The sequence below is a fragment of the Carex rostrata genome, chromosome 9, assembly GCF_964058835.1.
Source record: "Carex rostrata chromosome 9, lpCarRost1.2, whole genome shotgun sequence".
Taxonomy (NCBI): Eukaryota; Viridiplantae; Streptophyta; class Magnoliopsida; order Poales; family Cyperaceae; genus Carex; species Carex rostrata.
In genome coordinates this window covers 6,855,533-6,927,621 of record NC_135926.1, presented here as the reverse complement: position 1 = coordinate 6,927,621, position 72,089 = coordinate 6,855,533, and the positions used below count along the sequence as shown (strand labels likewise).

At 34.0% G+C, this 72,089-nt stretch overlaps 3 protein-coding genes across 4 annotated transcripts in view; 1 reads left to right on the top strand and 2 right to left on the bottom strand.

The window, feature by feature from the left end:
• LOC144559987 (protein OPAQUE1-like) overlaps window positions 1-5,395 on the top strand; it is a 19,231-nt gene extending 13,836 nt beyond the window's left edge. Inside the window, 15 exon segments of the mRNA XM_078309154.1 lie at window positions 184-299; window positions 580-688; window positions 794-844; window positions 937-1,023; window positions 1,232-1,402; window positions 1,556-1,681; window positions 1,771-1,944; window positions 2,376-2,516; window positions 2,890-2,960; window positions 3,049-3,148; window positions 3,449-3,505; window positions 3,616-3,672; window positions 3,765-3,845; window positions 3,948-4,030; window positions 4,910-5,395. Coding sequence (XP_078165280.1) covers window positions 184-299; window positions 580-688; window positions 794-844; window positions 937-1,023; window positions 1,232-1,402; window positions 1,556-1,681; window positions 1,771-1,944; window positions 2,376-2,516; window positions 2,890-2,960; window positions 3,049-3,148; window positions 3,449-3,505; window positions 3,616-3,672; window positions 3,765-3,845; window positions 3,948-4,030; window positions 4,910-5,045 — 1,560 coding nt within the window. The 3' untranslated portion in view covers window positions 5,046-5,395.
• Window positions 5,396-41,261: 35,866 nt separating this feature from the next.
• Window positions 41,262-46,395, bottom strand: LOC144559985 (G protein alpha subunit 1). 2 transcript variants are annotated; one of them, XM_078309151.1, is made up of 14 exons: window positions 46,254-46,395; window positions 45,952-46,074; window positions 45,791-45,863; window positions 45,635-45,672; window positions 44,798-44,887; window positions 44,553-44,630; window positions 44,184-44,291; window positions 44,004-44,105; window positions 43,853-43,908; window positions 42,862-42,996; window positions 42,095-42,212; window positions 41,946-42,005; window positions 41,779-41,858; window positions 41,262-41,592 (listed from the first exon to the last, which is right to left on the bottom strand). In XM_078309151.1, exons 2-14 carry the CDS (start codon window positions 46,042-46,044, stop codon window positions 41,415-41,417), a joined length of 1,209 nt encoding a protein of 402 aa, XP_078165277.1. In that variant the 5' UTR covers window positions 46,045-46,074; window positions 46,254-46,395; the 3' UTR covers window positions 41,262-41,414. The 2 variants fall into 2 exon arrangements, with proteins under 2 accessions (XP_078165277.1, XP_078165278.1); XM_078309152.1 differs by having other exon boundaries at window positions 42,095-42,188.
• Window positions 46,396-56,971: 10,576 nt separating this feature from the next.
• Window positions 56,972-64,976, bottom strand: LOC144559986 (uncharacterized). Its single transcript, XM_078309153.1, has 5 exons — window positions 64,550-64,976; window positions 63,885-64,208; window positions 59,649-59,741; window positions 57,996-58,063; window positions 56,972-57,268 (listed from the first exon to the last, which is right to left on the bottom strand). Exons 1-5 carry the CDS (start codon window positions 64,859-64,861, stop codon window positions 57,148-57,150), a joined length of 918 nt encoding a protein of 305 aa, XP_078165279.1. The 5' UTR covers window positions 64,862-64,976; the 3' UTR covers window positions 56,972-57,147.
• Between the last annotated feature and the right edge of the window lie 7,113 nt (window positions 64,977-72,089).

Sequence of the window (72,089 nt, the reverse complement as noted above, 5' to 3'; positions counted from 1 at the left end):
GGTTGCTTTCCCTTCTTGACTATGTATACAATAAACAATGAAATTTTTAATTTAATTTGGAAGCGATAAATATAACAAGTACCAAAGCACTGTCAGATCAACAAGGTATATGGACAAAAACTACAACAGTACATTTAATGTTCTTTGCTATCCTTGCAGAGTCAAGTGGAGTCTTGGTCAAAGAAAAATAAAGAAATTGAGGATGAACTTCTGAAGACTCAGAAATCAAGCCATGAAAACATGAAGAAGTTAAACGATCTGGAATCAAGATACTTGCATATATGCCGAAATTTCGAGAAGTAATACCTTTTAAATTCTTGGATATTTATATTCACTTTGAGGCATGCATATTTCTGCAATTAGTATAGTTTATACCTTGGACTCGATGAACATACCACAGGTAGTGTGGCAGTTACAAACTGTTTTATATCAGATTTGCAGCCTGATAATCTAAGCATAAGCAGTTTTACCTTTATTTTTCTAAAGTAGAAGGCGAAGAGCCAGTTTCGCATTTATTATATTAAAGAACTTATTTTGACTCTAGTTTCCTCCTTTTTACTTTCTTATTGATTTGAACAGTTTGGAATTGAAACACACAAGTTTGGAAGAGGAGAATCAGATTCTTAGGCAAAGAGCATTAAGCTTATCTCCGAGGGGCCTATCTGTTGCTATTAGACCTTTCGCTGAGGTTATCTGGCATACAGTTCTCTTTTCTCTCCTTTTCTTTATTTGTTCATTGCTATTATTCATAATTTAACAAATATTTTTATTACTTTTCTCTGGTAAATATTAGAACTATGGAGTTGCCTCTCCATCATCCCATCTTAGTCCGAAGTCCATCTTTGTAAGACTTCTGATTGCATTGCTTTTAATTTTGTATCCTTTACAGAATGTATCTTTTTCTCTTACTAATGCATGCATTCATTTCGATTGTAGGAAAGTTCTCCAACATTTAAACTGCTACCTGTTCCACACAATTTGTTGGACTCGAGAAGATCAAAGATTGCTGCTGAGAGGCATGAGGTATACAAAATTTATAATGTGGATTATTGTACAAGTTGGAGGCCTCCATACAGGATTTGGTACTGAATCCCCTCTTATTTATTTTGGGGGTGGTTGTGCTGAGGGATTGATGGTCAATTGTCTTAATTTTGGGCCTAAATAATATAAAAGCTTCCTGTAGTTAGATGTTTTTATATGTATTGTTTTCTCTAAATGCTGAAATTAATAGGAGTACCAAGATTTGCTTAAAAGGTGTATAAAAGAAGAGTTGGGATTCAATGAAGGGAAACCAATGGCAGCTTGTCTCATTTACAAATGCCTTCTCCACTGGGGTGTTTTTGAGGCTGAAAGGACAACTATTTTCGACTTTATAATAGCATCCATCAATTCTGTTCTCAAGGTTCTAACTAACTTAATTTGTTTCTCTTTTTGGGCCTTTGTGGTCTCACATCCACACAATATGGTGAAAATGCCTATTAATTGTCGCAATCTTTATTTGCAGCCTAAAATTATATTAGAAATCTTCCATTTGTGATTTTTTATCATCTTTTAGGTGGAGAGTGAGAAAGATGTATTACCATACTGGCTAGCCAATGCATCAGCACTTTTGTGTCTCTTACAAAGGAATCTTCGGTCAAGTAATTCAGGGCCCCCTATACTTATTGGAAGAACACTACCAGTTGGTTTCCTTATAAATTCTCTTTGTTAGAACTTATAATATTTAAATTGCTGAGTTGAATTCAACATTTTTTATTTGGGTAATTGTAGTCGGTGAAATCACCTATGGTAGGTGGAAAAGAGGAGAACTTACCTTGTATTGATGCAAGGTATCCAGCTATGTTGTTCAAGCAACAGCTAACTGCCTGCTTGGAGAAGATTTTTGGATTAATCAGGGATAATTTAAAAAAAGAGATATCGCCCCTTTTAAGCCTTTGCATTCAGGTATAGTTTAACTTTAGTTTTTTTAGAAAATAAGATAGGGCTCTAGCCTCCAAGTTTCTCTAACTTTAGTTATCTTCGTCATTTATCTATTTTAACTTTTTTACTTGGTTGTCTTTTATGTTGTGTAATAAACATTAGGCTTCTGTTCTCAAGCAAATTATTTAATTTATGTAACTATGCTGCCAAACCTATCATATGAAGAAAATGCAGGAATTTATGAAAGAAAGACAAAAAGAAGTTGCTTTGAAAAATTTACCATGTTGAGATTTGCTCAAATATTTTTAACTTTTTAATGTAATTCCAGTGTACTTATGCTTTGCTTTGTTGTATGTGAGGTAACTTTTTTAGAACTCATCAAAATAAGTCATGGTGAAATGGGTGAGTACACTTCTCAAACAATATTTATTTTTTCTTTTTCTTTTATATGAAAGGCTCCAAAAGCTATTAGGTCCAAGAGTGGAAGGAGAACAGGACCACCCAACGAATGGGCTGAAAAACAACCTCTGAGTTCTCACTGGGATCACATAATTAATTTTCTAGATTCTCTCATGGAGCGACTGCGGAACAATTATGTGAGGTTCTTTATTATTAGTCTAGTTTTCCTTTAACAAAGCTTACGACATCATGTCCTGACCAAATAAACAAAAAACCTCGTTCATATTTTTTAATCTCTAGTAATTTCATTCTAGGTTCACAGAGACATTGGAGGTTTGTTGAATTCTTTCTGGTTTTAGGGTGGGTTGCTAAATTTTCAGGTTATTTTGAGCTTCAACCTCATATATTCAGGTCAATTGACTTTTGGTCAAATCTGATTGGATTCTGTTGGGTATTTTGTTCATCTGGGTTCGGATTGCGTAGAGATATTAGTGTTAGGTTGGGTCAGGTCGACCCGATTATTGGGTTTCTTTCGGATTATGCCAGCTCCTAATAAACCTTATTGATCAGGTGCCTTCATTCTTCGTGCGCAAGCTAATAACACAAGTATTTTCATTCATCAACATCCAGCTATTTAACAGGTTAGGAGTCATCGAAAAAAATTAGAATAACAAACAAGTATGGTTATACTCTTTGAAAGTAAGAATTTATCACATTTTTGCCATTCAGCCTGTTGCTTAGAAGGGAATGCTGCACATTTTCAAATGGCGAATATGTCAAATCAGGGCTTCAGGTTCTTGAGAAATGGATTGCTGATGCGACAGAAGAGGTATCATAGAATTTTTCTAGGCTTGTGGCATTTTGAGAAGACTACCATTTATGCTCTGGGGAGTTTACCTTTACAGAACAGAAGTTACAAGTATTAATATATCATCCGTGTGGGTATATTTCTAAACCAATAGGATTAAAAAAAAAATTAAAAGTATACCTGAAAGCCTGTCTAAAACATATTTAACTTCTGAAAGGTATGTCCATACAGTATTTATCTTATCCTAGGATTAGTGATGGAATGTCTATATTCACTGAGATCTTTGGAAGTTTCTTAAATTTAAGCTTTTATAAATTTTAGTATGCAGGCGCAGCTGGGGATGAGCTAAATTACATTCGACAAGCAGTCGGATTTCTGGTAATTTATAGTTACTATATATAATTTTTTTTTTCAATTTCATTTTTTTTCTTCTTGTGTTTTCTTTTATGTAATACAAATGTTAGTTGTACCTTGTCAATTAATTACAGATATTGCCTCAGAAGAGGAAAAAGACTCTTGAAGAGATCAAACAAGAAATTTGCTCAGTCAGTATACTGAACCCTTTTTATATGTGACTCCCTTATCAGATCAAGTATGAAATTATATTGTCATTTGCTATTTTCATTCTTTTTATCAGGCATTGAGCGTTAGACAGATATATAGAATATGTACAATGTATTGGGATGACAAGTATGGTGCACAAAGTGTTTCAACAGAGGCACGTCTTTTTTCACTCTTTAATTTTGAAATTCTGTCAATACACTACTAACATCCCTGAAGTTCTAAAAGCCTAATGTCTAATTATAATTAATAATAATAGGTGGTAGCCACTATGAGGGACATGGTAAACAAGGAATCCCAAAATCTTCTATCCAACTCATTTTTACTTGATGATGACTTGAGGCAAGTATATTTATGAGCAGACTGTGCGACCTTCGTATTTAAGTTTTGTTAATCTTTAGAAGTACCTAGAACCATTCCAAACACAAAACTTGTACGTTGGACCTAAAGATTGAAATCGCAGCTGGTTACTGTGGCATAAAGTAATTGAAAATGGCACTGCTTGAGCTTGCAATCTGGCTGTTGGGTCTTTTTGGTTACAGGTCATCCATTTTTGGGGACAATTCATCATGGGTTGGTCATTTAAGATTTCAGGATGTATTGGGTCTCAGGTCAGATATTCTGGTCACATGGGTTTGCTTATTGGGTCAATCTTGTAGGAGACTGGTTGGTTTGGGTTATTATGATTATAAAATTGATTTTGAGTGGCGGTTGAATTTTTTTTTTTTGAGCCAGACTAGTTCAAAAGTCACATTAATTGGGTCAAAGTGCCGTGCTGGGTGGGTCCGTTTTGATTTTGGGTCCATTCGGTTCGGATCTAGTCGATCTGGGATGCTGTTGCTCAGGTTTGGGTCAGGTCAAATTGAATTTTCAAAAATCAGGCTGGGTCAGGTTGGCTTTTGGGCGGGTCCTTCAGGGCCAACTTAGGTCTTGCTGCCGCTAGGCGCTGAACCTCCAATACAACGTAGCGCTCCATATTTGGTAAAGTTAATAAACTGTTATGGTAAATGAGACAGGCATGTACTGTAAGTATCTTTGTTTTATAAAAACATTAATGTAATTTTAGTACTTAGCAAGAGTGATCTGTCCTTGCTAAATGGAACAGTTTATTTTTAGCATCTCATGCCATTTAAATTTTGGCAACAAATAGGATGGTTTTTTCTTTGTAATAGGTCAGTAGTACTAAAAAACTAATATCTTACACAATATTTGTTATTTCAGCATTCCCTTTTCAGCAGAGGAGATATCAAAGTCCGTACCTGTTCTAGATCCATCAAATATCGAGCCGCCACCCTCCTTTCGTCCGATCCAAGCTGCTCAATTCTTGATACAACACCTTGATCCACCAGCTGCTTAAGTTCCAAGGGCATTATTAAAATTAATTCAGTGAAAACCCAAAATTGTTCTACAGATAGACAATAACACTTGATCTCTGGTTCTCGATTGCACCATGTTGTTCATACGTACATAGAATATTTCTCAAATTTTCTTAGTTTTTTTCTTACCTCGATGAAGGTCAAGAAAAAAAGATAGGTGTATAGGTTTAATTCTACAATTGGATTAATTCATTCCACAATTTTTCTGCTGGCTAAGCTTGTCAGTACAGAACATATTGGCACAACTTCACTTCATATTACGTTTGCGATTTCCATTTTTTTATTTATTTATGTAACTTCGTTGGAAGTCTATGCGGAGAATTTAGTGACTTGCTAGAAGCATTTTCTAATAGATTTATTCTAGTGTGTTCATATTTTGGTCTCTTTATTAGTATTAGAAAAACAAAAAAAATCATAAAATTTTATGCAAATCGACTAATTATACACTCACACCCAAACCAACCATTTAATCATATCACCGAACAATAAACATAACAAAAAAAAAAAAAACTGAAGTTTTATGATTGCACAATAAAATTTTAGGCAAATCATTTGGTTATGATCTATGAAAACAAAATAAAGATTGTACATAAAATTTCATATTTTTATCTCACGTGTTATATGTGAACACGTATGTCTAGAAACATCCAATTTTAAACTTAAGCAAATTTAAAGATATTTGATGAATAAAAAGCGAAACATTTAATCAAGAATATTATTGTTGTTATTCATTTAAAGCAAATCGGACTAGGCAGAAAAAATTTCCTTATATTCACAGATGTAACATAACGCAGAGGAGGCAGATAAAAATGATGAACTATTAACATCTAATAGCTATAGGATCATATAGGTTTCATACTAGGCTCTATATAGACATTACAGTAGATATAACTATATAAGTGATTTGTGTATAGTACCTTGGATAATATTTACAATAGAAGTTTAGCCAAAGATGCTTATACCAACCTAAGATATCCGATCCGATTATAGTTTTTGAACTATGTACCTCATTGTCGCTCTACTCTTTGCTCGCTGTCTGGGAGCTCCACTCATAAGCCCTATCTATTACTTGAAAACCCAATCCTTTCATTCATAAGAGCATATCTTGTTTACCATAACCTTGTCCTCATTTTCTTCAAAAAGATAAATTAACTGTTGGTCCTCTAATGCCATAATTTCTGGCTAAAATCAGTCCGAATTTGGTTTACGAGATAAGGTATTCGTAATTTGAATGCAGAAAATTGTACAAATTATTTTGAAATTAAGAAATAAAAGAAAGGAAAAATTTCCGGTGTGCCCATTCAAATTTTCAAAATAGCCAATAAGCCCATGAATACATCATAATATTCAATATCCTCATATAAATTTAACTTTCTTTCTTCAAACCCTTTTCATTTGTTTAACTGTTTATTTAATTAATTTAAAAACCAAACTGACAAATTTACCCTTCTGTTTGAAATAGAAGTGTCCTGTGCTTTAAATCCATCTCCTTTCCTTTCCTGTATCACACGCTTGATATTCCTGCTTTTATTCAGAGTAGAATGCACAGAAAAGATTTTTAGTCGAAGGTGTCCCTCATGTCTCTCTTGCTCTATACCCCTTTTCTCCTTCAATTTCTTGCAAGGAGAAGCTTTGGCCCTACTAAATACACTAGATCAAATTGAAGCACAAAGATTTTGACCATGGAATTAAAATTGCTAAAAAGGTGTCTCATGATTTTTAAGAAACAACAAGAAGTTTGAAATGCACTCCATAGAGTTAAAATTGCTAAAAAGGTGTCTCATGGTTCTTAAGAAACAACAAGAAGTTTGAAATGTACTATATCAGTGCTTTGATGCATGTTATGTTTCGTACTGTTATGGTATCGGTATCTTACTATTTATGTTTTGTATATTTTTATTGAACCTACAGCATGGATGAATTTAGATTCAATAAACTAATGAATACTTTAGATAACACAAACGAATCATGAATTTTCATTTTATAACTAATTTATTGAAAGTTTGTATTTCAGCTCAAATTTGTATTCATCATTTACATTTCTCAAACTTTCTACTTTTTCTTTGTATGACTAATGATGTAATTTGACAAGAAATTACACAACTTAGATATTCTTTATATTTATCCTTTAAGTTTTGTAAAAGTAAGAAATGTGTGTAACAGTGTAAGATATTATCTCTATTGGTATTGGTACAAAGGCAAACCACGAACAGTACCATACCAAAAAGTACTGATATGGAGGTGTCAAGAACAATATTGTCTCTATGGAAAGAGATAACAATATTGAGAACTTGAAAACCATATAGCAAAGGTGTTTAAGATAACAATATTGAGAACAATATTGGATCATAAAACAAAGTAGAGTTATGTAAAAGCAAGAAATGTGTGTGTGGGAAGGGAGGGACATTTTTGGATTTGGCAGATGATCGAATTGGAAAGAATTTGGGAGCAGTGCCCTTGTTCAGAATTTTGTGAAATCAATATGTACATGTTAAGTCACACATTATTCTGATGTTCTATCTGTTGTCTTTCATATTTTATTAGCTGTCTTTTATCTAATTCTGGTTGTCTTTATGTTCTACTTGTTGTCTTTCATCATGTACAAGTTGTCTTTCATATTCTACTTGTTATCTTTCATCTTGTACTGGTTGTTTTCCATGTTTTATTAGTTATCTTTCATGTTTTACTTGTCGTCTTTCTTAATATACGATTTCATTATTTTCTAATTGTCTTTCATTTCTACTAGTCGTCTTTCATCTATTATTGATTGTGTTTCATGTTCATCTTCTTGTTGTTGTCTTTCATGTTTTACTGGTTGTCTTTCATGTTGTACAGTTTGTCTTTCATTTACTACTGGTTGATTTTCATGTTATACTAGTTATTTTTCATATGGTACTGGTTGTCTTTCATTTTGTACTTGTTGTCTTTCATCTTCTACTGGTTATTTTTCATGTTCTATTAGTTATCTTTCATGTTTTACTTGTTGTATTTCATATTCTACTGGTAGTCTTTCATATTTTTGTAGTTATCTTTGATTTCTACTAGTTGTCTTTCGTATACTACTAATTGTGTTTTATCTTCTTCTAGTTGTATTTCAACTTCTTCTAGTTGTCTTTCATATTTTTGTAGTTATCTTTGATTTCTACTAGTTGTCTTTCGTATACTACTAATTGTGTTTTATCTTCTTCTAGTTGTATTTTAACTTCTTCTAGTTGTCTTTCATATTCTTCTTGTTGCCTTTCATGTTCTACTAGTTGTCTTTCATCTTGTACTGCTTGTCTTTCATCTACTACTGGTTGTTTTTCATGTTCTTCTAGTTATATTTCATCTTCTATTAGTTGTCTTTAATGTTGTACTTGTTGTCTTTCATATTCTACTAGCTGTCTTTCGTCTTGTGTAGCTTGTCTTTCATATTCTACTAGATGTCTTTCATCTACTATTGGTTATGTTTCATCTTCTTCTGATTGTATTTTATCTTCTTTTGATTGTATTTTATCTTCTTCTAGTTGTCTTTCATGTTTTATTGGTTGTTTTTTATGTTTAACTGGTTGTCTTTCATGTTATTCAAATTGTCTTTCAAGTTCTTCTAGTTGTATTTCATCTTCTTTTAGTTGTCTTTCATGTTGTACTGGTTGTCTTTCATGTTTTATTGTTTGTCTTTCATTTTGTACTAGTTGTCTTTCATGTTCTACTGGTCATCTTTTATGTTATACTAGTTGGTTTTCATCTTGTACTGGTTGTCTTTTATTTTCTACCAGTTGTCTTTCATGTTATACTCATTGTCTTTTATTTCTACTCGTTGTCTTTCGTCCTGCACTGGTTGCTTTTCATTTTTTACTATTGTCTTTTATTTACTACTGGTTGACTTTCATGTTATACTGATTGTCTTTCAACTTGTACTGGTTATTTTTCATGTTCTATTGGTTATCTTTCATGTTTTACTTGTTATATTTCTTATTCCACTCTTCATATTTTTCTGATTGTCTTTGATCTACTATTGATTGTGTTTCATGTTCTACTAGCCGTCTTTCATCTTCGTCTTGTCTTTCATGTTTTACTTATTGTCTTTCATTTTGTAGTACTTTTCTTTCATCTACTACTAGTTGACTTTCATGTCATATTGTTTTTCATCTGGTACTGGTTGTCTTTCATGCTCTACTTGTTGTCTTTCATCTTCTACTAGTTGTTTTTTATGTTTTATTGGTTATATATATATATATATATATATATATGAGGTGGGCTAAGGTGAGTTGCGAAGTAAAACGCGTTTCTACTTCACGCCATATTTTTATTTTGAAAGTCCAAATGACCGATCTGAACCGTTAGATGTTTAATCCATATTGAAATGTGCTTGGAGACCAAATTTTACATTTTTTGAAATTTTTTTACTATTTATTAAGCATCTTTGAAAATTGCTGTTTTGCTGTGAACAGTAAAAAACAGTAAAATTTTCTGGACCATCAGATCAGCGACTTTCAAAATTGCTTAATAAATAGTAAAAAAATTCTAAAAAATGTAAAATTTGGTCTCCAAGCACATTTTAATATGGAGAACAAGATGAACGGTTCAGATCGACGTTTTGAAGTAAAATAGTCGCTTTACTTCGCAACTCACTGTAGCCCATCTCATATATATATATATATATATGAGGAGGGTTCAAATGCCTCCATGTTTTTGTGCCTCCATCATGCCTCCATCTCTCTCCATCATTTTCAAAGTTCAAACAGTCGATCCGAACCGCTCAACCTAACCTCCATACTAAAATATGTTTGGAGACCAAATTTTATATTTTTAGAAATCTTTTTACTATTTTTTTAGATAGGTACAAAATCAGTAAATCTGAACCATCTAAAAACAGTATTTTTGTACCTATCTAAAAAAATAGTAAAAAAATTCCTAAAAATATAAAATTTGGTCTCCAAACATATTTTAGTATGGAGGTTAGATTGAGCGGTTCGGATCGACTGTTTAAACTTTGAAAATAATGGAGAGAGATGGAGGCATGATGGAGGCACAAAAACATGGAGGCATTTGAACCCTCCTATATATATATATGAGTAAGGCTGCTCTACTTTGCAAAGCAAAAGACCTCTTGTGCTTTGCATTTCAGACCATTGGATCTACTTTAAAAATTGTGCAGATCAGATTGATTGGATTTCAAAATTTTCGCTGGAATTGAGTTTTCTCGGATCTCCATTAACTGGATGATATCTCCATATTTGATCTATTGTTCCGACCAATTCCTGTACCAAAATCTGCGTTTTAAACCACCAAATCGTGTATTTTACATTGAATATCCATAGAATGTGGTACTGCTGCGATTTCATTCTTATTTTGCGGAAAACGGGCGAAATCAGGGAAGTTACTGAATTCTGAGACTCTGCACGCGACCCTCATCACATCTGACGCGACCCTCATCAGAGTCGATGCGGGTCGCATCAGACCTGACGCTGGTTGCATCAGACCTGACACTGGTCGCATCGCGAGCTTCCAGAGCAGACAGCAAAGGCCCAATAAGGGCCCAGAATTGAAGCACTCGTTTTAAAAAGTCTATAAATAGACCACCCCTGCCACCAGAGAGGGAGTTCCGAATTTGAAGATTCAAAACCTCAAGAATTGGAGTATTGATCAAGAAAGAGAGGAAGGAAGGAAGATCCTTGCTTGATTCGGTTTCATCATGATCCTATCTCTTATCTCATCTCTTATCTTTTCTTTTATGATGCTTGAGTAGATCTTTCTTGTTTCTAGGGTTGATGTAGTCTAAAGCTTTGATTGTATGTATTGCATTTGAATTTGAGTTGTTCTTGTGATCAATTGATTGAGTATTATTCTTTCATTGCTTGATTTTGATTGTTTGAATCTTGATTGTTTATTGTTGAATGTTTCTTGCATCTCTTCTAATTTCTTGACTTTGATCCTTGCAATTTAATCAAGCATATGAGGTAGGTTAGAAATCTGAAAAGATAGATCAATTGAACCGAAAGGTGAGATTTCCATTTATTGAGAGATAGTGGATACCTTTAGCAAACCGATCAATTGACTTAGATTGAACACGAATAAACGAGAGTTGAAAGTTGTAGATTTAAGAAGGTGAAATTGCAATTTCTTACTAGGTTTCTGGTGCTAATAAACGAGAGTTGAGGCTCAGAAATCGTAGGTAGGGTCAGTAGAACCTTGCACAATCGAATAACTCAGAAACAGGTGCAATGCTGCATTCACTCGAGGGCCATGCGAGTCGCATGGGAAACCATGCGGGTCGCATCACTAGGGTCGCATCAGAGATGATGCGAGTCGAGTGAGGGCCCAGAGAGGCAAAGCTGAGGATGAAATCTGAAACCCTGGAAACAACCTTTTAAACTTGATTGAAACGAACATTTATTTTCTTTTGCAATCTTTTGTTATTGAATTTAGAAATTGAAACAAACTCAAACCAAACTCTTCACTTCTAGTACCTAACTAGGATAAGTAGTGATCTAGACTCGAATTGTACCGTCCCTGAGGATCGATACCTGATTGTACTATCGGATAAAGGTTGTGCACTTGCAACCTAATACGAAAGCTCAATCACGGTTTAAAAGGGTACAGCTAGCTGTACCTGAAACTTTGTGTGTATGCTTTTGTGCGAACACTGGACTCTCCAGTTAATTAAAACTCCTCTCTGTCTCTCTCACGCGAGACGCGACTCTCTCACGCGATTCCTTCCCTCTCGTCGCCAGACCTAACCTAAACCCCTCCTTCTCGCCAAATCACTGCAACTTTAGGCGCCACCTTCTCTCGACGCTCCTCTCCTCTCGGCACCACGTTCTTGCCGCTACTCTCTTTCTCCAGCAAGTCCTTTCTCCTCTCGCTCTCATTTGCAAATCTGGCATCATAAGGATTTCACCAATTGTACAAATCAGCGATCGCTCCTCTCTCTCTTGTGCTTGCAACGGGTAAAATTTGAAATAAAGTATAAATTCAAGGCTATTAGAGGTCAAGCTACTGTATATTATTAATTTAAAAGAAAAAAAATTTGAAAGTAAAAAAATTGACTGGATATTATTAATTTAAACTCAGAAGTTTGTAAACTAAGACAGATTGTCTGATCATATATATTCCATTGCAAATTGGACCTGTTATTTATATGAAAATGTTGTTGACTTTATAGTTTTATCTTTACTGTTAATGCTTCTTTTATTTTGTTCTTTGAATGATGATGCTCACTCCTCTTAAGTTGAATATTAAGAGACATAATTTCTACATGCTTATTTTATCTTATTTATTTTCTTTTATTTTGTTCTATCAGCATATCAATATTAAAATGCTTACATCGAAGTCAAATTTCCTTGTCAAATTTTTCACTCGCATTCCCGTTGATTATATAAATTAACCATTTGAACGCATGATAGACTTGGCTCTTCATTACCAAAAACTATTCAACTATGATCTGATTAGCTACAAATAAACAACTCATGAGACATAATTTGCAATGTACATAGGTGGTCTCAATTAGCAAGGCATCTGCCAGGAAGAACAGACAACAAATAGCAAGACATCAATTTCAACAATAGTCTAGTGATCTAGAAATAAGAATGTAACAAGATAACTAACATAGTCTGAACAAACTAACAAAGTCTATACAAAATGACATAGTCTAAAAAAAAGACAGTTTATGAATCGACTTCATCAGATTCGTATATTTCGGCTAGCTTTTGAAGACCACTCTCCTCATCATCAATCGCCTTTCGTTTATCCTTTCCAATTTTTTTTCCAGCTATCACAATGAACAAAAACACCAAACTTGTCAGATGCAACAATATGTAAGCAAAAAATAAAAGTAAACAAAATTGAGATAATGAAACAGTGAGCACAATTATGAATTCAAGTTTATGATATGCTCGACAAACTTGAGGTTATGAAATTGTGAGCTTATGGAACTGTCAAATGAAATCAAGCTTGTCAGATGCATTGAAATTTTAACAGAAAAGCCCTTGAAATTTTTTTTTATTACATTTTCTCCATGAATCATGAACTGAATTTATTTTTGTACAATGTTGTCGTTTCTAATCTAATTTGATGTTGTAGTTACATGGTTATGTACCAGTTTTCAATGTCAGAAAATAGCTGCGCATTGCATGATGGCTTCATCAAGCTTTCTGTGTCAGTTTTCAATACGCAAAATACATCCTGAATGCTGAATCTTGTAAAATGAACCATTTATTGATCTTCAACATTTGAATTTGTTGTAACTTTTATCAATTAGTGGTTCACATGTAACTTCTATATTTTGAAGTAGCTGTTAATCTGTGATCAGGGAGAGGTCGTGTGCGAGAAAGTGGGTCACATCTTGAGGCAAATCATCTAAATACGACTAAAAACTGGGTCACATCTTGAGGCAAATCATCAAATAGAATAAAAGCAAAATGAAAATGCTGAGAAAGTTCAGACCATTGCCGCCTTATCAGAAAATAAAGCACCATATCTTGCATTCCACATTTTAATGTTTACAATATCTGCCAACCTCCTTCCCTTTTCTTTAACGATTGATAAACAAGCAAACTACTTGGGAACAATACATGTAACCATCATCGCTCAGAAATTGTAAAGAATTGTCCATGAGAATCAAATCTCTATAGATTGAGATGCCAAAGCTGTTATGGTAACAAACAAAGCTCACACGGCATTAGCCTGAAAAATTATTAAAATTATCAGAGAAAAACCTACTTACTAATTTCTGCTTCGAAGGAGCAAGCATGTGTGACAGAGAGAATAGAGCACCGATTTAGGTTATCAGGGAGAGGTCGTGTGCGAGAGAAGAGAGAGAGACCCAAAGCGCGAGACACGATGCACCAGGAGGCGTGAGGTGGCTCGAGACGGTGGTGCAAATGAGAGTGAGAGAAGAAAGGACTTGCTGGAGAAAGAGAGTAGCGGCAAGAACATGGTGCCGAGAGGAGAGGAGCGCCGAGAAAAGGTGGCGCCGAAAGTTGCAGCGAAGGGTTTAGGTTAGGTCTGGCGACGAAAGGGAAGGAATCGCGTGAGAGAGACAGAGAGGGGTTTTAATTAACTGGAGAGTCCAGTTAATGGAGATCCAAGAAAACCCAATTCCAGCGAAAATTTTGAAATCCAATCAATCTGATCTGCACAATTTTTAAAGTAGATCTAATGGTCTGAAATGCAAAGCATAAGAGGTCTTTTACTTTGCAAAGTAGAGTAGCCTTACTATATATATATAGAGTATTTTACTTATTGTCTTTCTTATTTTATTGGTAGTCTTTCATCCTTTTCCGGTTGTCTTTGATTTCTACTAGTTATCTTTCATCTAATACTGGTAGTGTTTCATCTTCTTCTAGTTGTATTTCAATTTCTTCTAGTTGTCTTTCATATTCTATTGGTTGTTTTTCATGTTCCACATGTTGTCTTTTATGTTCTACCTGTTGTCTTTCATGTTCTACAGGTTGACTTTCATGTTATACTGGTTGTCTTTAATCTTGTACTGGTTGTCTTTTATGTTCTACTGGTTGTATTTCATGTTCTATTGATTGTATTTTTTTTATACTTCATCTTCTTCTAGTTGTCTTTCATTTTTTACCATTAACCCTAACGGTAGATGGACCGGCGTAATGGTCCCATCACGATCGACCATTAGAATTTTAAGGGTGCCAACCGTTTTTTACTGTTACGGGATTATTTTATCTGTTGTGCATCAAAATAATTGACCATTGCAACTGTCATTGGACCGCTACAACGGTAGGCCTTGCTTAGGTCAATCTCAAGCTTATTTTACCAATTTTACAGATATTGATTACTAATCTTGAGGTGATGCTTCTGCTGTCCAATGCCTAGTGCTTCATAACTACATTCTTGATAAGTATTGAAGTGGTTCATTCATCTTTGATGCATGTATCATATTCTGTATAGTCATGAACCTGCACAATATCTCAAGACAAAAAAAAAAATGTAAAATTCAATTAATATATGTTTTGCAAATATAGTCAAACAAACAAGTAGATTATGGTCCAATCTAACAATCTCTCACTTTTGACAATTTGCAAAACATATATATCAAGTGAGTGCATAAATTGGTTATTCCCATAAAGTTCGGAATTTTTAAAATTTTTGTTTTTCCCTTTTTCTTGTGTTTGTGTGTGTGGTGTTATGGAATACCGATATAGCATGAACTTGTAATATATCTCCCAATTTTTGGAAATGATCAAAAGGAGCTAAATATTACATAATAATGCTCAAACAAAAAGAGGGCTCCTCCTCAATTCATGCACTCCCCCTTAATTTGGTAAAATTAAAAATTAAGACCTAAAATTACATAAAAATGAAATATTGTAATTAAAACACACATACATGCACCAAAATTGAAAATTGTAATTTAGAAAGTGCAAAATATATAAATTCAACTCTTTTAGTCATTATATTATTGAAATTAATATGTTTATTTCTAAATAGTAATTTAGAAATTATTTTGATCATTTTAGTCTTCTAAGTAAGAGAATATTGTAATTAAATATTGATCAAATAAATTAGCCTCTTAAATAGGTGGAATAATGGAATTAACATATTTTAATATTTTGAATATTGAAATTTAATTAATAATTTGATCATTCTGTTGTTCGTGCAATAATATTTTTCGTCTATTTGACTAATTTGCAAAAACATACAATTATTGAATTTTACGATTTCTTTTATTTTTGAAAGATATGTAGGTTCAAGTCAAATGGAATTGCATTATGAAATACTTGGATTGAAGAAATCATGAAGACTCTTATCAAGAATACAAATTGTAAAATCAGAAGCTTGGTAAAGTTTGAGACTGTTTAAACAGGGACAAACATTACTAAAACGTTGGTAAAACAGTGTTTAAATTGTAAAATCAGAAGCTTGGTAATTCTAGGTTTTCTTTTTCTACGAGATTGATCAAAACGTTATGTAACGTTTTACACTGTAAAAACTTGATCAAAGATAGAAATTTTTGAAGGTTGAATTTAATTTTTCGTTACAAAGTTTATCAAACATTACAACGCTGAATTAATTAAATTATTGTAACGATTGACAAACGTTACCAACGTTTGTGGTTCCTTTTGAGTTTGATCAAGCTGTTTCTCAGCGTTTCTTTACAGACTGAATCGTTATAACGTTTTACAAACTTTACCAACGTTTGTTCCCTGTTAAAACAACATCAAACACACTTTACCAAGTTTAAAATATTACAATTTAAATTTTTGATAAATGTCTTCAGTTCAAGCAATCCTTATTGTAATTCCAATTTGCTTGAACCTGCATAACTCTAAAAATAGAAGAAATTGTAAAATTCAATAATTGTATCTTTTTGCAAATTAGTCAAATAGACGAAAAAGATTATTGTTTGAACAACATCTACAACCCTAATACAACACTCCAATTAAAGGTGTCTGGGAGCACGCTAGTAGTGTCTCCAGATGACAAGATTATAGTGCATTTATAACCCTAATACAACACTCCAATTAGAGGTGTCTGGGAGCACACAAGTAGTGTCTCCAGATAGCAACATAATAAGGCATTTACAACCGTAATACAACACTCCAATTAGAGGTATTTGGAGCACTCTAGTAGCATCTCTATATGGCAAGATAATATGGCATTTACAACCCTAATACAACACTCTAATTGAAGGTGCCTGGGAGCACTTTAGAAGTGTCTCCAGATGGCAAGATAAATACAACATACCAAATGATGGTGATTGGAGCACTGTAGTAATGTCTCTATGTGGCAAGATAAAAGGATTTACAACCTACAACACTCTAATTGAAGGAATTTGGAGCACTCTAGTAATGTCCCTATATGGCAAGATAATATGACATTTACAATCCTAATACAATACTTCAATTGAAGGTGTATGGAGCACTCTAGTAGTGTCTCTAGATGACAAGATAATAGGGCATTTACAACCCTAATACAACACTCCAATTGAAGGTGTCTGTAGCACCCTAGGATTTTTTTTAAAATAGAATTTGTTTTAATTATTTCAACGGAACAAGCCTTGTTTGGGTTGAAATTCGAAAACTGGCCTCGACCAATCCCTAGGATCGGTGGAGCAAAAAAAAATTCCAACCTACACCGGTCCTAGCCAATTTTTACCCATTTTCGCACCCGGTAGAGCATTGCCACAGAAAATCAAAATTTTTGCTGGATCGAGGATCGGTGGAGGGTTGTTTTAAAAATTATCCCGACGGGTCCTTCCTCCTTCCTCTTCTTCCTTCCAGCACAGTTTGAGCCCTTTTTTTTATCCTCTCAATATACTCAACCATTTTTCAATCCAATTGTTTCAAAATTTCTGGATTGTTTAAGAGATTTGGAAACTCTTCAGATCTACAATTTTGACAAGGTAAAATATCCCTCGTTTTATAATTTTTTATTTTAACCGAATTAAAATGAATAACTAATTTAATTTTGTGTTATTCTGCAACATTCCAGGGACTTTTCTGTAATATTCCAAGGTTTTGTACAGCTCTGAGTGGATTCTGGTAAATAACAGGGTTTTTAATGCGAAATTACGGGTCTGACAGGGTTCAGGGACCAAACTGTGACAGGAAATGAAACTTAATTAGAAAACAGTCCCTGAATAGGGACCTCTTTGTGACAGGATATAGAAAGTTGTATGATAAGCCTTTTCTAGTGGGAATTTCTTAGAAATATTAGTTTTAAAATGTTGATAACGCAAGTAATAGTTTGTAACAGCAATTTGAATTCAAGACAATATTATAGTCTCCATCGATCCATAGGATCGGTGGAGGTATTTGTGTGGCCTTTCGTGTAAAGTGGTGTGGTAGGTGCAGAATTAGCTCCTACGGTCCGTAGGACTAGTGTAGGTTGGGTTTTATATGCTCCACCGATCCTAGGATAGGTGGAGGTTAGTTTTCGAATTTCAACCCAAACAAGGCTTGTTCCGTTGAAATAATTAAAACAAATTCTATTTAAAAAAAATCGCACTCTTGTGGTGTCTCTATATGGCTAGACGACAATAAGGTATTTACAACTCAAATACAACACTCTAATTGAAGGTGTCTAGGAGCGCTCTAGTAGTGTCCCCAGCTTGCATAAAAATAGGGCATCTACAACACTATTACAACTCTCCAATTGATGGTGTTTGGAGCACTATAGTAGCGTCTTTATATGATAAGATAATAAGGCATTTACAACCCTAATACAACACTCCAATTGAAGTTGTTTGGAGCACTTTAGTAGTGTAACCATATGGTAGGATAATAGGGCATTTACAGGTAATACAATACCCCAATTGAAGGTGTTTGGAGCACTCTAGTAGTATCCCTATATGGCAAGATATTAGGGCATTTACAACCCTAATACAACACTCCAATTGAAGGTGTTTGGAGAACTCTAGTAGCGTCTCTATATGAAAATATAATACGACATTTACAATCATAATACAACACTCCAATTGAAGGTGTTTGGAGCATTCTATTAGTGTCTCGAGATGGCAAGATAATAAGGCATTTACAACCCAATACAACAGTCCAATTGAAGGTGTGTGGGGGCACAATAGTAGTGTCCTTATATGGCAAGATAATATGACATTTACAACCCTAATACAACACTCCAATTGATGGTGCTTGGAGCACTCTAGTCATGTATCTAGATGGCAAGATTAGCGGGCATTTACAACCCTAATACAACATTCCAATGTAAGGTGTTTGGAGCACTCAAGTAGTGTCCCCATATGGCAAGATAATAGAGAATTTACAACCCTAATACCACACTTGAATTGAAGATATTTGGAGCACTCAAGTAGTCTCTATATATGGCAAGATAATAGAGCATTTACAACCCTAATACAACACTCCAATTGAAGGTGTTTGGAGCACTCTAGTAGTGTCCCCATATGGCTAGATAATAGGGCATTTACAACACTAATATAACACTACATTTGAAGGTGTTGGGAGCACACTAGTAGTGCCCCTATATGCCAAAAGAACAGGGTGGTTGCAACCCTAATACAATATTTCAATTGATGATATTTGTAGCATTCTAGTAATGTGTCTAAATAGCAAGAGAAGAGGGCATTTACAACCCTAATATAACACTCCAATTGATGGTATTTGGAGCAACCTAGTAATGTCTCCACATGACAAGATATGGGGCATTTGCAACCTTAATCTAACACTTCAATTGAAGGTGTTTGGAGCACGCTAGTAGTGTCTCCACATAGAAGATAATAGGGCATTTACAATCCTTATACAACACTCCAATTGATTGTGTTTGGAGCACTCTAGTAGCGTCTCTATATGGCAAGATAATAGGGCATTTACAACACTAATTCTACACTCAAATTGAAGTTGTTTGGAGCACTCTAGTAGTATCCCTATATGGCAAGATAATAGGGCATTTACAACCCTAATACAACACTCCAATTGAAGGTGTTTGGAGAACTCTAGTAGCGTCTCTATATGAAAATATAATACGACATTTACAATCCTAATACAGCACTCCAATTGAAGGTGTTTGGAGCATTCTATTAGTGTCTCGAGATGGCAAGATAATAAGGCATTTACAACCCAATACAACAGTCCAATTGAAGGTGTGTGGGGGCACAATAGTAGTGTCCTTATATAGCAAGATAATATGACATTTACAACCCTAATACAACACTCCAATTGATGGTGCTTGGAGCACTCTAGTCATGTATCTAGATGGCAAGATTAGCGGGCATTTACAACCCTAATACAACATTCCAATGTAAGGTGTTTGGAGCACTCAAGTAGTGTCCCCATATGGCAAGATAATAGAGAATTTACAACCCTAATACCACACTTGAATTGAAGATATTTGGAGCACTCAAGTAGTCTCTATATATGGCAAGATAATAGGGCATTTACAACCCTAATACAACACTCCAATTGAAGGTGTTTGGAGCACTCTAGTAGTGTCCCCATATGGCTAGATAATAGGGCATTTACAACACTACTATAACACTACATTTGAAGGTGTTGGGAGCACACTAGTAGTGCCCCTATATGCCAAAAGAACAGGGTGGTTGCAACCCTAATACAATATTTCAATTGATGATATTTGTAGCATTCTAGTAATGTGTCTAAATAGCAAGAGAAGAGGGCATTTACAACCCTAATATAACACTCCAATTGATGGTGTTTGGAGCAACCTAGTAATGTCTCCACATGACAAGATATGGGGCATTTGCAACCTTAATCTAACACTTCAATTGAAGGTGTTTGGAGCACGCTAGTAGTGTCTCCACATAGAAGATAATAGGGCATTTACAATCCTTATACAACACTCCAATTGATTGTGTTTGGAGCACTCTAGTAGCGTCTCTATATGGCAAGATAATAGGGCATTTACAACACTAATTCTACACTCAAATTGAAGTTGTTTGGAGCACTCTAGTAGTGTCCCTATATGGTAAGATAATAGGGCATTTACAACCCTAGTACAACACCCTAATTGTAGGTGTTTGGAACACTTTAGTACTGACCCCATATGGCAAGATAATAGGGCATTTACAACACTAATAAAACACTCCATTTGAAGGTGTTGGGTGCACTCTAGTAGTGCCCCTATATGACAAAAGAAGAGGGTAGTTGTAACCCTAATACAACATTTCAATTTAAGGTATTTGTAGCACTCTAGTAATGTCTTTATATGACAAGATAATAAGACATTTACGACCCTAATACAACACTCCAATTGAAAGTGTTTGGAGCACTCTAGTTGTGTCGTTATATGGCAAGATAATATGGTATTTACAACCCTAATACAACACTCCAATTGAAGGTGTTTGGAGCACTCTAGTAGTGTCTCTATATGGCAAGATAATAGGACATTGACAACCGTAATACAACATTCAGTTCATTGTGTTTGGATCACTCGAGTAGCGTCTCTATATGACAAGATAATTGGGTATTTACAACCCTAATATGACACTCCAATTGAAGGTGTTTGGAGCACTCTAGTAGTGTCTCCATATGGCAAGATAATATGGCATTTACAACGCTAATACAACACTCCAATTGATGGTGTTTGGAGCACTCTAGTAGCATCTCTATATGAAAATATAATTGGGTATTTACAACCCTAATACAACACTTCAAATGAAGGTGTTTGGAACACTCTAGTAGTGTCTCTATATGGCAAGATTAGAGGGCATTTACAACCCTAATACAACACTCCAATTGAAGGTATGTGGAGAACTCTAGTAGCGTCTCTATATGGCATGATAATACGACATTTGCAACCATATTACAACACTCCAATTAAAGGTGTTTGGAGCACTCTAGTAGTGTCTCTATATGGCAAGATAATAGGGCATACAACCCTAATATAGCACTCCAATTAATGGTGTTTGGAGCACTCTAGTATCTTTATATGACAAGATAATTGGGTATTTACAACCCTAACAACACTGCAATTGAAGGTATTTGGAGCACTCTAGTAGTGTCTCCACATAGCAAGATAATAGGAAATTTACAACTCGAATACAACACTCAAATTGAACGTGTTTGGAGTACTCTAGTACTGTCCCTATATGGCAAGATATTAGGGCATTTACATCCGTAATACAACACTCCAATTGATGGTGTGTGGAGCACTCTGGTAGTGTCTCCATGTGGCAAGACAATAGGGCATTTACCGGCCTAATACAACACTCCAATTGATGGTGTTTGGAGCACTCTAGTAGTGTCCCCCCATATGGCAAGAAAATAATTCATTTACAACCCTAGTACTACACACCAATTGAAGGTGTCTGAAGCACTCTAGTAGTGTCTCCAGATGGCAAGATAATATGTCATTTACCACCCTAATACAACACTTCAATTGAATGTGTTTGGAGCATTCTTGTAGTGTCCCCGTATGGCAAGCTAATAGGGCATTCTTGTCTTTCATGTTATTGGTTGTCTTTCATGCATGTTCTACTTGTCGTCTTTCATCCTTTAATGGTTGTATTTCATATTCTGTTGTAGCCTTTCATCCACTACTGGTTGACTTTCATGTTCTACTCGCTGTCTTTCATCATGTATTGGTTGTCTTTTCTTCTTCTCTTGTTGTCTTTAATCTTGTAGTAGTTGTCTTTTATATTGTACATATTGTTTTTCATGTTCTATTTATTGCCTTTGATCTTGTATTGCTTGGCTTTCATGTTCTACTTGTTGTCTTTCATGTACTTCTTATTGTCTTTCTTATTCTATTTGTTGTCGTTCATGTTCTTATTATTGTCTTTCTTATTCTAATTGGGTATTTACAGCCCTAATACAACACTCTAATTGAAGATTTTGGAGCACTCTAGCATGTCTCTATATGGCAAGATAAAAGGGCATTTACAACCCTAATACAACACTCCAATTAAAGGTGTTTGGAGCACGCTAGTAGTGTCTCTATAGGGCATTTACAACCCTAATATAGCACTCCAATTGATGGTGTTTGGAGCACTCTAGTAGCGTCTCTATATGACAAGATAATTGGGTATTTACAATCCTAATACAACACTCCAATTGAAGGTGTTTGGAGCACTCTTGTAGTGTCTCCACATAGCAAGATAATACGACATTTACAACCCTAATACAACACTCAAATTGAACGTGTTTGGATCACTCTACTAGTGTCTCTATATGGCAACATAATATGACATTAACAACCCTAATACAACACTCCAATTAAAGGTGTTTGGAGCACGCTAGTTGTGTCACCACATTGAAAGATAATATGTCATTTGCAACCCTAATACACTCCAATTGTAGGTGTTTGGAGCACTCTTGTATTGTCTCTAGATGGCAAGATAATAGGGCAATTACAACCCTAATACAATAGTCTAATTGATGGTATTTGGAGCACTCTAGTGGTGTCTCTATATGACAAGATAATAGGACATTTACAACTCTAATACAACAGTCCAATTGATAATGGTGTTTGGAGCACGCTAGTATCGTCTTTATATGGCATTATAATAGGGAATTTACAACCCTAATATGACACTCCAATTGAAGGTGTTTGGAGCACTCTAGTAGTGTCGTTATATGGCAAGATAATATGGTATTTACAACCCTAATACAACACCCCAATTGATGGTGTTTGGAGCACTCTAGTAGCGTCTCTATATGGCAAGATAATAGGGCATTTACAACCCTAATACAACACCCAAATTGAAGGTGTTTGGACCACTCTAGTAGCGTCTCTATATGGAAAGATAATAGGGCATTTACAACCCTAATAAAACACTCCAATTGAAAGTGTTAGGAGCACTCTAGTAGTGTCTCTAAATGGCAAGACAATAGGGCACTTACAACCCTAATACAACACTCAAATTGAAGGTGTTTGGAGTACTCTAGTAGTGTCTCTATATGGCAAGATAATATAGCATTTCCGACCCAAATACAATACCCCAATTACAGGTGTTTGCAGTACTCTAGTAGCGTCTCTATATGGCAAGATAATTGGGTGTTTACAAGCCAAGTACAACACTCCAATTGATGGTAATTGGAGCACTTAGTTGTGTCTCTATATGGTTTACAACGCTAATACTGGACTCCAATTGATGGTGTTTGGAGCACTCTAGTTGCATCTCTATATGGCAAGATAAAAGGGCAGTTCAACTCTAATACAACACTCCAATTGAAGGTGTTTGGAGAACTCTAGTAGCATCTCCAAATGTCAAGATATTACGACGTTTGCAACCATATTACAACACTACAATTGAAGGTGTTTGGAGCACTCTAGTAGTGTCTCCTGATGACAAGATAATATGGTATTTACAACCCTAATACAACACTCCAATTGAAGGTGTTTGGAGCACTCTAGTAGTGTCTCCACATAGCAAGATAATAGGACATTTACAACCCTAATACAACACTCAAATTGAACGTGTTTTGAGCACTCCACTAGTGTCTCTATATGGCAAGATAATAGGACATTAACAACCCTAATACAACATTCCAATTAAAGGTGTTTGGAGCACGCTAGTTGTGTCTCTATATGGTATGATAATAGGGCATTTACAACCCAAATACACACGCTAATTAAAGGTGTTTGAACAACTCTCTTAGTGTCTCCAGATGGAAAAATAATATGGCATTTACAAGCCAAATAAAACACTCCAATTGATGATATTTGGAGCACTCTAGTTGTGTCTCTATATGGCAAGATAATAGGGCATTTAAAATCCTAATACAACACTCCAATTGAAGGTGTTTGGAGCACTCTAGTAGCGGCTCTATATGGCAAGATAATATGACATTTACAACGCCAATACTACACTCCAATTGATGATATTTGGAGCACTCTAGTTGTGTCTCTATATGGCAAGATAATAGGGCATTTAAAATCCTAATACATCACTCCAATTGATGGTGTTTGGAGTATTCTAGTAGTGTCTCTATATGGCAAGATAATAGGACATTTACAACCCTAATACAACACTTCAATTGAAAGTGTTTGGAGCACTCTAGTAGTGTCTCCTAATGGCAAGACAAAAGGGAATTTACAACCCTAATACGACACTCCAATTGAAGGTGTTTGGAGCACTCTAGTAGTGTCTCCACATAGCAAGATAATAGGACATTTACAACCCTAATACAACACTCAAATTGAACGTGTTTGGAGCACTCCACTAGTGTCTCTATATGGCAAGATAATAGGACATTAACAACCCTAATACAACACTCCAATTAAAGGTATTTGGAGCACGCTAGTAGTTTTCCCCCATATGGAAAGAAAATAATTCATTTACAACCCTAGTACTACACACCAATTGAAGGTGTCTGGAGCACTCTAGTAGTGTCTCCAGATGGCAAGATAATATGTCATTTACCACCCTAATACCACACTTCAATTGAATGTGTTTGGAGCATTCTTGTAGTGTCCCCATATGGCAAGCTAATAGGGCATTTATAACCCTAATACCACACTCCAATTGAAGATATTTGGAGCACTCTAGTAGTGTCTCCTGAGGGTAAGATAATCGGGCATTTACAACCCTAGTACAACACTCTAATTGAAAGTGTCTGGGAGCACTTTAGAAGTGTCTCCAGATGACAAGATATTAGGACATTTACAACCCTAATACAACACTCCATAATTGGTTGTCTTTCATGTTCTACTCGTTGTCTTTCATGTTATTGGTTGTCTTTCATGCTTGTTCTACTCGTCGTCTTTCATCCTTTAATGGTAGTATTTCATATTCTGTTGTAGTCTTTTATCCACTACTGGTTGACTTTCATGTTCTAGTCGTTGTCTTTCATCATGTATTGGTTGTCTTTTCTTGTTCTCTTGTTGTCTTTAATCTTGTAGTAGTTGTCTTTTATATTGTACATGTTGTCTTTCATGTTCTATTTGTTGTCTTTCATCTTGTATTGGTTGGCTTTCATGTTCTACTTGTTGGCTTTCATGTTCTTCTTATTGTCTTTCTTATTCTACTTGTTGTCGTTCATGTTCTTATTATTGTCTTTCTTATTCTAATTGGGTATTTACAGCCCTAATACAACACTCTAATTGAAGATTTTGCAGCACTATTGCAGTGTCTCTATATGACAAGATAAAAGGGCATTTACAACCCTAATACAACACTCCAATTAAAGGTGTTTGGAGCACGCTAGTAGTGTCTATATGACAAGATAATAGGGCATTTACAACCCTAATATAGCACTCCAATTGATGGTGTTTGGAGCACTCTAGTAGCGTCTCTATATGACGAGATAATTGGGTATTTACAACCCTAATACAACACTCCAATTGAAGGTGTTTGGAGCACTCTTGTAGTGTCTCCACACAGCAAGATAATAGGACATTTACAACCCTAATACAACACTCAAATTGAACGTGTTTGGAGCACTCTACTAGTGACTCTATATGGCAAGATAATAGGACATTAACAACCCTAATACAACACTCCAATTTAAGATGGTGTTTGGAGCACGTTAGTATCGTCTCTATATGGCAAGACAATAGGGAATTTACAACCCTAATATGACACTCCAATTAATGGTAATTGGAGCACTCTAGTTGTGTCTCTATATGGCAAGATAATAGCGCATTTACATTCACTCCAATTGATGGTGTTTGGAGCACTCTAGTAGCGTCTCTATATGACGAGATAATTGGGTATTTACAACCCTAATACAACACTCCAATTGAAGGTGTTTGAAGCACTCTAGTAGTGTCTCCACATAGCAAGATAATAGGACATTTACAACCCTAATACAACACTCAAATTGAACGTGTTTGGAGCACTCTACTAGTGACTCTATATGGCAAGATAATAGGACATTAACAACCCTAATACAACACTCCAATTTATGATGGTGTTTGGAGCACGCTAGTATCGTCTCTTATGGCAAGATAATAGGGAATTTACAACCCTAATATGACACTCCAATTGAAGGTGTTTGGAGCACTCTAGTAATGTCGTTATATGGTAAGATAATATGGTATTTACAACCCTAATACAACACTCAAATTGATGGTGTTTGGAGAACTCTAGTAGCATCTCTATATGGCAAGATAATATGACATTTACAACGCTAATACAGCACTCCAATTGATGGTGTTTGGAGCACTCTTGTATTGTCTCCAGATGACAAGATAATACGGCATTTACAACCCTAATACAATAGTCTATAATATGGTATTTGGACCACTCTAGTGGTTTCTCTATATGACAAGATAATAGGACATTTGCAACCCTAAAACAACACTCCAATTGATAATGGTGTTTGGAGCACGCTAGTATCATCTCTATATGGCAAGATAATAGGGAATTTACAACCCTAATATGACACTCCAATTGAAGGCGTTTGAAGCACTCTAGTAGTGTCGTTATATGGCAAGATAATATGGTATTTACAACCCTAATACAAAACTCCAATTGATGGTGTTTGGAGCACGATAATATGGCATTTACAACGCTAATACAATACTCCAATTGATGGTGTTTGGAGCACTCTAGTAGCATCTCGATATGGCAAGATAAAAGGGCATTTACAAAATACAACACTCCAATTGAAGGTGTTTGGAGTACTCCTGTATTGTCTCCAGATGGCAAGATAATACGGTGTTTACAACCCTAATACAATAGTCTATAATTTGGTTTTTGGAGCACTCCAGTGGTGTCTCTATATGACAAGATAATAGGAGATTTACAACCCTAATACAACACTCCAATTGATAATGGTGTTTGGAGCACGCTAGTATCATCTCTATATGGCAAGATAATAGGGAATTTACAACCCTAATATGACACTCCAATTGAGGGTGTTTGGTGCACACTAGTAGTGTCGTTATGTGGCAAGATAATATTGTATTTACAACCCTAATACAACACTCCAATTGATGGTGTTTGGAGCACTCTAGTAGCGTCTATATATGGCAAGATAATATGACATTTACAACCCTAATACAACACTCCAATTGATGGTGTTTGGAGCACTCTAGTAGTGTCGTTATATGGCTAGATAAAATGGTATTCACAACTCTAATACAACACTCCAATTTATGGTGTTCGGAGCACTCTAGTAGCGTCTCTATATGGCAAGATAATAGGGCATTTAGAACCCTAATACAACACTCAAATTGAAGGTGTTTGGAGTACTCTAGTAGTGTCTCTCTATGGCAAGATAATATAGCATTTCCGACCAAAATACAACACCCCAATTACAGGTGTTTGCAGTACTCCAGTAGCGTCTCTATATGGCAAGATAATTGGGTGTTTACAAGCCAAGTACAACACTCCAATTGATGGTAATTGGAGCACTCTAGTTGTGTCTCTATATGAGAAGATAATAGGGCATTTACAATCATAATATAACACTCCAATTGAAGTTGTTTGGAGCACTCTAGTAGTGGCTCTATATGGCAAGATAATATGACATTTACAACGCTAATACTACACTCCAATTGATGGTGTTTGGAGCACTCTAGTAGCATCTCTATATGGCAAGATAAAAGGGCAGTTCAACCCTAATACAACACTCCAATTGAAGGTTTTTGGAGCACTTTAGTAGTGTCTCTTGATGGCAAGATAATAGGGCATTTACAACCCTCATACGACACTCCAATTGAAGGTGTTTGAAGCACTCTAGTAGTGTCTCCACATAGCAAGATAATAGGACATTTACAACCCTAATACAACACTCAAATTGAACGTGTTTGGAGCACTCTACTAGTGACTCTATATGGCAAGATAATAGGACATTAACAACCCTAATACAACACTCCAATTTATGATGGTGTTTGGAGCACGCTAGTAGTGTCTCCTGATGGAAAGATAATAGGGTATTTACAACCCTAATATGACACTCCAATTGAAGGTGTTTGGAGCACTCTAGTAGTGTCTCCACATAGCAAGATAATAGGACATTTACAACCCTAATACAACACTCCAATTAAAGGTGTTTGGAGCACGCTAGTTGTGTCACCACATTGAAAGATAATATGGCATTTGCAACCCTAATACAACACTCCAATTGTAGGTGTTTGGAGCACTCTTGTATTGTCTCCAGATGACAAGATAATAGGGCATTTAGAACCCTAATACAACAGTCTAATTGATGGTATTTGGAGCACTCTAGTGGTGTCTCTATATGGCAAGATAATAAGACATTTACAACCCTAATACAACACTCCAATTGATGATGGTGTTTGGAGCACGCTAGTATCGTCTCTATATGGCAAGATAATAGGGAATTTACAACCCTAATATGACACTCCAATTGAAGGTGTTTGGAGCACTCTGGTAGTGTCGTTATATGGCAAGATAATATGATATTTACAACCCTAATACAACACTCCAATTGATGGTGTTTGGAGCACTCTAGTTTCGTCTCTATATGGAAAAATAATATGACATTTACAACGCTAATACAACACTCCAATTGATGGTGTTTGGAGCACTCTTGTATTGTCTCCAGATGGCAACATAATACGGCATTTACAACCCTAATACAATAGTCTATAATATGGTATTTGGAGCACTCCAGTGGTGTCTCTATATGACAAGATAATAGGACATTTACAACCCTAATACAACACTCCAATTGATAATGGTGTTTGGAGCACTCTAGTATCATCTCTATATGGCAAGATAATAGGGAATTTACAACCCTAATATGACACTCCAATTGAAGGTGTTTGGAGCACTCTAGTAGGGTCGTTATATGGCAAGATAATATGGTATTTACAACCCTAATACAACACTCCAATTGATGGTGTTTGGAGCACTCTAGTAGCGTCTCTATATGGCAAGATAATATGGCATTTACAACCCTAATACAACACTCCAATTGAAGGTGTTTGGAGCACTGTTGTATTGTCTTCAGATGGCAAGATAATATGGCGTTTACAACCCTAATACAATAGTCTATAATTTGGTATTTGGAGCACTCCAGTGGTGTCTCTATATGACAAGATAATAGGGCATTTACAACCCTAACACAACACTCCAATTGATAATGGTGTTTGGAGCACGCTAGTATCATCTCTTTATCATGCCCGGTCCTGGGTCAGGGCATCCGGGGCAATGGCCCCGGGCCTCAGGATTCAGAGGGCCCCAAAAAAAATTTTAGTATGTATATATTACTAAAAAATATTTGTATATATTAAAAATAAATAAAATATTAGAAAACAAATTTTGTATATATAAAAGCTCTAAACTTTTTTATAAATAGGAATGATCTATTGGCATATTAATAAAATAATATATGTATATAAAGGTAAGGGTATAAACGGTCGGATACGGATCAAATAGTGATCGAACCGTATCTTTATCCGTTATAATTTTTTTGAATACGGATGCGAATATGGATAGTCTCGGATACGGATCGGATATTAAATGTATACGAATACAGATGAGATATCGGATGGATATGAATATAATTCGGATAATTAAAAAAATACTAATATACATTCTAGTAAAGTATAATATCTAAATATACTTTTTTTTTCATTCATTAATTAGATCTAATATTTTTCATAATAAATACAAAACATATATCATATTACCAAAATATTAGTCACTATTCATCTCCTAATATTATATTGTTAATCAGAAATATCAATTCAAGATTAATAATGTTTTTTTTCTAAGCATACAAGACAAAAAAAATAAAGAGAGTCTTGAACCAACTACATTAACGATCATATATCAATACCATGCAACTAAAATATAAGTAATAAATCATTGGTATTTAACAAATAATTTCTTGTGGAGTAGAGGTGTAAATGGTCAGATAAAGATAGTTACAGATAGTTAATTATTAAACCGTATCCTTATCCATTGTAACTTTTCGGATACGAATATGGATGCAGATACAATAGTTAATTATTAAACAATATCCTTATCCGTTATAACTTTTCGGATATGGATACAGATATCGATAGTTTCGGATACGAATATAGATCAGATAATTTAAGTAATTTTTCTGATTCAGATCCGAACGAAATCGGATAATATCTAATTTATTTACACCCCTATGGCCCTATATAAAGGACTTAAATTTTTATCCCGCCCCGGGTCCCAAAACCTTCAGGACCGGCCCTGTTCTTTATGGCAAGATAATAGGGAATTTACAACCCTAATTTGACACTCCAATTGAAGGTGTTTGGAGCACTCTAGTAGTGTCGTTATGTGGCAAGATAATATGGTATTTACAACCCTAATACAACACTCCAATTGATGGTGTTTGGAGCACTCTAGTAGCGTCTCTATATGGCAAGATAATATGACATTTACAACCCAATATGACACTCGAATTGACGGTGTTTTGAGCACTCTAGTAGTGTCCCTATATGGCAAGATAATAGGGCATTTACAACCCCAGTACAACACTTCAAGTGAAGGTGTATGGAGCACTCTAGTAGTGTCTTTAGATGGCTTGATAATAGGGCAGTTACAAGCCTAATACATCACTCCAATTGAAAGTGTCTGGAGCACTCTAGTAGTGTCCTTATATGGCTAGACAATATGACATTTACAACCCTAATACAACCTTCTAATTGAAGGTGTCTGGGAGCACTCTAGTAGTGTCCCCAGATAGCACGAAAATATGGCATTTACAACCCTAATACAACTCTCCAATTGATGGTGTTTGGAGCACTTTAGTAGCGTCTTTATATGGCAAGATAATATGGCATTTACAATCCTGAAACATCACTCCAATTGAATGTGTCTGGAGCACTCGAGTAGTGTATCCATATCGCAAGATAATATGGCATTTATGACACTAACACAACACCCCAATTGAAAGTGTTTGGAGCACTCTATTAGTGTCCCCAGATAGCATGAAAATAGGGCATTTACAACCTTAATACAACTCTCCAATTGATGGTGTAAATAGATAAATGTAATTCGATAAATGGCTATATTTTAGGTTAAGTGATAGGGTAAATCACTACTTTACCCCTATCATTCTACAAGTTGTCTTTAATGTTACTCATTATCGTTCACCTTGTAGTGGTTGTTTTTCATGTTCTACTGTTGTCTTTCTTCTACTACTGGTTGTCTTTCATGTTCTACTCGTTGTCTTTCAGGCATGTTCTACTCGTCATCTTTCACCATTTAATGGTTGTCTTTCATTTTCTACTATTGTTTTTTATTTACTACTGGTTGACTTTTATGTTATACTGGTTGTATTTCATCTTCTACATGTTGTCTTTCATCTTCTAATAGTTGTCTTTCGTCTTGTACATGTTGTCTTTCATGTTCTACTTGATGTATTTCATCTACTAATGGATGTGTTTTTTTTCTTCTTGTTATATTTAATCTTCTTGTAGTTGTCTTTCATGTTATATTGATTGTATTTCATATTTCACTTGTTATCTTTCATCTTGTACTTGTTGTCTTTCATATTCTACTGGTTTTGTTTCATATTCTACTGGTCATTTTTCATTGTTTTTGTTGTCTTGCATATTTTATTGATTGTCCTTTCATCTTGTACGGGTTGTTTATCATGTTTTATTAGTTGTATTTCATATTCTACTAGTTGGATTTCATGTTGTATTGGTTGTCTTTCATGTTCTACTACTTGTTGACTTTCATGTTATATTGGTTGTCTTTCATCCTGTACTGGTTGTCTTTCTTGTTGTACTAGTTCTCTTTCATGTTCTATTGGTTGACTTTCATCTTCTTCTTGTTGTCTTTCATGTTCTACTGGTTGTCTTTCATGTTCTACAGGTTGTCTTTCATCTTTTTCTGATTATCTTTCATGTTCTACTCATTGTCTTTCATATTGTACTGGTTGTGTTTCATATTCTTCAAGTTATCTTTCATCTACTACTGGTTGACTTTAATATTATACTGGTTGTCTTTCATCCTTGACTAGTTGTCTTTCATGTTCTTCTTATTATCTTTCATGTTTAAATGATTGTCTTTCATCTTCTACTACTAGTTATCTTTAATCTTTGTACTGGTTGTCTTCCTATTTGTTGTCTTTTTCATATTGTACTGGTTGTCTTTCATGTTCCTCTTCTTATTGTATTTCATCTTCTTCTAGTTGTCTTTTATGTTCTAGTGGTTGTATTTCATGTTCAACTTATTATCTTTCATGTTCTACTAGTCGTCTTTAATATTTTTTAGTTGTTTTTCATGTTCTACTGGTTGCGTTTCATCTTGTACTGATTGTGTGTCATATTTTACGTGTTGTCTTTTATGTTCTACTAGTTGTCTTTCATCTTGTATTGGTTATGTTTCATGTTCTACTGGTTGTCTTTCATCTTGTACTGGTTGTCTTTTATTTTCTACTGGTGGTCTTTCATGTTCAAGTGATTGTATGTCATATACAACTGGTTATCTTTCATCTTCCACTGATTGTGTTTCTTTATATACTTCATATTCTTCTAGTTGTATTTCATGGAACTCATTGTCGTTCATCTTGTACTAGTTGTCTTTCATCTACTACTGATTGTCTTTCATATTATACTAGTTGTCTTTCATTTTGTACTAGTTGTCTTTTATCTTCTTCTATTAGTCTTTCATATTTCACTAGTTATCTTTCTGTTGAGTATTTTGTGTATAGGGTTTTATGCTAATTTTTATACTCTTTGAACTTTTAAATTTATAAACCTAATACTGAAAGATTGGTCGATTGCAAGTGCACAACCTAATCCCTGTAGCACTTAAGGATACCAATTCCAAGGGAATATCGAGAAATACTAATCTTTAACTTTATTGATTAATTTCATAATATTAAAGAAAGTGTTTTTTTTTGTTCTAAATTCCTAATTTTTAGGTTCAATACCCGAGAAGAAGAGGTTATAACAATTAAACAAAAACTGAAGAGTAAAAGAGACTTTTGGTTTCTTTCAAGGTTTGGAAATATATGAGCATTCGGTCTACAATCCCTTGCTAATCCTATCTATTCGGTTCGTTTAAATTCATGTTTAATATGACGAGGTTTCTAACCTAAGATGTTAAAAGGGGTCACTTTCGTGAGTTAATAACATGCCTAAACAGTTCAGATTTCACGATTAAGTCATTCACCCTAGCTATCTAGACCATGAAGTTCTCGTTAGTCTATCATATCCTTAGATATCAGTACTTTACGATTAAGTCCTTTATCAAACTCTAACCCTAATTTTTGTAGTTCCGGTTTAGATTTCAAATTGGTCAATTCTAATCCAAATCCTAAGGTATTTGTGTTCACAATTTGGTACTATCATATATGATCCTAATCTACTTTGGGTCTATCAAACCTAAGCGGGATACTACAATTCAAGTACAAATCATGCATCAACACAAAGAATAAATCATATAAATTAACATCAAATAAAATAATCATAATAAAAACTAAAATTCAAGTAAGACAAAATTAAAAAAGTTAATGCTAAAGGACCTAAACTCCTATAGAGGAAGACTAGCCTCTCATGGAGATACAAATACCACAAAAAATTCATTACAAAAATAGGCTAAAACAAAGAGAAACTAAATAGAGAAATTGTTTACACTCTTCTCTAGATGAAGAACCTTAATCTTGCTTGCTCTTGCTGAGAGCTTCCTTTCTTCTTCCTTAATTCACTTTTGAGAGTTGAGAAATTTCTGCCAAATATGGATGGATCGAGAGATGCCTTGAAATCGAAAGTTCTAATCCTTTTATAGTCGAAGTTCTGCCCATTCTGGAGCTAATGGACGTGGGGAGTTACTAAATACTTGTCCCACAAGTTTTCCTAAATTGTGCATTCTAATTTTGGCTCTTGGGACGCGACCAGGAGTACCGAAAATAGAAAAACTGTCGAAAATGCAGTTTTTAGGCTGAATGCGACCAGAGTGCAGCCTCACTACGTCGCACGAGCTCCAAACTTTCCCTTTTTAACTTCTACAGGCTGAGTGCGTCCGCACTAAGGATGAATGTGTCCGCACTAAGGATGAGTGCATCCACACTTCTCTCAGAATTTCTGTGTTGTTCTGAAGTTCTCTGAAATTGGATAAGTGTTGGGTTCAACCGCATCAACGGTCAGTGCATCTGCACCAGGGTCAGATTTTCTTATGTTGGCTGCTGGATGCTTCAAATTCCTATAAGTGCTGGATGCAGCCGCACTCTGGCCCAATCCGCATTTTGCTCCATTTTCTTCATTTTCTGCAATTTAAATCAAACAAATGTAGTAGCTTGATTCTAGGTGTATTATATCTTTTTTATATAAAAATACAAGATATTTGGTGTCTTTTTTATGATAAAAGCCAGATCGAATATGTATGTAATTTAGGTCTATTACTTTCATGTTCTACTAGTTGTCTTTCATCTACTACTTATTATCTTTCATGTTATTCTAATTGTCTTTCAAGTTCTTATAATTGTATTTTATCTACTACTTGTTGTGTTACATGTTGTACTAGTTTTCTTTCATCTACTACTAGTTGTCATTCATGTTCTTCTAGTGGTATGTTATTTTCTTTTAGTTGTTTTTCATATAGTACTAGTTGTCTTTCATGTTCTAGTAGTTGTTTTTCGTCTTGTACAAGTTGTTTTTAATTTCTACTATATGTCTTTCATTTACTACTGGCTATGTTTCATTTTCTTCTGGTTGTATTTCATCTTCCTCTAGTTGTCCTTCATGTTTTATTGGTTGTATTTCTTGTTCCACTTGTTATCTTTCATGTTCTACTGGTTGTCTTTAATCTTCTTCTAGTTGTTTTTTATTTTTTTTTCTAGTTGTCTTTCATCTTATTTTTATTATTTTTCATGTTCTACAAGTTGTATGTCATCTTGTATAAGTTATCTTTCATGTTCTATTAGATGTCTTTTATCTGCTACTGGTTATCTTTCAACTTCTTTTAGTCGTCTTTCATGTTCTATTAGTTGTCTTTAATGTTCTACATTTCGTCTTTCATTTTCTTCTGGTTGTCTTTCATGTTCTACTCGTAGTCTTTCATCTTGTACTGGTTGTCTTTCTTGTTGAACTAGTTATCGTTCATCTTGTACTGGTTGTCTTTCATGTTCTACTAGTTGACATTCATCTTGTACTGGTTGTCTTTCATATTCTACTGGTTGTCTTTCATTTTCTATTGTTCTTCTTTCATCTTCTTCTAGTTATTTTTTTATTCTATTGGTTGTCTTCATGTTCCACTTATTGTATTCATGTTTTACTGGTCATCTTTAATCTTCTTCTAGTTGTCTTTCATGTTCTACTGGTTGTCTTTCATGTTCTACTTGTTGTCTTTCATATGTACTGATTGTCTTTCATGTTCTACTTGTTGTGTTTCATCCTGTACTGGTTGTCTTTCATGTTCTACTAGTTGGTTTTTATCTTGTAATGGTTGTCTTTCATATTCTATTGGTTGTCTTTCATGTTCTACTAGTTGTCTTTTATCTTGTACTTAGGCCTGCTAAACGAGTCAGGCCGGCTCATAGGCTTTGAGCTAGGATCTTAAATGAGTCAAATTGAGCTGAGCTCAATTCGAGTTGAGAAACTCGGCCCGAACTCAAAATAATTCATCCCTAATCTAACCAAGCCGATTCGATTCGAGTCACCTATTGAGTTGAATCTCGCACCGTCTCATTCCTCTTCTTTGTTGCCTCCTCCTGTTGAGTTGAATTGCCTCCTCTTCTTCACTGCCTCTGCCCATTGTATTGATCGCTATCTTTTCACCCCATCTTCGCACAACAATTTAATTCAAAGATCTTCTTTACTTTGCTATAAGGTACTTTTACATTCTTGATTTGATATCATACAACATGTCTTGTAAAGTTTGGCTCAACAAGTTGTGATTAAGTAATTGCAAGGCTTGGCTGGTAGTCAATTGGTTTGGTTTGCAATTTTTTTGTGCTTGTTAATTCTGATCCACAATCATTTTGTACAAAGCTGGTCTAGCGTGGTGCCATCATATAAATCATCACCGTTCTACAGAACTAAACTTGTGCTGGTACATATTAGATAGCATCAAGACTGGTGTTCTTTACCAAGTTGTTTGAGCTGGTACTATTAAGCACCTGTCAGCCCAAATTTTGTGACAATGTTACTGAAATAGTTAGGCTTACCACTGTTTGGCAACAACCAGTTCACAGTGTCAATAAATTCAAGTATAATCTGGTTTTTTTAAAAAAAATTATCTTTATCATTGCTAGTTTGATATTTAATGATGAATCGATATACTGAGCTTATAAATTTGATGTTCTTCACATAGATGGATGTTGGAAGGACTCCTTATGTCATGTGGAGTCACTCTATGAACAAATTGGTATGATCTTCATTCCCTTTGTATTATTTGATTCAAATAAAAGATATAGTTGTGTATTTGCTTGAAAATAAGTGGTAAGTAGGACATGAAAGCTATATTGCAAAGTAGTTACTAGAATTCTTCAGTCTGATAGTACTCCCACTTGACAAAATGAAAATGTTCCATGCATATTGAAGAAATTGCAATTTGCTACCATTTGACCTGATAGATCAGTAACTAATATTTATCTAGTGTAGATACCTTGCTCCTAGACCAATAACTTTATTTCGTAAATGAGTATGCATTGATGGGGGTCAGACCTTTTTTATGCCGCCTACATTTGCTTCTCAAATTGTATCAAATCCACATTTCTTTTTTTTTTTATACCTATATTTTAGTTATTACTTATGTAACATATTGTTAATTGTGTGAATATTTTCTTCTAAATTTGAACATAGGTACGTATATGTGCTGTTCCAGCCAATAGGATTGGGATACAGGGAATTGAAATAAGCCTTGGTTGCAATCCGGAGAATAGAGCCAGCCCTCGTTATGTTTGTCTATCTGATTATTTAAAATAGGAAAAAGATTTGGCTGCAAATTAAGTGTAGCGTATGATTGTTTGTTGTATGTACTAATCTAACGGTGGAATGTCTTATGTTCAAAGAGATGCCATTAGTGTGAGGGCAATCTTGTCAACAATTCATTGCATAAATCATTTATAAAAGGGCTTTTTTAGATTACCAGTTACTCCAGAAAATCTGTGCTATGCAAGCAAGTTAACTTTTTGGTGTTTATTATTTTCAAATTGTGCTACTAATATATATTTTATTTTGAGGAACCAAGGTTCATGAAGTATTGAATTACAAGATTCTTTTGAAGAACCTAAGAAGTAAGCAAGACTTTACTAAGCTATTTACTTGTAATGATCTAGTAGATAAGTAAAGTATATTTGAGGCTTGTTGATTTCCAGAGCATCTGCTTTGAACAAGACCATATCGTATGGAACAGATTAAAACTGTAACAAGTTAGAGAGTTCCAGTTTGGTTCTGACCAAGCCGGATAACATCTATATGGAAAGCTTATCAAGTTTTGTGGGATAAATTGTACTAACTATCCTAAACGGACATAAACGTTCAGAACGGTTAATATCAATTTAAATTAAAGTATGGAAACCCTAATTTCAATATTCGTACATTCCGTTTAGGACAAAGCACTTCCGTTAGAACGAATTTGGTAAATATGAATTCCCCACTATATAAAGAGTTATCTCACTTCAGAATTGTTAAGCTAGCAGGGCCGGTCCTGAAGGTTTTGGGACCCGGGGCGGGATAAAAATTTAAGTCCTTTATATAGGGCCATAGGGGTGTAAATAAATTAGATATTATCCGATTTCGTTCGGATCTGAATCAGAAAAATTACTTAAATTATCTGATCTATATTCGTATCCGAAACTATCGATATCTGTATCCATATCCGAAAAGTTATAACGGATAAGGATATTGTTTAATAATTAACTATTGTATCTGCATCCATATTCGTATCCGAAAAGTTACAATGGATAAGGATACAGTTTAATAATTAACTATCTGTAACTATCTTTATCTGACCATTTACACCTCTACTCCACAAGAAATTATTTGTTAAATACCAATGATTTATTACTTATATTTTAGTTGCATGGTATTGATATATGATCGTTAATGTAGTTGGTTCAAGACTCTCTTTATTTTTTTTGTCTTGTATGCTTAGAAAAAAAACATTATTAATCTTGAATTGATATTTCTGATTAACAATATAATATTAGGAGATGAATAGTGACTAATATTTTGGTAATATGATATATGTTTTGTATTTATTATGAAAAATATTAGATCTAATTAATGAATGAAAAAAAAAGTATATTTAGATATTATACTTTACTAGAATGTATATTAGTATTTTTTTAATTATCCGAATTATATTCATATCCATCCGATATCTCATCTGTATTCGTATACATTTAATATCCGATCCGTATCCGAGACTATCCATATTCGCATCCGTATTCAAAAAAATTATAACGGATAAAGATACGGTTCGATCACTATTTGATCCATATCCGACCGTTTATACCCTTACCTTTATATACATATATTATTTTATTAATATGCCAATAGATCATTCCTATTTATAAAAAAGTTTAGAGCTTTTATATATACAAAATTTGTTTTCTAATATTTTATTTATTTTTAATATATACAAATATTTTTTAGTAATATATACATACTAAAATTTTTTTTGGGGCCCTCTGAATCCTGAGGCCCGGGGCCATTGCCCCGGATGCCCTGCCCCAGGACCGGGCATGTAAGCTAGCCATCTCCCATATTTCAAAAAACATTTATTGTGCTACACTTGAAAGCTTTCATTGTTGAGTGAGTTTAAACTTCAATATCTTCTCAACAATCTCAAATCCACTCGACTTATCTTTTATGAGATAGTTTAGTGTCTAGGATTTAGTTCTATAGCATTTCCATCCTAGCTAGTGCATCCTACTTGTATGGTGCGAAAGGGTACAATAGCTCGAGCATTTCTGCTCACATATATCCATAGCTGTGTGAAGATCCCAAGGGACTCTCCAACTCGAGCTTCTAGGCACATCTTGTACACAAGTTAGGCCATAACTTTCCACCATTGTTGGGCTCACGTGTCACAAGTTGTATCCTTTCTTTTTGAGTAATATAAAGGGGGCGCCGACGAGGTTGATCTACCCCGGAGATGTAGGTTTTTTACGCCGAACTCCATTATTAGCTTGTGTGTGAAATTCCTCAAACTCTACTCTATGTACTTTATTTGTACACGCTTGATTGACTTGTCTGTTTAGAGAATTTAATCAAAAAATGTCTAAGAGTATTTGAGACTCCCTACTTAATCCCTCTAAGTGTCGTTAGGGACTCCAGTTGACTTTCTCGTCTTGTACATGTTGTCTTTCATGTTCTACTTGATGTCTTTCATCTACTACTGGTTGTGTTTTATTTATTTTTAGTTATATTTTATCTTCTTCTATTTGTTTTTCATGTTTTATTGGTTGTCTTTCATGCTCTACTGGTCGTCTTTAATATTCTTCTAGTTGTTTTTCATGTTCTACTTGTTGTCTTTCATATTTTTCTGATTGTCTTTCATCTTGTACTGATTGTCTTTCGTGTTCTATTAGTTATCTTTCTCGTGTTCTATTGGTTATCTTTCATGTTTTACTAGTTTTTTATCTTCCTCTAGTTGTCTTTCAAGTTCAACTGATTATATATCATGTAATACTGGTTGTCTTTTATGTTCGAGTACAATTGAACACACCAATCGATCGGACATCCCCGGAATAGTGTGGAAGGACGAGCATGTCTTCAAGGTGAGCGGATTGTTACGATCGGAGTCACAAGTGACCCGTTTTGCATATGATTTTGACCCAATCCAGGGGCAATTGAAAGAGAATATATTTAGGTAGAAAGATCAGGGGGTGAAAGAGCATCGATCAAACAAATAATTAAACGAAGAGACACTGCCACCACCCTTTAGAATCTTGTCCAAAGTCGTTACATCTGAGTGAACGCTTAATTTTGATTAATTCCTTCTCCATTGTAATTGCCTATAAATAGACATCATTTGCGTCAGTTCGGATCATTGAATAAAATGGAAATTTGAGTAGTTTATCATTTCGTTTTTACTTTTCTGCATGTAATATTTAGTTTTTCTAGAAAGGGAAAATTTCTAGTGTCCATCAAAAATCTCGAAATAGCCAATTTCTCCATTAAAACACCACAATATTTAATATTCCCGTACAAATTTAATATTCTTTCTTTTATCCCCTTTTAACCATTTAACATTTTATTTAATTATATTTTAAATAATTATATTTAACTATTTAGATGGACACAAGGGAAATTGGCTCTCTTCTTTTTGAAACCTTGGTAGTGGCTACCAAGTAGAAATTGGCTAACTTCTCATGAAATGACGGTATTTAACGTAATCTGATCCATTTTTTTTCCTCCAACTTCATAGCTAAACCACGCCCGTGTACATCACCTCATGAACAATGCTAGGTGTGCTGTGAGCACAACTTCAAAATTTTATAGGATTAATTTCATACAACAAATTCAAACCATTAAAATCCATTTATCTCATAAATAATGCATGTACATTACAAAATTTGAACGTTTTAAATTCATACAGTTCAAAGTTAAGCGGTAAAAAAAAACATATATTTTATAACTTATTTTATAAGTTGTTTTATATATTTATTTTTTATCATTTTTTTAACCACTTAATCATGTACTACATAAATTTGAAATTTTCAAAACTTTATATGTACATGCATAACTCATGTGGTAGATGGATTTCAACAGTTTGAATTCGTAGTTTGAAATCAATCCGATAAATTTTTGAAATTATACTCACCAACCCATCCCAATAAGCATATCACACCCTAACTTTGCTCCACCTCATATATACACCAGACAAGTAAACAGTTCGTAAAACGGCTCATATAATGCTTGTACACAAATTCCTACCAAGCATCCATATCAGAACTGACACAAACTTCAAGCCAACATCTGTAACAAAAGGTTAAAAATCCCCATCCTTACTGTTAGGGAAGAGAGGAAACAGTTGTTCTTTTTCCACCTAAAGAATCACAAGAGTACTTTCCAACAAGATATAAAGTAATTCAATGCAATATATAAATTTGTCACAGTAAACCGGCCTCCATGAGATTTCTCCTCCTGAGGGTCTCATCTACCAGCTTGAATGTTTTCTTCACAAGCTTCTGATCCAAGGCTGTTGTTCTGTATATTTTGAACACTCGATCCACACGATCAGGTTTGCTACTGTGGAAATATAGCTCTTCAAATTTCTTTTTCACAAACCTGTTGATAACTTCAGATTTAAATGATGCTCCATGATTTTATAACTTTATCATAGTTTTTCCTTCTTTTTTCAAAAAAAAAATGTTCAGTGAGAATGTATGAAAAACCACAGAGAGTTGTTTACAGAAAGTAGTAATAATTTAGAAATTAAAAATGTCAATATTATATAGGAAAAAAGAAACTCACTCATAAGCATGTTCCACCTCTTGCTTTCCTGATGCAGTCGGATGGTAATCTTTAAACCACTCACACACACTTAATGGAACCTTTCAGATATACAAAAATTAATTTCAAACAAATACTAAATATTAATAGTACCATACATATTTACATAAAAAGAATGCAAAGCTCACCTTTTGAACTTTCTTCTCGAAGATATCAAATTTATTGAGAAAGAGCATGAATGATGTTTTCTGCAGAAAAGTTTCAAGGCAGGCTTACTTTGGGAATTTGAATGGACAATGTGATATGAAATCATGCAATGGCAGAATTGAAAAGGTACCTCGAAGCATTTTTGCTTTAAGACCCAATCAAAGAGCTCTTTGGTCTCCATCATTCGATTTTTAGTTTCATCCTCAAAAAGTGTCTGATCATACCTAAACCAATCATACCGATTACAGCTAACTATAACAATCAGACTTTCTAATTTTCATTTTTTTATTATTATTTAACCAACATAAAAGATAACAAGCTAGTTAAATAAAATTTAAGAACAAAGGCAGAAATCCAAAACTCTTTGGTTTGTGTTCCTTGTTAAGAAACCCAATTTCTCTTGTATTTCAAAATTTCTGGGTCAAAGGCTTGGAACTCCCTTTTTACCATTTTAAGCGGTGATAGTCACTAAAAGTTCTACTATAAATATTATGTGCATGCCTACAAAACAACAATCATTTGTACCCCTTTGAACATGGAAAATTTGAACTTCTTTGATTCACTTTCATTCTATTAAGGAAGATACATTTCCTTCATAAATAATTACAGAGTATCTGTTTTACTGCATGGAAGAAAGGGTGAAATAGGGCTCCAGCCCGAATGATCCTCCTTGTTCTCATTTGTGTAGAAATAAGCAGCAATGAGGAAAGCAGGCTACTTTAGGAATCTTCTTGATTTAAACAGAAGAGGGGTAAAACTTTCATGTTCCTTATAAGGGCATGCACGAATGCTTATATACAACAGTATAACTATCCACCATGTATTCACAATTTCAAGGGATATACATGAAATTGCCAATAAAAATTAGAAGGAACATATAGAAACATGCAAACTTACTCGCTGATGGCAGCACAGAATATAACAGCAGTAACACCTTCAAAAAGATGAATCCATTTCCTTCTCTCATTTCTCTGACCCCCCACATCATACAACTTGTACACCTCTCCACTTTTCTTGCTCTCTCCAACTGGGCTGGGGAGACACCCATTTATTTTTATTAGATTCAATACAATGGTAATAAGATTAGCAGTTAATTTGTTTTCAGAACCTTCCAAGTAAATAGATGAATAAAAAAGATTTCCCAAGATTTCCTGAATATTTTCGAACTATTCGCAAATTTTACAAACTGTATGAATTTTACATCCTGAATTATACCCAATTCACAGAACTTGTTTTTCTTTATGAAAACTTCAGAATTTTGATATATTTATATGCATTATGACAAACAAACTAGTCCGGAATTATACCCAAATTACAATCTTTAGACCTTGCCACAATTATTCCCGAATTCTGGAATTATCACTATTTTGTATTTTCAATACAACAATAAAGTTTTGCAAAATGGACCTACTATTAATTAGAATTTGCAAACACCAATAAACAAACTTGGCCATTAACTTGTATTGGCAAAGATTAAGAAAAACACTATTATTCCTTGATAACAATGTTTGAGGTAGAAACATGTCATTAATTCAATAGTTTGAACATTTTTTTCCACTTAGACCTCATATAGTAAGAAATTATTTTCTCCTACAAATCAAACCATATTCATTATTCCTCGTAATCTGTCTCATTTAACTGATAACCCTAATCACATAGCTAATGATAACAAAACTATAAGTGAGTAACGTATTTCTGCTAAGATAATAAAATCAGAGTATAATTTTGCTTGATATAAAGAATATTAAGCTAGACTATTCCCTGTTTATGTAAAATACATGTTTTTTGTGAATACCAAAAGTTAGGTTTTTACTGCAAAGAAAGGTATGTTGTGGGTTCTTGACCAAAGATTTATGAAGAATCACAAAGAACACTGCAAGTTATTTACCTGAACTGAATTTCCACAACTCCTGATGTACGCACTCTTGCATATAGCACATCCTCCTATTATCAAGTACCAATTTGGTATTATATCAGAATTAATGCATGAGTTTGTTAGAATGATAAGGGGTTGGAATATTTTGTAGTAATCGCTTAACCTTTGTAGGAACATAATCCGGCTGAGAGAGTCGCTCCAGATTTTCCATGAAATATTGAGCACAGTCAGGAATTTGAAGCATATTTCCGTGAGAGAAAGTTTCCTAAAAACAACATTTGTTAAAATCAACAATTCAATACTATACTCATGAATCTTGCAGAGGGCTTAAAAGAATATGCACCTGAATAGCTGAATCCTGCCATAGGCTTTTAATGTCCTGTGCAATTTCTTTTGTAAGGAAGGGGTGATCCAACCTGCTGCCTAATTCTGACAGCCTTTCTCCTTTCTCCTGTTGATCACATAACAATTTGATGACTTAACAAAAGATATCAAGCAGAAGATAACTACTGTAACAATATCGGTACCAAGAGCAGGAAGTCCCGGTACAGTTACAAATTGATGTTTATTTCTGCTATTTTCATTTTCAACTCGTATGGACTTAGGCCGAAAGAAACAATTATTCTCATGTTAGTCATTTTGATAAAACCAAAATACAAAGTATAGATCAAGTTTTTTTTTTTTTTGGTGGGGTGGAGTGAGGGCTTTAAACCTTGTTATCAGGAGATACTTCATACTTTGACGAGTCTGATTCGTTCTGAGCCAACTCCTTTGCACCATCATACAATATCTATTAAAATTTAAGAAAAACCCTTGGTTAAACAGACATAATTGTTTAACAATAACCAAGACAATGGCTGAGTCTGTCATCAAAAGGTTGAATAAGCTTACTTCTTTAAACTAAATCCTTGAATAGATAAAGAGAAAAAGACAAACACACCCTTAGTGTTTTCATACTTTAATTGTCTGATAGACGTTGGCATGAACAACTGATGTATAGCTCCTTAGCTCAGCCTCACTAAATCCCGTGTGAAAAAGAAGTTTTATCTACATTTAAATTAATAACACAAGTAAAAGGACCTTTCATCTTATATGGACCTTAAAAAATAATTGCTGCAGAAACAACCGTTGAAAACAGTCATGATAGACTTTGAGGATCATAGCATCAAATTTTATTCATTTTTCTTCTATAAGCATCCCAATGAGATGACATGAGTGGCTGATAAGTTTTCACAGTGCAAGCATTTTCAAAAGGTATGGTCTGGTCTACTGGAACAACAGATTTGGCCTCTAGAGCAATTTTCATAGTGAGAACGCTTTTCTCCTATACCCTTCTAAATTTGAATTTAAAATATTTTTTATTAAGGGATGAATCAGGCTCCTCCCATGATAGTGAATTGGCAATGTATGCATGTCCATAATTTTTTTGTTCAATCTAGCAATTGATGAATCACGTCATGCAACATTCACTTTTTGCATGTGTTGGTAGGTTACTGGTGGTGTTAGTAGTAACTCTTAGCTACACTCTTTTTGTTTGTACCGTGTGTCTTTTTTAAAACTTGGTAGTAGTTACCAAGATTTGTGAGGGGAATCGAACTCTCGATCTTTGGATATAACAACTAGGACATTTTCCTAACCAATTGTGCTACTCCCCTTTCTCTTGTATCGTGTGTAATCAGGTTTCTTTAATGAAACGGGCTCAACAGCCTTTTATCCAAAAAAAAAAAAATGCAACATTCATTTCCAAAAAGGTCATTATAAAAAGTACCCATGCAATTAACAAAACAGGCTCACCTGCTTAAAAATTGTCGATTTCCCTGATTCGCCAGCACCTTGAAAAAGATACTTTGTCCGTCAATAAAAGCCTCGATGAAATTTGAGCAAAAACAATTCCTTTTACATTCATCTAGAAAAACTTCTTTCCCAAAAAAAAAAAGGAAAAATAAATACCAAGAAGCAGGAGTCTATGAATATGTTGCTCAGCCTTTGTTTCTTGCAAAATCCGACGATCAATTTCTGCAGCCTACGAATTGAAACAATTAATAAGAGTAACCAATAGGGAAAAAAAAAAAATGAGAACAAGCCAGGGTACTATGCAGATTACGTAATACCTTAAAATTTTCTTCAGAATTAGCCTCATTGACAGAATGTGATCTACTACAGGAAGAACCCATGCCTTCAAGTAAAAAGCAAAGCGCGGGCATCGTACTAGAGTTTTCTCGATAAAACCATGTCTACAATAAGAAAAGGAACAATGACAATATGTCGGTAGAAATAGGTAATGAAGAGGCAAAACACTGGAGATCTTGAGTGTGAAAGACACCAAATCGAGATGTTTGTGGGAAATTAGTCCAGCTGTGAGAGATAAATCTATGCAGAAAGGGAGCTATGTACTTCAAAATCGATCACAAACCTGTTTGATTTGAAGAAAATCTCAAAATAAATGTTGTTCCAGTCCTCCGAGGTGGAAATTCGCGCGCACGAATTAGTGTATGGCAGTCGAAGTGAGAGTAGAGATCTGGAGCAAGCTAGCAGAATGCATTACAAGCCAGCTAGATCCTCCCCATTTCACAAGGAAATGGAGAAACAAGATGCTTTCCAATTCGGACCGTCCCATCCTAATCGAACAGTCCAGATTAATTTCAAAGGCCGATTCACTGTGCGTCTAAACCTTTTATTAGGTTTTCGTATTTATGAAGTTGAAATGTCTCTATTTTTTTAACGTGTCTTTATTTATAAAAACTTTAACAATTTAAAATATAAAATTTGAAAATTAAAATAAAATTGTTGAATGTGATCTACATTATTTTATCTATGCAAGTGTAAAAAATTATAATATTTCAATTTTATTTTAATTATCATCAAGAGCTTTTAACAAATTACTAATGTAGATAATTTAGAGACGTTAATTTTTTAACTTATTAATTCACATAAAAATAAAATTAAAATACGATAGTTTTTTTATAAATACATAAAAAATAACATATATCACATCTAATAATTTTATTTTGAATTTTAAAACTTATATTTTTTTAAATAAAAATACAATAGAAACACAAAAAAATAAAAACATTTCAACCCTTTTTCTGAATCGACGGCAATAGATATGAGTCTCACCTCGCAAGTTTCTACAGTGGATAAACACTGATCGTAAGTTGGTCGGTTACTAACCATTAAAACGTGAATCCCAGTTGTCAGGGTGGCATTTGTTGTCGATCTCTTCAAATCTTCTTGATTATTGGTGCTATATTGTACTGCGTTCTTCTGAGGAAGTGAGGCGCCTGGGGAATCGCGTGACAGGAGAGCGGAGACGCTTGGTCTCGAGGATCAAGAGCCAGATTCTGCGAACTTAACAGCTGTATATGTTGACTGGATTGACCATGCCCTGCCTTTTCGACACGTGTTTGCTTTTTGCAGATGGCTATCAGGCAGGTGCATTCCGAATCCTCTGAGTCGGATAAAGGTAGTCAATCATGTGGCGAATCCTCGCCGCTATAAAGTATAAACCCACAATTCCACAAAGGGTTAGGGAACCCCAACTTTATATTTAGAGTCGCTAATGATTAAAGTTCGGCTCAATGAGAAAAGTAAAAGGATTCGGTTCTAATTCAGCTCGTTTTTTAAAGAACAAAAGTTCAGCTCAGCTCGCAAGCTGGCTCATATTTTTACTTGTTAATTTCTATAAGTCTGGTAAACCCCTTGTTAAGAGGGCTTCAACTGGAATTAAATAGAAAATTGATTGGACTTTTCTTGTCGGGCCTATATTTTTTCAAAAATGATCGATCAAGTGTATTAGTCTCTTATTCTAGGAAAAATATTGAAATTATATTGTGAAATTTTAATGAATATTGAAATTTAAGAATAAATATTGATCATTTTGGTGATTCTTCTAATCAGTATAATTTTGAAGTGTAATAAATGATCAATAGGTTGTGCCTCTAAATTAGGCGGAAATATTGAAATTAGAATTATTGTTGAATTCGATCATTTTTTTTAATGTTCTTCACATAGGATATATTGTATTGTAGAAATGGTTAAATAATTTTGCTTCTAAAATAGACGAAGTGTTGAGATTATAAGAAGTTTGAAATTAAAGATAATTATTTGATCAAGATTCTCATTAAATTGGATATTGCAATTCCACATATTCTATTTAATTGAAATTTAGTAAGTGAAAGTAATTAATTTGATTAAATTCCAATGAGATTATAATTTTGTAATTTTAGCCAATCAACTCCAATTAACATGGATGATATAGCAATTAATGCATAATATCTCAAATATGTATATTTATCAAACAAAGCAATTTATCATTGACACTAATGTCATATCTTTTGTTATGGCAATTTAGTCATGTAAAATAGATTTTGCAATTAATATTACCATATAAAAAAAATTGTCTTTATGTCTCCATAATGGTGTTTCTAAAATAAGTTTAACAATTACTATTGTTATTTCTTAATTCTGTCAATACCTAAATTCTTAGGTAAATTTAGAAATTAAGTTCAATCAATTTAATTTTGGAACCTTGCCAATTTTGTTCTTAGTAAATTTTAGAAATGAGTTTGACAATTTTATTTTCCCTGTGAGTAAATGTTGCAATTTGAGATATTACTTAGTCTTAGAATTCAAGTATACCTAACTTAAATCTAAGATCATTGTTTAAAGAACTGATGAAAAACACTTACAAGGATATATAATAATTTAAAGAAAGTAATTGATAATAACTAATATATATACTTATCTTATCTCCCCCTTAATAATTTTGAATTTTAATAATTTGGGGAGATACTATCTAGAGCTTTACTCCAACCTAGATTTAGGAACCCAAACAGCATTCGACATGTTGTTTCTTTTCCTAAACCTACACTCCAATGAGGTGTGGCAAACCTTGCAACAATAAATACAAAAGATTAGTGTTGATTTTTCGAGATATTCATGGATGAGGTATGTTTATGGTTGGACCTTGCTTGAAATGATTTTGAAAGTGACATTTTAACTCTTGAGTTTGTTTCCAAGGTTCATTTTGACTCCAATTTACTATTTTAGGAGAAATATTTTTATTTTTGATAGGATTTAAATTTATTATGATGTTGAAAAATGTTTCTAGTTGCATCATTAGTTTGAACTCTATTTTGCGAGATATTTTATCTTTTAAATCATGAAACTATTAATTTGATTCTTTAGAATAATTTTTGTTTGATCCTTGTGAATTGTTGGGTATCCTATTATCCTTATAATTTTTGTTATTGTATTTATATCTAAATGCATAGTTATGTGATCTTTTATTACTATTATTTGAATTTTTTGTGTGTTTCTCTTTTGATCTAGAATTTAAGAAATTATTTGATTCCAAAAATGATTGTTCCCTTTTGTATCCAACACCTGACTTGTTATGAGGATAATGACGATTTTTAACTATTCTATCAATTTTTATCAAGACCTAGACTAATGACATTTTTAGGAGATTTTAAGACCAAATTTTCCATTTTTAAATTTTGTATTTCCACCTTTAATAATTCTATCTCACCTAGATGTCATTGGCAATTATTTTCACTATTCAACTTTTGCAATTCTCTAATTTTATATTCATAATTCTTAACTTTATCTTCTAACATTTTATTTGTAACAATTGCTGCCTTTAACTTTCTATTTACATTTAGTAGATTATTTGTCTTATGTCTAATGGACTCTAATTCAACTAAATTTGATTTACATGTATGTAACTCAACCTCTTTTGCTTTTATTTCAAGCTCTGGAATCTTAAACCTCAATTCTTGTATAATACAATCTCTCGTAAGTAAAGACATACCTGATTCACGGAGAAACTCTCTCAACCTAGTTTCATTATTGCTAATTTGACTCTCTCTAAATGAAATGTTTGACTTATTTGTGATTGTATGATCATTGGACAAATTAGGTTGAGTTTCATTGGTTTCAAATGAATTGCTAGTTGATTCACATTCAAATTCATATCCATCTACATTGAAATTTAAATGTACCTTATTTGAGGTGCTAAAATATGTGCTACTTGAGTCCTCCTTTTTGTTGTTCGACTTAGCTACCCTTCTAGGGTTTCCAATAGCGAATTTGTTAGTGATGTTGTGGCTGGAAATGATCTCTTTCATGTTGACATCGGAGGCTTCATCATGGTTAGCCATCAAGGCTAGGTTGACTACATGTGCATCATCCGTGTCCGGGTTGAACTCATCATCGCTCCATGTTGACATTTTCTTACCTTGGAGTCTATTGGTTCGTGATCTCAACCTCCTTGTTGGGGTTTATGGTGCTGTAACCAAAAACCCGTTTAGGCTTAAGTTGCGGAATGACCGTAGAACAAATATTTCTACGGCCAACTTAAGCTCAGGATTAAACGGGGTATGTCAGGAAACTTTCCAAGGCGGTCCACCTTCAGTATTCCTTTGGCATCAAAACCCAATTTAATCCTTTTTACAGACCTACTCCATGATTGATTTCTAAAACTTTAATCTACTTACCAATTAAATAGATTAATATAGCATATTTATACCTTGTTTCCAAATCACAGTTAGAAATGCAGACCGAGCGAGTAGAGCCTCACCAGGGAAGGAATCGACTCGGAGTATCACATGTGTGATACCTCTATCGGTTATCCACCAGGACTAACCGGAGAGCGGTTTATTTATTCTGCTAGAAATACCGTAAACCGCGGAATTCTGCAAAAACACTATTCACGGGAAAAAGACGAAAACCCGTAAACACGAATTTTCGGTTGCTCAGTTTCATCAATATGCAAAACTGACATACCGCGAAATTCGGTAAAACACTATTCATTGATCCCGTAAATATACTTCACAACAACTCGCAAGATTATACGTCAACTACGTATAACTTTCTTTTCTCAACCGAAACACTATTTGGGAGAGAAACCGAGAAAGAGAGAAAATACCGATCCGTTTCGACACGAAACGATATGAGTGAATTAGCGATTTTTCTCTCTACCCCTCCACCCCTATTTATAGGGTTTAGGGTCGGTTGCCAAAAGACCAAAATGCCCTCCAAGTTCGGCATATTTACAAGATATTCCATTGAATGGATAAGGATGACATGTCATGTGGATAAGATCGATGACGTGTCATCTGGATAGGATCGATGACATGTCATGCGGATAAGGACGAATCTGAAAAGACCCGAATGCCCTCGGCCCGAACACAAATAATGTTCGTATAATTATTTTGAACAATTATATATATTTTTCTTGCGGTTGTTTGTTTCGGTATCGATGACGTGTCATCTGGATAGGATCGATGACATGTCATGCAGATAAGGACGAATCTGAAAAGACCCGAATGCCCTCGGCCCGAATACAAATAATATTCGTATAATTATTCTGAACAATTATATATATTTTTCTTGCGATTGTTGTTTCGGTAATTTATACAATGTGTCCTGCACATTTATAAATTAACCGGTTAACTTTTATACAACGTGTCACACACGTTTATAAATTAACCAATGTTTTTGCTTGTTATTTTTATATAACATTTATAATTTAATTATAACACGTATAATTAATTATAACCATCTTACTATTGATCATAACCAATTTATAATCAATCACAATAAGATTCTTCGATTAACTCCTATATGGTGTGACCCAATAGGATCTGTGTTATGTTGGTAAACAGAGTTAAAACTGTTTTAACTTCTATAATCATGAGCGGCATCTGGCAACACATCATGACCATCCAATTACACAGATGATGATGTACAGTACAATATCACGATCCAGTAAACAATTTACTTGTGTCTGTTCTTCTGTCTCATAGCTATCAGATTAGTTTCAAGGTAGATGTGTGTCATCCTTGCTAACTGAATCTTTTCTTGATCTTGAGCAGATTATCAAATATAATTACTCTTGTAATTATACCGCTAGCAGATAATCTTACTCTATCAAGGGGCCCAGTGATGCTATAGCTCGTATAGAGATACAAGGGACAAATAGTATTCTTGGTAAACCATCACTACCTCAGCTAAGTCATGTATACCGAAGAGCTACCGTTATAACTGCATTTTACCGACAACGTTTGATAACAATCGCACATATACATTTCTTAGTAGGAAAGATGAATACCTCATACTGTAGAACTTGACACTGAATGAAAACATAAATGACACGAACACAATTCTATTTAATGTTTCATTCGGGGTCTGTCAAATATCATGTTCCTAGAACATGTATCTATGTGATTAAAATGACATCTCGTGTCAGGTGGTTTGTAAAACTTAACCATATTTTAATCCACATACTAACCTTATCACGGTAATTAGTGTTCTTGCTAATTACCTTGGTTAGTGACTTTTTAAGAGTATATATTATCTATATTATGGAGTTTCACAATTTCAGTCATGAACTCAAAATGATCCATAAATTCAATAATACTCAAGGCAACAAAATGATATTAATCATCCAATTCATGAACAAAGCTTTATGATAAATTATCGTATTATTGACTTCTAGATTATTACACTAACACTCCTATCTTGTCTTCCTCTTTCATCCTTGTCTCTAGGAAAAATCTTGTAGTATGTGTTGTATGGAGTGTCCTTCCTTGTGACAATTCATGCACATCATCTTCTTATTATTCTCTTGACACTTGTTGTATTTTTGTTCAAAGTCCAATATGCCTTGAAATACTTTGGACCCATCAACTGGTACCTACTGGTACTGACGCCACTCAATAAGCACAATTTCAAGACAACACACATCAAGGCACAAATCAAAGAGCATGACCAGCCCCATGTCAGATCAGACAAGGAAACCAGAGGGAATTCAGAATAGAGAAAGGGAACAAAATCAGCACAATCAAGTCAGAACACACAAAGCACCGACATGGTCAAACAAATGGCTAATCCAATCGGGAAAATCAACAACCCGTATTGGATACAAGCAATCGCAATAACAAATTAAGAAACAAGGGTTGCTTAGACAATTACCCGAGAGAGCTTGAACACACAAACAGAGCAACGGGACAATGGACGGTTCCAAGGTTCTTCGCCTCACCTCTCGACCTTCCCGAAATCACAAGAGTCACAACAAAGAGATACCACAAGACACCCGAATTTCACAATAACACAACATGTCCTTAACGGGTCGGGGTAATTTGAAGTCAATTAGAGGAAAATGGAAAAGAGAGAAAGAGGGATTAAAGCTCTCAACACATGAGATTTCAAATCAAAACTCCAAAAGAACAAAATAGAGAGGATGGCGGGTCATATGTACTCAAAGAGGAGTAAATGCGAGGCGTACAACTAAGCCCCGTCAGAGGGTAGGCGCTCACAAGGGCACGGAAGTCGCCACTGGCATGTGAGCAAGGGTCGTTGCCCATACAGGGCATTGACAAGGGAAAAGACCCCACAGACTTCCACAACCAAGCAAAGAAAAAGAGAGCGGGGAGTCCTCATCGTCTCTTTCTCCAGGGAGGAGGACAAAAATGGGGGTGGGTTAGGAGCCAGTGAGCAAAGAGAGGGATCCACGGGAGGGGATGAAGGGAGGTCTAGGGTTAGCGAAAACGGGAGAGAATGGAACCACGAGGCAAAGAGAGAGAGGGAGATAGGGTGGGGTGTTAATAAAAGGACCTTCTTTAAGATTCATGCTAGATAGTGATCGAGCGGTTGATAAAATTCCAGCATTTAATTTTGCTCTTAAAAATGTATATTCTTTATAACCTAATCAATTTAATTAAACTAATTTCATGGGATTTATTCCTTTAAAATTCCGTACGATAAATTCGAGTATTCGTGATTATTATTTTATAGACTCTTAATTTTATTTAGGGGAAAATTGATTATTTGCCACTCCAAAACCTTCAAATTGTAAAATTGTCATTCCGAAATTTGAAATTATAAAAATACCACTCCAAACTTCATTAATTTGTAATTTTGTCACTCAAAATAATTAATGACTAAAATACCTTTCATTCTCCTCCTCTTCTTCTCCTGCCATGGCAAAAGACCTGGAATGAGATGCTCTAGCTTCATTATTTGGTAAAAAATGCATGGCAACTGGTTGGATAAGATGTATCAAATGTGTATCTTAATTTCGTATATAATTAAGGACCAAATGTGTATCTTAATTTCTGTGGATAGATATTTTATCACTGGCACTGATTTGACCAAGCTCTTGTTGGTTTGTTATTTCTCAACTTGTCAGGTTCCTGTAGCTTGGTTTTGACAATTCGGGGTCACCACTCACCAGGCAGTCAATTTGACCACTGGGGCTAATCAGAGCTAATTGTGCATACCACTTTGGACTTAATTTTCAATTGGATTGCACGGCGCATCAAATTTTCAGGGAACGCACATCAAGATGGCAATATGATAAATTGTTATAAATATGTAAATTAAATTCAAGATGGCAATATGGCAATATGCTACCTTAACTAATGTACTAGCATGCTCCAAAACCTGTGCAGCCAATCGGCAAGAATCCTGCATACGAGCAATCCCCTCGGAGTCGTGCACTTGTAGTTCACTAGAAATCTCTGGCACATGTTTCATACTTACGTAAGGAGGCCGGGGGATGTTTTCTGGTACAATAAATAGCGGTGATACTTGGCCCTGCCTCAGTGACAACCTTTTACTTTTTTATTTCGCTGACCGCTTTCTCTCGACCAGTTGCGATGCATCTCTCGTTAAATAATGAAGCTAGAGCAGTTCGTTTCAGACCTTTCGTCATGGCAGAAGAAGAAGATGAGGCAGGAGAAGAAGAGAGAATATTTTAGTTATTAATTATTTGGAGTGACAAAATTATAAATTAATTAAGTTTAGAGTGACATTTTTACAATTTTAAATTTTGGAATGATATTTTTACAATTGAAAGGTTTTGGAGAGACAAATAATCAATTTTCACTTTATTTAATGTCTTAATCTAGTTTTATTTATAACTTTTAAATCATAGTTATATCGTAACGTTTCGTCTCCTTTATTTAAAAATTGATTTTTGTTTTGAAACGGACGGCTCGATTAGTTTTTAACAATTTCCTGAAATTAACTCGTTTTAGTCAATTAATTAGTACATCGTTAATTATTTTTAATTAACATTTTTTTAGGCATAATCAAATAAAATATTTGTTAATTATTACTTTAATTTTTTCGGATTATAACATAAATACTTTTATTAATCAATGAATTATGTGATTAAGCACTGAGCATATCAGAAAAGCAACTGGCATTTTTTTGCATGATGTTTCTGTGTAATCAATGAGTTTAGTGATCTCAAGAAATTGATCTTTTATTAATTAACAAAAGATACTGTTGATAATTTTTTTGCATGAGATGTGAGGATTAAAATCCATCGAATCATATCCAATGCAAGTAGGAAATTCTAATACATCACCAATTATACAGAAAATTAATATTTTCAGTGTCATTAATTTCTTACAATCTTAATATTTTAGTTTTTGTGAAGCACAAGCACAGTGTCACCAACTTCTTATCTTAATGTTTAGTTGAAAAATTGCACTCTCATTTCATTAAGAACTTCATTAACCGATTCCTTTACTTACCAGGAAGGTTCTGACAAAAAAATGCAATAATTAAAAAAGCATGTGAGGTTTTCAAGAATTAACCGATTCCTTTACTGCATCTGATTGATCAATATGAGCAACTTGAAATACAAAGAGAAATTTGCATTCAACATATATAAGTCGAAACAACCAATTTCATATAAATTATATTTTAATAGATTTTATATAACTTTTCATATAACCAACCAATTACCATAAGCTATTTCAAAGTAGAAAAAAAGTATTATAACTTAAAAATGTCTACTACTATGTTTCAAAAATACCATTGCAATACTAACAAGTTTTAAAAATGTCTACTACTATGTTTCAAAAACACCATTGCAGTACCAACAAGTTATAAACATACAAAATGCAAGTATGGCAATCATAATCATAGCAAAAAAAATAGTAGACACCACAACTATTAGACAATCAAACATTATCAACTCATGGCATCACACGGCTTCGACTTCTTACTCCTATGTGTTTGTGAATTCTTTCCTCGTGCCCTAATTTAAGAAAAAAAGACAAAAAGATTGTCAGTATTTAAAAAACTATAAGGGTCATAAAAAAAAAAACTGATGGTCAGAAAAGAAACGAGTAATTGTATCCTCTTTAATAACGTGACCTGTCAGAAAAGAAATGCTTAATTTTATTCTCTTTTCTCTTTTATTGGCATTTCAGTTTCTAAAGATATTGTCTTGACATTTTTGCTAGCTAATAACAATATATTCTAAAACATACATGATTTCTATCTTTTGCCTGGCACATGAACCACTGAATAAGCATGTGAGGTTTTCAAGAAAATACTTGTGATATAAGCCCTTAACCGAAAAGAAAATACACAACAATCAACATTTATACTTGTTCTGATTGAAGAAGAAATACTTGTGATATCAGTTAATAAATATACAATAATCAAGTTTAACAACACCAATTTATCCCAATTTATGCATTTTTCCTTTTCTAATTTCTTGAAAAGTTGGCTTTACGTTGGATTGATTGTGCCTTATTTGTGTAAATAGTAAAAAGTTTAGATGCCTTCATATAAAGACAAATTACTCGAATGTCAAAATATCACTGATAACATTGAAATCGCTGACAAACAAAATTTCAGTACTTACTCGATAGCAAGAGACTCATGCATGTTCTCCCATCTAGTTCTCAAGGAATTGTTAACAACCAAGTTCACATAATCGATACTGTGCGGAGTAACCAAAGAGGGGCAATTCAAATCTGATGTCATATCGGAGAGGCTCGGAACAAGTGGTGATTGGAGCGAGTGGTAGAGCGATTTGGCGATAGGTGAAAACCTTGGAGCGTTTGTTTGGCACTTGGTGAAAAATCTAGTGTCTGTTTTGGCGCTAGGAATTGGAGAAGTCAAAGAGAGAAGGGAGGGGTATAATAGTCATGTTTTATTAATAAATATTTTTATTAAATTTTAAGTGTTAAATTTTATTATTTTATTTGTTTTAGATAAATATGTGAGTTTCTAATCTTTTGAAGGGTAATTATGATATTATAAATTTTTGAGAGGAAAATACGTAATATTGAAGTTTTTCGAGGGGATACATGAAATACCCCCTATAAACAATATTGTTTTTTCTGATACAACTCTCGACCTTGGACAGAATGAAATTAAGAAAATAAACAAGTTTTACATCACAGAATCATGCCACAGAAAATTACTTTTAACAAATAGATGCCCATTGTAGACATCTCGTGTTACTGACTGATGAAGTAGAGGCACAAGGAGCAGTATTAATTAAGCAAGAAATCTAGGAGGATCTGATTAAATCGAGTTGGATCCTCTGATTGAGGCATATGTCCAGTTTTCTTCATAATCTCCAATTTAACTTTCTCTGAGTTCTCTCCTAAACTCCTGCATTTTGTCACTCAAGTAAATTCAATTATAAATAGCACTTTCCAATTTTTCAAAAATGGTGCTGTATACACCAAAACTTCTTTACTTTGTTCATCAAAGTATATATATATATTTTTTTTTCTGGAAACCATTAACCGATTAAATTAATTATCGAAAAAAATAATTTCTCAGAAGAGAAAGAGAACAAAATACTTGAGATATTTACCGAATTAAAATTTATATGGGGGACAGAATTGTCTATAAAGTTTTACTTAATATGCGAAGTTAGATATATAGTTTTGGTAGCACCTTGTATCTGAAAAAATATGTGGCAGTCATGTTGGATTTTCAAAATTTTTAAAATACCATACCAAAAAAAAAAAAAAAAACACAAATAACCATCTTTTGCTGAAAATTTAAAAAATGTTCTGGTCGCATCCCCATGTTGCGGACCTCTTCCTGGTAACCGTATCCTCTTGCTGAAAATTTAGTAATTTGGTTTATTTATTTTTTGGATTATGTTATTTTTAAAATTTTCGGATTGGATTTAGAGCAATTGATATGTGGTCATATATACTATTATTTTTTTCCCTTTCTATTGAAGACTTTCGATGCTATATTTTAATAATGGAAAACGCCTAATAAAAATATACCTGTAACCATTAGTACTGAGATGATCTGAATCATATTACCTGTGATTGGGTGAATAAAGAGTTTAGAGAACTCAGATTTCTGCTTTTCTTACCTCTTCACCTCAAATGCCTTGTCGACAGGGAAAATTTGGTCGTGCTCTCCCCATATAATAAGAACATCCTGCAAGCACAAAATTGGTTGGCATGAAAATGATCGCACATTGGAAATTAATTGCTTTGTCATTAGAATAAGTGATAAGTCCAACTTCTCTCAAGCCAAAAATTATTAGCATTTAATTCCTTCTCAATTATAATTTATGAGACCCTACAATTGAGACAAGGACTCGAGCAAACACTGTGTCACTGTACCTTTTCTGAATAAGAGGTTGGTTATACTTTTTTTAATTTGTTCATCTCTATCATATTCACGTCACTGCGCTGGCGTAGTACCACCAAGGCACCAACTAATTGAATTAGAATTATTGTTTGGACTTTTCTTTTGAAAAAGAATATATATTTAAGAATGAATAAAAATTTAACAATGACCATTTTACAAATGAATCTTAAGCTGCAGTAAAATTTATCAGGGTTCTAAATAACTAGCTATATTTATGAAATAACTTTTTTGGACTTCAAAAGTTATAACGCTATTAACTACTTTTCTTTTATAATGATTATAAATAGCTAGCTATGGACCACTATAGCTGTGTTATAGTTTTTCCGGATCTTAAAAACTGTAGCGCTATAATTGTCATTTAGAACCTTTAAAATTTATATAAAAAAAAATAAATCATTTTTTAGACTTTAAATTATATAACAAAAATGTTACGATTAATCCTACGAAATATTCTACATAGAAATACAAACAGATGCTCTTTCTTAAATTAGAAAAAAGAGTTTGAGAAAACATGAGGCATTCGATCGTAATAAATAAGGAGAGAGAATAATATCGGATGGATGATGATGTTCATGAGCCTCCGATCATTTTATGAAATAGAAAATTGCTAGTTGGAGAGAATAGGATTTATAACTTATAATCTTAATATGGGATTTTAATATCTTAGTTTAACATACTATTGTTTTTAATGAAAAGAAACACTTCCTTAGCTTGATCAATTGTAAGTTCGTCATTAGTTGTTTGGTACAAATAAAAAATATTTATATATATTGATTGAATGGTTTTAAATGTAAGGGGCGCAGGGGCGGACCCACGTTGTGCTAAGGGGGCAGCTTCCCTCGATTTTGAGTTTTAGTAGTGATCTATCAGTTTCGATTGACTTTGTCCTCCCTAATAATTTTGTTGCTCCCTTTGGATATTTAATTTGTAATTCGGGTTAAATTTATGATTAAAATCAAAATAAATTTCTTAAATTATAATTGATACTTAGAATTATAAGTTAGAGCATCATAAATAACAAGTCATAGTACTGGAAAATATAAGTCAAAATATTTTTTTTTTATCGAGTACTTAATTAATTAATGAATTTAAACTCAATTAACTATTTAAATCCAATTTTATATTGTTTTGCCTCCCTGATAAAAATTCTAGATCCGTCCTGAGAAAAATGTCATCATCGAATTATTTCTTTGATTTGTCTGGTGCTAACATTATCATTTTTTGAAAGGCCTGGTACTAACATTATCACTAGTAGTAGTAGTAGGTAGGTGGTGCCAAATTTGTCGGATACTATACTACTTGTACCAGTAAAAATGATATATCCAAGGTAGCATTAATTTAGCATATTACACATAACGCACTGAATTACCTGTGAGATTGGTGTGAGGTCAAAGCCTTCCTTGCCAACTGTTGATCCTTTGATTAGCTCCATCCTTTCCTCTATTTTCTCTTTGTATAAATTCTGCAAAAACAATCCAAAAATTACAATTCACATTTCACCAGTTTTTTAACACCCAATTCAATTATAAAACAAGCAAACAAAAGGCTAAATAAAATAAAAGAAAAATCAACACAAATGGAATAAGTCATGTAATGCAGACAAAATACAGAACAGAGCATTAATTTTTTTTTTGAAAACCTGATAGTTGCTATCAGGGTGAACAGAGCATTAATTGACAATACCATTAACACACTGTGTACATGTTTGGTGCTATCTCCTTAGAGTCTTAGACTTCCTTTAGCCTTAATCCTTTCTAATCCAACCGAACAGATATTCTTTAATCCAGATTAAAGCATCTCCTTAGAAGAAATTCTTAAGTCGAGTCTGACCCTTCCTTAACAAATTGACCTCTAAAGAAGCTCCTTAGATTATAAAATTGAATCAACTTTTTTAATCCTACATATCTTGTCAAACAACTACTCTTTAGCAAAGATTAATTTTATAATCCTTCACCCTTAAGGAGAGTTGCGGAACATATATAACCTTGGAATAAGTCAAACCTACACTCAGTTTTCTAAAAATTCCAAAAATGTTCCTACCATTATCAGCGGTAGAAGACCTAGACTGCCGTTGGCAATGCCAACTTCATAATTTTGATTAATGCTCACATCATTGAATAAAAAAAATACGTTGGATTGATAGACACGAAATAATTTCAAATTAATTGAGGGTTCAGTGTTGTAAGTTTTTGATACACATGAAATATCATTATTTTTACATATTTTTTAAAATTTGAAATTTAAGTGGCACATCCGAGCTCCTATTTTTATTGCATGACAAATGCGTTCATGTAAAATACTATAATATTTTGAATTGTTTTCAACAAGATTAAAATAGCATAAAATGAACAAATATAGCTACTAGGATATATTAATTTTTTGTATTTACTTTTTTTTTTGCCTCTTGATCTAATACAAAATTAATTTTAAAAAATTATAAAACGTTTACGTAATTGCGTCTCCTGTGACAAAAGAATCCAAATTTAATAGTTCAGTTTCAGAGTTTAAATTCAAAAATTTGAAGTATAAAAATAAAATTGTGGCATTTGATGACATAAAAAAAAAAGTTAGACACTATCAGGCTATTGTTTAAAGTTAATGATATAGTTTTTCATAGTGAACATCTACAAATATTTTTTTATCATAAAACGAACTAAGACTTTAATTTAGAAATTGGCTGCTGACTTGCATTAAAAAAATTGAAAAGGAGGGAGATCGGTTGGCATTTGGCAAACTCAACAGCAAGTAAACAAAGAAAATAGGGAGAGAGGTTGGCAAGTGGCAACTCAACAGCACGTCTTTATTACAACAGAAAAGAAAAAAGTCGACTGTTGGACCTTCCAGAATTACGCAATAAAAAGATTAAGAAAAACAAAATCTGGCGTGTTATATTCGTTACCTTCAAACAAGGTGCTAAGAAATTAATTAAACGGGGCCAGACGACTTAATCAATTCGCTTTTATTCTCTCTTATTTTTCTCTGTCTTTCCGTCAAATGACTTTTTAATTTTTATCCTTAATGTTATTTTCTTCTTCACTTTCTTTAACCTATTCGTCCAAAATAAGAGAATTTTTCTAATAAATGAACTCGCTTCGTTTTCCTTATTAATATCTCTCAGAAACAGAGCGTACATCTTGAAATTTCCTCTGTTAGAAACATTTAATGAGATAAAAACTTGCAGATCAAAATTTAAAATAGACTGGTTTTGACGCAACTATCCAGATCTGAGTAGTAAAACAACGATATGTCGTTTTCTGATTTTTATTTTTTTCTGTAGAAACGACCCGCGGCGAAATTTTGCATCATAGGGGAAAAGGTCTAATCGGACTAGAGTATTAACAATACCCTTAACGGGTATACCCTACCCTACCCGCCCGTGTATGGGTCGGGTACTCGGGTACTCGGGTACGCGGGTAAGGGCAAAAACCGGACTGGACCCGGTTTTTTTGATCAATACCCGACCATACCCTACCCGACTATACCCGTACCCGACTAAACCCGTACCCGTATACCCGACCACTGTTCATGCCATTTCAAAATTCAAAATTTGTATTTTTTTCCCCCAAAAAAAATAAAAAAAACCAGAAAAAAAACAGCAAAAAAAATAAAAAATAAAAAAATACCCGTACCCGTACCCGCCCTACCCGTCAAGGGTACACGGGTACGGGTATAGGACGGGTAGGGTATGGTTTTTCAAAAATATACCTGACCATACCCTTACCCGAATACCCTTGTACCCGTCCTACCCGTACCCGAGACGTACCCGTCCCGGGTATACCCGGGGTACCCGTACCCGCCCGACCATTAATACCCTAAATCGGACACACATATGAGATATGACATATCACATGCACAACGCAACACACAAAAGCAGGAAAAGAAAATAGTGTTATATTATATCTCGGGAGCATGGAATTCGTATTCTCTGCATTAACTCGAAAGAAAATTTTTTGAGTTAATGAATTCTAACTATCCAATCTGTTTTAAAATTTGTGCAGATTAGATCTACACTGATATTAAACAGTCCCTATATCATAAGCAGAGATCAGATTGAATTCGTTTAAAATCAGACGGTCAATATTCATTAACTCAAAAGATTTATTTTTGAGTTAATGCAGAGGATACGCATTTGGGAGCATGGCTAATTTGCTGCCGGTAGCACTTCAACCGAAGTGCTTACGGGGCCATAATTTAGTATTTGATGTTAAAACAACAAATCCAAACCGTTGATGTTCAATCTATATTAAAATCTGCTTGGAGACCAAATTTTACATTTTTTGAAATTTTTTTACTATTTATTAAGCTAGATTGAAAACCGTTGTTTTCAATGCTAGAACCGTTTAATAAAACAGCGGTTTTCAAACCAGCTTAATAAATAATAAAAAAAGTTCCAAAAAAATGTAAAATTTGGTCTCTAAGCAGATTTTAATATAGATTGAACATCTAACGGTTTGGATTTATCATTTGAATATCAAATACTAAGATATGGCCCCGTAAGCACTTCGTCAAAGTGCTCTAGCAGCAAATTAGCCATGCTCTATATCTCGGTCCTACTATTGTATTTCAACTTTATATTTTCTTAACTTTACATGCAAGTTCCTTTTTCAAAAAAAAAAAAAACTTTACATGTAAGTACAGCTTTCTATTTATCAGGATAAAATGTTTTTATTGGTTAAAAAAGAAAGATATATCGATTATATTATTATATTAAAAAGTAATATTAATAATGATTCAGTGGTGTTGATGATAAAATAATAATAAAAAATATGATTAATAAAAATAATAGTAAAAATAACAGTAATAAAGTAAAAAAAGATATCATTGATAATCATAATAATAATAACAACAACAAAAACAATATAATGACAATGAAAGCAACAATAAAATAATAATAATATTAATACGAATTGTGGGTCCAATTGAAAATATAATTTAAAAAATAACTTATTCTACTTAAGATAACATAATGTTATAATAAAACGTGGCGTAGGGACAAACGAAAGTGAAAAATGAAAGGCCGTCCATGACTCCATGAGCATTATCCTACTTGAATCCGCACATCTACTTTCGAAAGTGAAAAATGAAATGAGCCAGTATCCCCTAGAGTAACCCAATCTTTGGGTTTTGGATTGTGACCGTCCGATTCGAATCATTCGCTCGAGATTGCTTCGTGATTCAAACTCATCTCTCGAAATACTTGCGCTTCACTTTGAATAGATTATTACAGATTCAAATCGGACAATTCAGATTTAAAACTCAATCGTTGAGTTACTTCACTAGATCTGAACTCGACACGTTTTGCGTCCTAAGCACGAATTTGTATCTTTTGCATTAACTCAAAAAATAATCTTTTAAGTTAATATATCTGGACTGTCCAATTAGCTTTAAGATTCATGCGAATTAAATCCTCACTAATATTAAAGACCTCTATGTTTTAGGTAGGAACCAGATGAGCTTCATTTACAATCGAACGGTCGATATCTATGAACTTAAAAATGCTCTATTGAGTTAATGCAGACGATGCGGACTCCCTAAGCACACATCACACATGCAATATAACATGGACCAGGTACCCAAAAAAAGACAAAATAAGATCCAAATTTACCCGAATCATGTCACGGAAAACGAAGTCCGGTACAAACCGGGGTGGCTGGTACATGGCAAGGCTGAGAGCCGTCCTGGTTTTCTCTACTTCCTTCGGCAACAACAACTCGGCGACACTCCCGACATTGCCGCGGGTGCACAACGCCTTGTCGTCTGCCTCTCCCTTCAGCAGGTCGGAGCTGGCTATCACCACCTTGTCCACCCGGCTCAGCCCCAGCGCTCTCGCTAGATGATACGCCACGAACCCGCCATAGCTCGTGCCGACCACTGACACCGGCCCGTTGTTGAGACCCACATGCTCTAGGAGACGGGCTATCGCTTCGGCCTATACAGGGAGAAAGAACAACACTCATTTAGTATTTGTTTTAATTATATATTATTCGGGTAGGATGGAGCGAATTTGATCACTATTATTCTATGAATAGTACGTCAACTAATGAATTCTTTGTTTGTCGAACTAGGTCTTTAAAATATATTCAATTTAATAACAATTTAACACGGATTCTTAATTCTCTTCAAAAAAAAAAAAGCAAGTCAACGTGTTGAGCATGTACCATGCGGAGAGCAGCACGGAATTCCAATTTCACATTACACCAAAACCAAAAGCAAAAACTATATAATTAATTAACAAGAACACGAAATGATTAGATTATTCAACTGGCTTACCTGGAAGGCCTCGGAACGGAGGGAGGAGGTCGAGGTGGAACCACCGAAGAAAATCAAGTCGGGCACGATGAGACTGAAGTGGCGGGAGAGAGGGCCCACCTGGTAGCGCCACTGCCATGTTGCACGGGGCCCGAAGCCGTGAATTAATACAAGAGGCGGGAGAGAAGGAGGTTGCTTGGGTGGTTGCGAGAGCCAGCAAGCAACGGTTGTGTTATCGTCGACTGAGATAGTGTACTGTTGGAGCCTGGCCGAGCGGAAGGTTCGTTCCACAAAGAAGTCAACCACCGGGACTAAGCTGAGGCCGAACCCCATAGTAATAATTTCTTCTCTTGTTTTTCTTTGGCTTGTTTGTTTGTGTGCTTGCAGTTTACAGGAATTTATAGGAATATAGGATTATATCCCTATTTCTTTTTTTCTGATGCTGATGGGTTACCGGTTTGTTGGTGGTGGGTATGGCCCGTTAACCGATCTCCACCCTTTAAGCGTTGAATTCTAGTTTATAAGCAAAAGGCAGAACCTGTTTTGATTGAAGTTTCTAGTATACAGACTTTTATAACCAAATATGAACGATCAAGTCACTCGAAGAACTCAAACGGCCCGATCAACCCGTTATAACGATTGTGGCACGAATAATGAATCGTTAATAACGAACGGTTCAGGGTAAACTTTTCCACCTTTGATCTATCGACCCAATATCCTTCATATTTGATGTGACTCTCACTATCAAATTAACATCTCGGAACTATACCTGTGGTCGATTTTATTTTTTAAAATAGAATCAATTTTAATTATTTTAATAAAATAAACACTATCGATTTAATTTTTATAAAAAGCATTTTCATCGATTTCAGGAATCGGTAGAGAAAAAAAAATTAATTTTATTCTAAAAATTTTACATTGGTTATTTCTACTTATTCCTCTTTCTACTGATTTCTAAGATCGGCAGATCTGTTATTTAAAAAAACCAATTCTATGATACTTGTTCTATTAAAATTAATTTTATTTAAAAAAATATATATACGGTCCCAATCATGCTAAAACCCAATCCCCATGATATACATCGCATTCTATGAAATCTTAGCAACGACTGCTTAGTTAGATATCATTATCATTATTATTATTATTTCAAAATTTACACTAACTGAGAATAGTAAGTTCTGGCGGCCGGAATATATTTAATTTCTCAAACTAAAACACTATTTAGGCTTTCGTGATATATCTTGCTAGGATTTTCATTTTAGTGTCTTAATTAATTGGAAGCTGATAAGTATCTGCATTGTACCTGCACTGTAATTGCCATAACTATTTCGCGGGATAGCAAAAACATAAGCATTTATATCTATGAGATGTACAATTTTTATGTAAATAATAGTCTCCCCAACCAAATATTTCAAACGTACCCGCACTAGAAAAACCTGTGAGGACCACTCAAACTACATGAGGAGGGGGGCATACACGTTTTAAGAGGTTTTTTTTTCTTCCGTTCAATCTTGTCCATATTTTTCACGATCTGTGAAGAATTTTTGAATCTAAAACCACGAACATCTTTTACACAATTTTTTCTTTCAAATGAGATTCATGATGACATACTTTCGGGATCTTCGTCACACAAGTATTTATACCTCATCGTGTAAGTATTAAATATGAAAGTATTGATATCAAGTATTGCAAGTATTTATACCTATGCACTGAAATATTTATACATCTGAGATCAATTATAATTATTAGAGGAAGGTTGAAACTAGGACGATTGTGGAATGTTGATGCGGAGATACGGGGTCCCTACACTTTCATTAGAATAAGGTTGTCACGAGGACGATTAGGGGACTGAAAAAGAGAATAATCATATCAAGTTACACATGCAAGTATTAATATCTTATTTTGCAAGTAATAATATCTTGAAACTTATGTTCCAAGTATTTATACCTATGAAGGTTGACGTGGAGAAGAATACAGGGACTAAAATTTAAAGACTATAGTAATTAGTGGGAACTATAGTACAATCTTCCTCTATTGTTGCTGCAGATACTGGAGTGGGGAGATTGAAATAACTATTTTAATTAATTACAACTTGGACATATTATGATATGAAAGTTTTTTTGAATGAAAAGAGGTTTAAAGTTTCTTACTTCATTCTCAATGGAGTATTGAATTTTCACTATGCGACCTTTTACACGAAATCTTCATTCCATTATTAAGCACGTTGGGTGTCCGATCTACCAATGGCTACGATTGAAAGATGAAATATTGGATTTAATCTCAGCCCTCCAATTACATAATATGTCTTCTTTTGATTAATGTATTTGAATAATGTGTATAAGTCTAAATTTAATTATAAACATGCTCGTCACACGATGCATTACAATTAAAATTAAATAAATTCTAAAATTAAGTAATATAATTTGTTTTCTTATTTCATTCATTCCCTATTTCTCCTTTTTCAATTTAGAGATATAATTATGTTTTCTTATTTATTTTATTCCTTATTTCATTCCTAATTTCTCTTCTATGTTACTATAGATATTGTTGTGAGAAATATAGAATTATTATCAAAAAAAGCATGACACGTTATCATTTATTGTTCATTATTAGCCAATAATTAATTCCATTATGAAAATTTGAAAATCAGTGGATTCATTTAACCCCACAGGCTCCCATTAGAATCTGCCACTGCTCTTGCATCATTTTTAAGCCATGAAATCATCCACAAATAAAAGGGGGAAAGGAAAAAAAAAAGGCTGGTCCAATAGGCAGCCACAAAAGGACTGTCAGATCTCCCTTGAGAAACCAGGATTTTTTTTTTTTCCTAAAAGCATAATTGATATTAATCTGCAAATTAAACTCGAATCTCAATCCCATTATCCTGGTCGTGCATATAAAGCTATTATTTCGCCCAAGGTCATTATGTAAATTAAATCTTTTACCAATGATTTTACAAACTAAACAAAAGATGTGATACTAGAGTACTGACAAAAGGTCAAAGGGATAATAGATGAAAAAGGTAATAAATGAACTTTCCTGTGAAAATACAAGTACATAATATTACTGAGTTGGCTGATACATGGGAAGTAAGCCTCAATGGTAGAATCAAATCCTTCTTTGGTGGAGCACAAATCAAATTATTATTAAAACCAATTCCAAAAATGTTACAAGTAGACTGGCTTTGACTAGGGTTAATACTCTTTCAATTTTTGAGTTTATTTTCATGCTAAAAGCATCTTCTTTGTTCTATATAGGTTAACTGTTTGGCTATGGAGGTACACCAACTGGCTTCTTCATTGATTGAGTTTGTTTTACTAAATTTGAGACAGCAAATATGTAGCCTTTGTCCACTGATGTGATGAATAAAAAAAATATTAATTTTATGTGTTATTTGCTGCAAGACTGTCAGGAACCAGAATTTTTTAGTAATCACAGGGTTAAGGTGCTTCAACACACACAATGATGGAACCAGAACTTTTTTGTACTTAGTACAAAAAAATCAGGCATTTTCCCTGACTAAGCAGAATTGGTGCAGTCTTCTGGAAAATATGAAATATGATATCTACTGTTCTTTCTAATTTCTTGTGAAAAGCATTGGCGCCAAAAGGCTATACATAGTCATTGTTCTATGCTATACTGATGTTTCCTTTTGAAACATACATGATAATTGCTTTATCAGTGTATTATGGAAAGTAATGTTGTCTCTTTCGCGGAAAGGCTCTTATTTCCTTATAGAGGTATTATAGATATATCAATTCTTTTTTTTTTGGCCTGATTTTGTTTTCTTAATGGATTCTTGAGCAAGTCTCTACTGCCCTTGCGGTGATTATTTTCACTTTTTTATCAATGTTTCACATGCACCAATACCATGTCATTAATAAATCTTTAATTTTTTTTCATGTTTAGTCAGCCAAGTGGCATCTAACACATCACATTGAGAGATTGGATGATAAACTGGATAAGCTGGAAATCTCTGATATCATCAAAAAGGATGTATGCTTGACTATTTCATGTCTTAGTTCTTAATTATTTTACCTTGGCTAATTTTTTATCTCATTTGTCTTTTTTGATACTTTGTAGGTTACTGATGCTCACCTAAAAATTTGAACATTGAGAATGAAATAAACAACATCAAGTAAGAGGTCTTTTATAACTACTTTTAAATTGTGAATTTGGTTTAAATTGGGAAATTACGTCTTTTATAACTACTTTTAAATTGGGGACTTCAACTATGCATCCCTAAATAGGCACAATACCATGACGTATAACCTTGGAAAGGGTGTGAATTTAAGTGATTGGCTGTATTATGTTATGTTTTATTAAATATTATAAATTTGTTTAGCTTATGACAACTTCTATTATTTTGAAAATAATTTACTTGCAGGATTTCTATGTCCAGATGTAAAATATCAAGAAAGTACTTGCAAAACCAATACTGGTGCAGATATATGCAGAATGATAGGGCCATGTGCCTAAGGCCCTTATAAAACAATAGGGGGCCTAGAAATAACTTGGGCTGACAACTACTTAGATGAAATCAGTCCAAGGATGAATGAAAGGCTCCAGACGGAATAATATAAGCGGCCCATGACCCAACCCGGACCGGAAAGAAGTCGGGATAAAAGCCCAGTCCAGAATAAGCTTAAGATCACCACCAGCGATCTTCCGTACAGGCCGGGTGCGATTTAGTCACCGCCTCCTATACGGACCATTCTGCCCATTATGCGACTCCCGCATTTCATATATGCAGATGTTGCCGCGTTACACGTAAGCTTGGTTGCTCCGATGTGATCCCCTCTGTCAGCTTTGACAACGCGGGATGTCAGAGCTGGAGAGGACTATTTAAGGTAAACAGCTCCATGGAACAGGGGCTGGCGCTTTTAAACAAAGACACGAGATAGGATAGAGTAAAAGTGTCTCACAACTACCCTCGGGTTACTAACCCCGAGTTCTTTTCTCGGGCTGCCTACACAGGCGGGACGTTAAACACACACGTACACATCCACTTACAAATCACTCACGGACCTCGTGTCTCGACTAGACATAGGCTGTATCACAGAAACTGCTGCCTTGGAAGTGGAGAAGAATGGGAAGTGTTTTGCCGACATCTGACCCGGGCAAGTAGAGTGATGCCGACATTTGATTTGGCATTTTTAGCATTTTTCTGCTATTTTAAATGTCGATTTGAATCTTATATTTTAAAAATATCATGTTGTATGTCGATATTGAATTGTTGTACGATATTTGATATTAATTAGATTTGTTTGGAACTATATGTATATTATGAGAAAAGTAGTTATTTAATATTGGATTCGAATTGAGCTATTATTTAAAATAATTGGTACTTAAAATGCAGCATCACATTATCAAATTATTATAAGAGATCACGATTTAATGTAATTAAAAATACATAATCATATAATTCTATTCAAATGTCATATCCTTCAATTCTTTATAATTATTAATTTTATTGAATGTTTTTTTTTCATAATTTTTTTTTCTCTTATAGTATGTACCATTGCAACACACGGTCACGATACTAATAATGTCTTATTCATATGAGTTTCTGTGATACGTTTGCCATACAGATTCTCCATTTTTACGCATATCTTAATTAGTGATTTGACAAGCCTACGGTCACATTTGTAAAAAAAAAAAAAAATTAATGATTTGTCATGAAACAACTATTTTTTGGGAGGAGGGTTAAAATGCACCCTCCCTTTTGTGCTTCTAACGTGCACCATCTCCTCATATCTTCATTATGAAAGTTCCAATAGTCGATTCGAACCTTCCAACGTGTTCTTCATATTAAAATGTGCTAGGAGACCAATTTTTAAATTTTTTGGAAATTTTTTACTATTTTTTGGAAATTTTTTACTATTTTTTCAGAATTTTTTAAAATCATCACTTTGCTGCTTTTTTTTTATTATTGTTTAGTTTAATCAAAAATTTTGAAAAAATAGTAAAAAATTTCCAAAAAATGTAAAATTTGGTCTCCAAGCACATTTTAATATGAAGAAGACGTTAGAAGGTTCGAATCAACTATTTGAACTTTGAAAATGAAAATATAAGTGGAGGGTGCACGTTAGGAGCACAAAAAGAGGGTGCATTTTAATCCTCCTCATTTTTGGATACCTCGCAGTCAACTTAAATGCACGACAACAGAAACTAGGATTTTAAACGAACAGTTTATTATTGGTTCGTACCGAAATTTTTAAATATACCATACTCCCGATAAATCAAACAACTACAATTTCTGAAAAATTCAAATTTTGACACGGCCGCATCCCCTAGGTGCGGCCACTCTTTTTCAAGCCGCATTCCCTAGATGCGACCACCCTTTTTTCGTTCAGATTGAACTACACGAGAAGGAGAAAAAAAAAAAAAAAAAGTGGCTGCATTTTGGGGATGCGGCCGTATCAAAGTTCAAAATTTTCAAAAAATGTGGTGGTTTGATTTATCTTTTTTGGAGTTATGGTATATTTAAAAATTTCGGTGGTTCGTAACTTCGTATTCAAGTTCGTATAATCGGACAATCTATTATTGTTTCGTATTCAAATTCGTATTTTGATATTTGATGAATATGAAAATAATTCAGATATGAATCTTTTTAAAATTCGGATATTTGTTTCAAAGACCCATATATCACTTTAATTAGTTTAACTTCCAAAGTATAATATACAAATAATTACAAATCCAATTTAGTTTTAGATCTAATAATCAATTATACCTATTCAAATTTCATCATTTATTAAGATTTACAATTTTTTTGATGCATTTTGACTAATAACATGATAATATTAGTGATTAATTTTTATTGATTAGTATGTATTTTTAAAATTTGTTGTGTAAATATTATGTAGTTAATTTTTATGAATGTATATTTTTTTTATTAAAGACCCCTTACATTCCAGTATTTTTCAGATGCTATTTTGAAGAGTTGAACATGCATCTCTTCGTAGAGAGACGAGAGCTTGTAGCCTGTGGTTTTTTATGAGTAAAGGTTGGAGGTCAAGTCATCCAGGAGCGGAGCCAGACTTTCAGACAATGGGGGTCGAACATAAATGGGGGTCAAGTATATAAAATTTTTCTAGTATAAATGAGGATCAATTTCACACTATTCATAATATTTTAGTTTAAACTATATTTAAAATAGGATCTAAATACAAAAAAATTGAAAATAAATGGAGTCAATTAACTTCCATTCATTGACTATTGTATTTGCCTCTGAAATTACCCAACTATTTAGTACCATGTAATTACAACAAATAATTTCTTCCATTCGAATTTCAAACACACGATATCTCACATCAGAGAATATATGCCTTTTTTCTACTGGACTAAAAGCTAGTTCCTAAGCCCACAGTTCTCTCAATATAGACATAATGCATACATCATTTTTGACAATTTTATTTTAATATCTTGAACTATATTCATATCAGTATCCATATCTGTTTATATCCGATTCTTATTCTTACTCGAGACAACCATATCTAAATCTATACATCACAAAATTAAAACGGATATGAATTAAATTTTAGCTATCATTCCGTGTCCG

Bases quoted from the DNA above. Each gene is read 5' to 3' on its own strand.
- LOC144559985 (XM_078309151.1), bottom strand. From the start codon at position 46,044: ATGCCCGCGCTTTGCTTTTTACTTGAAGGCATGGGTTCTTCCTGTAGT. The intron at 45,673-45,790 runs GTATTTATTTTT...ATCTTTTTCAAG, and splicing joins TCATAGACTCCTGCTTCTTG to GTGCTGGCGAATCAGGGAAA. The intron at 44,888-45,634 runs GTGAGCCTGTTT...ATTTAAATGTAG, and splicing joins AATCGACAATTTTTAAGCAG to ATAAAACTTCTTTTTCACAC.
- LOC144559986 (XM_078309153.1), bottom strand. From the start codon at position 64,861: ATGGGGTTCGGCCTCAGCTTAGTCCCGGTGGTTGACTTCTTTGTGGAA. The intron at 64,209-64,549 runs GTAAGCCAGTTG...CTCCCTGTATAG, and splicing joins TCCGTTCCGAGGCCTTCCAG to GCCGAAGCGATAGCCCGTCT. The intron at 58,064-59,648 runs GTAATTCAGTGC...TTGTGCTTGCAG, and splicing joins ACCTCACACCAATCTCACAG to GATGTTCTTATTATATGGGG.